Source organism: Eumetopias jubatus, unplaced genomic scaffold, assembly GCF_037043125.1.
Source record: "Eumetopias jubatus isolate StellerSeaLion01/CBP00866 unplaced genomic scaffold, mEumJub1_p1.0 scaffold_13, whole genome shotgun sequence".
Classification (NCBI taxonomy): Eukaryota; Metazoa; Chordata; class Mammalia; order Carnivora; family Otariidae; genus Eumetopias; species Eumetopias jubatus.
In genome coordinates this window covers 17,558,766-17,619,713 of record NW_028274819.1, presented here as the reverse complement: position 1 = coordinate 17,619,713, position 60,948 = coordinate 17,558,766, and the positions used below count along the sequence as shown (strand labels likewise).

At 49.7% G+C, this 60,948-nt stretch overlaps 1 protein-coding gene across 2 annotated transcripts; it reads right to left on the bottom strand.

Moving 5' to 3' along the window:
• Window positions 1–977: 977 nt before the first annotated feature.
• On the bottom strand, window positions 978–41,312 carry SYT13 (synaptotagmin 13). Of its 2 annotated transcripts, XM_088017835.1 has the most exons (7): window positions 41,088–41,312; window positions 39,433–39,447; window positions 11,071–11,296; window positions 8,232–8,366; window positions 6,405–6,706; window positions 2,970–3,099; window positions 978–1,282 (listed from the first exon to the last, which is right to left on the bottom strand). In XM_088017835.1, exons 1-7 carry the CDS (start codon window positions 41,310–41,312, stop codon window positions 978–980), a joined length of 1,338 nt encoding a protein of 445 aa, XP_087873961.1. The 2 variants fall into 2 exon arrangements, with proteins under 2 accessions (XP_087873961.1, XP_027966864.1); XM_028111063.1 differs by lacking the exon at window positions 39,433–39,447 and having other exon boundaries at window positions 41,130–41,312.
• Between the last annotated feature and the right edge of the window lie 19,636 nt (window positions 41,313–60,948).

The following is a 60,948-nucleotide window of genomic DNA, read 5'->3' as shown; positions in this document are numbered from 1 at the left end:
CTCGTGACAAACAGGGGAATCCTACGTACACCTTGTTAAGGAAGATCTCCCCGAGGATAACATAAACTGATTTTGAGATAAAACAACAGAGTTCTTCAATAAAAAGCACAAAATTCAGTCCAAGAACAGGATCTGAAGAGCACAAATGAAAACATTAAGAATTAAAATAATAAAATAAATTAAAAAAAAAAAAAAAGACCCAGAGAGGCCTCCCAAATTTCACACTGACAATTGAGATGTCCAGCCTCGGAGCGGGCTGCCCCAGGGTATTGGGAGTCCCGACAAGGACTGGGAAAAGCTGTCTGGAATGCGGTAGAAGAAATTTTTCCCAGTGCGGTGCTCCAACCTCTGCATCAAAACCACACAGTGCTTGGTAGAAATGCAGGTGCCTGGGTCGTGGCCAGGAATGTTGATTTGGAATGTCAACAGGTGGGCCCGGGGAATCTGCTGGTGATTCTTCACACACTAGGGTTCGAGAACCGCTGGGTGACTGCCATGGGTCAGGGGCACGATGTGATGCCGGCTAAGATGTCATCCCACCCATCCCAATCCCTAACTCTATGAGTTGATCCAGGATACTTTATTTCCTCCATCATTTTTGAACTGCTTGTTTTTAAAGAGCCGCATTCTCTGCACACGTTCTTCCCCACATTAAGCGTTCTCTGCACTGGGCCTGACCCCACCTGCCGAACCGGCACATGGGCTGTATTTGACAAGTGTCTCTTCAATAGCACGGAGGAGCACAATGCATTCCTCGGCGTGACCCAAATGTCCTGTTTCCACACACTGCCCTGCCCTGCTCATGTTTTGGAAATAAGAGTGCACTAGGAGAGGGAAGGGGTCCAGGCCTTTGCAAACACATCTATCTCCTGGGTGTCAGAATGAGGATGGGGCACAAAGAGGACGTCGCCGAGGACAGCAGGGCTGGAGGGGCGGGGCGGGGCGGGGCCCAAAAAGGGAGGAGCCCGGGTGGCGGCCTACAGGTGCAGCTGGTGCCACATGGCGATCTGCCGGCGAGGGTTCTTGAGCATCTCTTCCCAGTGGCTGCGCTCGGAGCCTGAGGCGTGCAGGCCCAGGCTGCAGTGGCCAAGCGCACAGCTCTGCCCCTCCTCATCCTGGCCCAGCACCTCCAGCTCCACGCTGGAGGCCTGCAGCAGCTCATCAGGCAGCTCGAACATGATCATCTCGTTCCATACGGGGTTGATCTTGTGCTTGGCCCGTTTTGTCTGCTTCTTCTTCAGCTTCTGCGCCTGGTGCTTTAAGGTCACCTTGACAGAGACATCTGGCGGGAGGAGAGAGAGATGGAAGGGTGAGCCTGTGGGGTGTGGTGGGCCCAGGATGATGCTCCCTCTTAGGGTTGGAGAGACAGGGTCTCCGGCTGAAGATTTGCACAGAGACTCCCTCTTTCCACACCCCCCAACCCTCACTGTGCCTCCCTCTCACTGGGCCATGCGTTCCACTCAACAATTAGTAAATGCCCACCATGAGGCACTAGACATGGGGATACAGTAAAAGTTCCCGCCTCCCTAGAACTTAGGCCATAGTGTGGAAAACCCGCAATAGTACAATACATCAAGGTGGTCATTGGGTAGCCCATGACTGGATCAAGCTGGAACCACTCCCTGCCATGAGCCCTTCCAAGTGTCTTCATGTCCGACATCAACCCAGGTCCCGGATAATGGCTCAGATGTACTACAGCTTGATCTTCAACTCAGACCAGCAAAATGAAGCCATCCCCATGTCTTCGTCCCCTTGGTTCTCCGTCTGAGCATTTTTGTTGATTATTAAGATAGAAGGTCTCCTTCTGGTTGGTTGAGTTCTTTTCCTCTGTTGTTTTATAAATTTTACTGGTGCACCCCAGTTCATGTGGAGGGTGAGGGCAGACTGCACGGACCCCCATGGGTACTGGGCCAATAGAGCTGCCTCCCACCCCCACCCCCTACCCCCACCCAAGGATAGCGGCACGGGTCACAGGACAAGCTTGCATGGAACATCACCAGGCTCAGGAGTCGGATTATGTTTTCATTAGTCAAGGTTCCCAAAGCTAATGTAAGAATAATTGTTCCTCGGTATTTATGGCTATAATTATCACCCCCCGGGCGGCTAGTTTATTTCAGCAGATAGAGTTGGGAGACAAAGTGTTGTGTCGTAATTGTCCTGACAGGAGCTTTTAAAAAGAGCAGGAGGCAAAGAATTGTCTGGAGGGGACGAGGAAAAGCACTGAATGCTGGCCTTCGGCTGGGGGATCTGTCGGCAAGACAAGCCCATCTGATTTCATTTGCCCAAAATTGTTTGCTCAGAGATTCTGAACACGGTGGTAATTCTTTCTTTGTATCCTGCTATAAATACCTGGTTATTTATATCCTGCTCTGAGCACTTGGCATTGGGTCCAGGTATCATACTGCTAGCCAGTGCTGTGCTCCTGCTCTGACAAGAGAGCCTGTTTGGTCCCCAGGACTCAGGGGGTCTGTCTGTGCCGGGGTATCCAGAAGGAAAAACTGAGGCTTCCAGAATGCTGAAGAGATGCTTACTTGGATATATGGGGCACAGACGCCCGAAGCTTCAGGCCGCCTCAGCCCATGCACCCACACACCTTCTGCCAGTGCCCACACTCAGCTGGTGTGGGGGTGGCAGCTTGACAAAGACTGAGAAGACAGAAGAGACTGGCGTTGGGTGTGGGGCACACAGCAATGGCGAGCTAAGACAGGAGGACAGCCCGGCCTTCCTGCTACCCGCCGGTGAGGTGAGTCCAGCCCGGTGTGGGGGGCGGGCTTAGTTTCCTCCAGATACCGCCCTTCGTGGCTACAGTCCAATTCCTGGCTTCCTCTGACCCACGGGTGAGACCGGCTCTCCGCCATGTGGATCTGCAAGGTCAGGAGCTGCAAGTAGCTCATACCCGGGCCCGATGAAGGGATTGGCCCAGGAGCATACGGAAATGAATTTAAAGAAGGGAGTGTGTTCTCACTCACCCTTCCCTAGGAGCGCCTTGGACTGGTTAGAGTGGAGGTTCTTGGCCTTAATGAGCACGACCAGGAGGCGGTTGGCAGCCGGGAGGTAGCTGATAGACAGAAGGACCTCTCCAGTTCCTGCAGAGGGCTCCTGAAACAGAAAAGAGGGTGAAGGAGGGGGGCTTCACTTAGGGGTGGCTTCTGACCCATCGGCTAATGCTGAGGCTGGGGTCACACTGGACTTGTCAGGCATCCTAGAAACCATTTACCCACCAACGCTGCTTTCTTGCTGAAGGGAGGACACAGAGGAATTATAGGTAGCGTGCGCTTCAATAAGAGTTTCTCATCTGCCACAAAATGTGATTTCCCGAATATCATATATTCAAACCCGACATATAAAACAGATTGAAGAGACGCCACTTAGGATGTGGCAGGGGCAGAGGGCCAGGACCCCTTCTCACCCTCCACCAGCATCCCCAACACGTTCTTGGGGTATCTTTATAGAACACTGGGGTCCTAGGGGCCACAGTTTGGGAACCACTGCCTCAATCGGTCAGGCGCCGGGAGCCGCGGGGAGGTGTGATTCATTACTCTGTTTGAGAAGACAATTCCTTCCAGCCCCTGTAGGGCTGAGAGTCAATAATGTGATGTACAGATGCTGAGCGGGGCCTTGCTTGGTCAACAGAATGGCCAACTGTGTCAACAAAAAAGCTGGGCACGCAATGATAGAAAGGGCACCAGAGGCTACTGGCAGCAAGTATGATCTGCAGGAGGTGCGGGTGCCTCTGCCAAGCCTCAGCATGCCTCACCTCCTTCGGTGGCTTTCCAGAGCATCTCCACTGAAATTCCGACCAGCATTTGTTTAGAGTTTCAACATATCCCCCGAGGGACAAAAATGACCCAAAGAGCCGCCCTGACCCCAGGAGGAGGCAGATGTCACAGTCCCAAGGTGGTGCTAAGGGTGTAGACCCTAGCACCGGACCATCCGGGTCTGAGCTCCGATCCTGCCATTCAGGTGCTGTGTGTGCTCCGGCATGTGGCTTCACTTCCCATGCCTCCAGGGACTCATCTGTAAAATGGGAATAATAATACAACCACCCAAAGGGCCTGGTCCACATGAAGCGCTTTGAGGATCACCATCGTCATCAAGGAAGGAGAAGCAGCACTTTTCGAGGTAATGATTAAGTGGGTATATTGTTTCTGGATGAATAAGAGCCAGTCTGGGCTTTGGGAGTGAGGCCAGATGAGGCTGGTCAGCCCTCTGCCCGGGTCACCCCTTTTCTCCGGGGCGGGGAATGTCTTCAACATGACCCCAGTGATTCAACTGGCCCTAAGTAACTAGTCACGTGACAAAATGATTTGGGCGCTACAAGGGACTTTGGCAAGGACATGAATCATAGCAGCGAAGACTAATTAAACACTTATTACGCGCTAGGTGCAATTGCATTATCGATCCCATTAGGCTGGAAGCCCCACAAAGCCATTCCCCAGCACACAGCATACAGCTGACACACAATAAATATTTGTGAGAAAGTAGGGTGAGACCTCCTACTGAATCTTGACAACAACCCTAGCAGTACTAATCTTGTTCTCATTTTAAGCATAATACCTTGACGCTGGAGAGGGCACTTCGCTGCCTCAGGTCACATAGCCAAAGGAAGGGAAGTAGCAAAGCTGACCCTTGAATGGAGGTTTGGTCTGATATGGCAGCCCAAGTCCTTACCCGGAGCTTTCCCGGTGAAGGAACTAGGCCCAGGGACCTGTCCAGGCACCCAGAGGGATGGGCCCCAGCCTCCTGATTCTAGATCACTTCTTGGAGGTCCACGGTTGGCCTGGGCTGTAGCCACAGAATGATTCAGCGTCCTGCTCCCCCAAAGCCAGGCAAGAGGAACCTGGGCCCGTCAGCCTGTGAAGGGCTCGTCACCTTTGTGTAGGGGTGCCAAGAGCCCCGGGGGGACCCCACAGGCTGTACCAGCCTGATAATTTTAGCAGCCTCTGCCTCCTCAGCTCTGCTGCTTCAAGTACCTGTCTGCAAAAATAACTCTTCACCCTCACCCTGCCCCCCAACTTTCTCTTGGGCTCTCAATGAATCATCCAAGATGCCCTTGGAGTGGGGTGCTCTATGATCCACGGTGACGCACACGCCAGTGTTTGGCTGGGCATCTTCCGGTGAGAACTGGGGCACGGATGGCCCCTGTGTTAACCCATTCTGGCCTAGAGGAGAGAAGCTTCGGGGCTGCGGCCACAGAACACTCCACCCAACTTGTTCACCTCAGCCACACCCCCCAGCTGGGGCCAGGGACCACCCCCCCCCGACCTGCCTCAGGGCACCAGCTCCTAGGTTGGCCTGCTCGCTGCCCCTGACATTGCTCACCTGTTGAGGGGGGTATCTTTGAGGCACACGGTACCTGTGATGCTAAGGAGAAGGCACGTGCCCTGAGGACAGGGTTTAGTCTTAATTACCACTGTGTCCCCAAATCCGGGCCCGGGGCCTGGCACACCCTGGAAATCCGGCAAGGTATTCAGGGATGAGAGGATGCATTTTGCTCTTCTAGGGGGAGGGACAGCAGGTCTGAGACTTCCAGCTAGAAGTCTCCGAAGCCCTGGGGGAGTTCCTCCCCCTCCAGAGAAAGCTGGTTTACCAGTTGAACGAACCACAAGCCTTGCTCCTCCCCTGTGATTCCAAATCACACACTCATTAGGGAGCCTGCTGCAGAACAGCCGGGCTCCAGCTGAGAATGGCTGCCAATTTTTATCAAGTTTCAGAGCCTGGGAAAGAAAGAAAAATAAGACGAGGAAGAGATGATAGCCAAACGGGGGGCAGGTGGGGAGTGAAAGCGTCGGGCAGGAAAGGTCCCGGCCGAGGGCGCCTCATAGACACATGGCACGGTGGCGAGGGGACAGCACCGGACTTAGGACCAACCTGGCCGCAAGGCCGAGTTGGCGGTGTCCCAGCTGGGTGACCCTGGGTGGGTTATCCCACCACTCGAAGCCGCCATCCCCACGTTCTGTAGGCAGTCACAGTGTCGTGTCTGCCTGGCTGCTCTGGGAAAGGACCGAAGTAAAGTTCTAAGCACAGCAACTGATAGATCATAAGTACTCAAAAATGAATGCCCTTTGTAGTATTTTTATTACTTGAGCACAGGAGCCGGCAAACATTTTCCGTAAAGGGCCAGGGAGTAAATACTTGGGGTTTTGTAGGCTATGCAGTCTCCCCATAAGGCACTGATCAGCTGGTTGAGACTGGTCCCCCAGAAGGCTCCCTCTAGGCTCCCCTGTGGCAGGCCCTTGGATGAGGCCTTGACCCGAGGGCCTGAATAGCCACACACCGTCCTACGGCCTTGACCTCTCCGACCCCTCGCTGCCCAGCCCGTGAGGAATGCCCAGTCCCACCCAGTCCCGCCACCCCAAGCTCCACCAACGGGTTTCAGCTTCCCTGGAAAGAGCTTACCCTACCTTAACGGAAGTCTTCAGCTCACCCCACTGGGCGGCCCCCAGAGGCACAGACCCCCCGTCCAGGCCCAGGCGGAGCTCCCCAAGCACGCTGTGGCGGGAGAAGCGGTCGCAGGTCCGCAGGGTCAGCAGCAGCGTGGCTGTGGGGAGCTCCTCCTCCGCCAGGGGGAGCGCCAGGCCTTCCTCCCAGGTGGTGTGCCGCCGCCGCTTCTTCAGGGCCGTCTGGGCCTCCACCGTGCCGGTCCTGTTGGCCACGCTGCCTTGGACGTAGCAGTCACAGCCTCCGTCGTGGTCACTGGTCACAGCTGCAGCCAAGGAGACAGCAACACAGACGTGGGACTTGGCAAGGACAAGGGGAGGCGAGCGGCAAGGGCCCGCTCGCAGTGGCCGCGTCCAGCTTCATGGTCATGACCCCAGGTGTCCAAGAGCCCCAGGGCTGACCACCGTGGCTTTGTGGAATCGCCTTAGAAACTGGAGCTCCCCTGAGGCGGCCCATGGCAGCGCCCGCTTGTCCCCTGAGAACAGGGACGGGACGGGGTGCGTCCCGGAGCCCTCCCCGCCTTATGACCCTGATGTGTCCCCAAGATGCCAGGGCCCACGAACGAACGGCTGATGCCTTTTGTGCTCTGATCCTGTACTCGTTTGTTCTGTACTTTAAATACTTACCACACACACACACACACAAAATAAATACTTACCCCACAACCATTTGTGACGTGCATCGCTTGGCCCCTACCTCTGTTGTTTTCTTATTCCAAACTTTGGTGTTTTTAATGCTTCCCAAGGTGGACTTATTCCAGAAACTTGTACCCCTGGTGCTTTTATGGCTGGCTGCTCAATGATCATCTGAGAAAGGGGAGCTGATCTTTCCCAGGAAGAGAAGGTGAAGGCCTGAGGCCATGTATCCTGCTAGAACTCTCCACTGTGCTCCAGGGGAACTGGGTTTAGTCCTGGCTCTAGCACCAATAGCTGGAGTGATCTCAGACAAGTCACCTGAGGTTGCTAGACCTCAGTTACCTAATCTGTTAAATGGGACTATTGTGAAGACCAAATGTAATAAACTATATGAAAAGGCTAAAAAATCTTGAAAGAGAATAAAAAGGAAAAACACCCCCTACAAATATGAAATTTAATACAAAAGTCTAATTTCTCCTGCTCACAGCTCCCAACTCCCAGGAGCCATAGAATGCCCATTGTTAGCCCCCAAGTCCTTTGCAAAGTCTCAGCTTTGTTTGCTGATGTTAAAGTGAATTGTTGGGGTAGAGACCAGGGACATCCTGACCCCCTTGGAAAGACTGCCCGGTTCTCGGATTACAGAAACTTTGCTGTCCATTCAGAACACCCTCCATATCTAGCACAAAGCTCCATTCAATGTCAAAGGCACCTGCAGCAGAGATAGCTAGCTATTCACCAAAACCCCCTTTCCCCTTTCTGCTGAGCACCCGCTGAGCCACACTTCCCAGGCTCCTTGGCAGTCAGTGGCCATGTGACTGAGTTCCAGGAATGAGCAGGACCGATACATGTCCTGTGCAGGTCATGGCTTTTAAGGGACAGTTGCGCTCTCTCCCTCTCTTCCCACCTGCTAGATAAAGATGACAAGGAAGCCTGAGAGGATTGGGGGGCCCCTGATGGAAGGAGGCTGGCCCCTGAATCACCACTTGGAGCCAAGATGTTTGCCAACCAGGATCCTCCACTTCGGATGTTATAGGAGAGGAGGGGGGAACCCCACACATTTCAGGGTCTGTTGGTTACAGAGTGCTCCCTCCAGCCACAGCCCCTCCAGGGGAGACGGGCACATGGAAGCCCGTGGAAGTCAAATAAAAGTAATACCTTCCAGACGAGTCACAAACAGTTCTGCCTTCTGCTGGTCATAGTCCACGCGGTAGTGAAGTTTGGGGGCTTGATTCCAACTGGCGGCCTTCTCCGGGTTCCAGGCCTCCATGACACACACATCCTCCACCACACCTGTTAAGAGAGGAAAGGCTGTCACTGCCACCCACACTAGGGTCCCGTTTTCCAGATCACATCTTTCCCACCTGTCACCTATGCTGTGAATGCAAACCGAAAGTTCCCTAGCTGGGGGCCAAGGCGTGGTGGCCATGCCAGGTGACACCTGTGGTCCTGGGATGACACTGTAAGGGACTGTCACCACCCAGTGGGCAAGGCATGGGCTTTGGTGTCACACCTGAGGTGCCCTGTAATAGTTATTTGACCCCGGACAAATGACTTCGCAGTTTCCACATCTTTACCGTGACAGTGATCATAGTTCCTCTTTCCTAGAGTTACTTGCATGAAATGAAATAAAGCGGGGAAAGTACTTGGCCCAGGGCCCAGCCCCTGGTGAGCTTTCAGGAAGGGAAACTGTCACAGCCTGTGTGGTCCAGGCGTCCTGTTTCCGAGCTCAGCCCACCTCCAGCTCCACCTCTCCCAGAGTCTCATCCCTGCTCCCCAGGTGTTCACGGCTGGAGATCAATGTGAGAGAAATGAGTCAGGAGATGTTGGAGGGGGGTGAGGTCAGGGGTCGTGGACGTGACCTCAGTGCAGGTCCAGTAAATGTTTGTGGAATGAATGAATGAGCGTAGCCTTAGTTCAGAAGTTCCTAAACCCACAGAGATTGCTCATTCTGCCCCCTTGCACAGGAGCTAAACATCTGGAAGACCGTCATCAGTCAAACATACTACAAGAATTAGAGGGTCCAACAGCTGTAGCAGACTCCACTTGAGGCAAATTGGAACTGTAAAAATTTTGATTTTCAGATCAAATTGAGAGAGTAGATACTTGAAGGACTATTGAACTTTCAAAATGGCTTGTTACGGGGTTCGCGCAAATGGTGAACAATTCCCCTGGCACGTCTAAGTCAGGAACAGATCGACCAGGCCGTGAGCAATGCGTGAAGCAAGACCAACACGCACACAGGACCCACGCGGCTTCCGAGGGCGCCACACGGAGGACCGCAGCAGGGTCGGTGCCAGAAGGGGCCTGCCTGGCACCAAGAGCTCTCCGCTTTCAGAGGACCTCAGCCTTCAACTTCAAAACCAGATCGAAACCAGACCAAAGCCGGCACCACTTGGGAAGGCAGGGAGAGATTCAGCTTCTAGAAATGGGACGCTGAGCTCCACAGGGCCCGAGGACCATCACATCACGGGTGGGAGTGGACATGTTCAGCATCATGGGGACGACGTCCAATCAATCTGGCATCCCCCTCTCCTGCACGCCCTCGCCTCTGGTCAATACTGGCTGACGAAACAATTCCTGATAGCTTTCTGTGGGGCCAGTGCTTGGCTTCTGGGATGGGGAAAGGAATGAGGAATGACAACTGAGAGAAGACGGGCCAGTGCTCTGAAATCTTCAAAGTTCCCGACTCCGACACCCTCTCCTGCTCTTCCTGGTGGAGAGCATCCAATCCTGGCTTCATCTGGGCTCTGGAGGAATTAGGATTCTGATCACCCACCCTCAAGGCTCCTCAGGCAAGCTCTTCCCCACCCTTCAAGCGTAAGCTCTCAAGTCCTCAATGGGTCTGTTTTCATCTATTTAAAATGTAGGCTGCTTGGGGCGCCTGGGTGGCTCAGTCGGTTAAGCATCTGCCTTCGGCTCAGGTCATGATCCCAGGGTCCTGGGATCGAGCCCCGAATTGGGCTTCCCGCTCAGCGAGGAGTCTGCTTCTCCCTCTCCCTCCCCCTCTGCCCCTCCCCCTGCTCATGCTCTCCCTCTCTCAAATTTTAAAAATCTTTAAAATAAAATGTAGACTGGAGGCTAAAAGTGAAGCAGCTTCGTTCATGCCACAGGCACTTTTGTTAATTTGTTCCTGAAGAAATTCCTGGCTAATCACTGTGGTCCTGGGTGGGTTTTGGCGGGGGGGCTGTTCACCGGCCAGCATGGATGGGGTACAGTTGGACCCAGGCCAGGAGATGCATAAAAATCGGGGTCCAAGTCAGAACCACTTCTGCTGCTTCCTTTTCTGCCATCTCCCTGTCCAACCCCATAAACAAAACTCCCAAACCACACAACACCCCGTTCTTCCAGCTGTATTTCTTGCCTCCTTATGAGAGCATGCTCCTCTGGGTTAGGGACAGTGTCTGCTTGGCGCATCTGCCCCAGTGCCCAGCATAGCACTGTACCCCTAAAGGTGTTACATCTTGAAGTCCATACTGATGAGAAGGAAAAGAGAAAACACCATAGTAACAGCATGTTGTGATCGCGTCCTTTGTGCCACTCCCTGGGCTGAGCGCTTTATATGCATCATTTTATTCACACTTCACAACAGCCCTCCGGGGCACATAATAGTGCAGTCCCATTTTATGTATGAGGAAACGGAGGCCCAGAAAGGTTAGCAACATGACTGAGGCCACCCAACGAGTACATGAAAGGGCAGAGAATTGAACCCATGGCTCCAAAAGCCCGTGATCTAATCTCGACTCCTCTACCCGACTTGAAAAGGACTCCTCGTTGCCCAGTGGGAAGCCGGGGGCCCTGGAGGGAAACAACGTAGCAATATGTCTGCAGGAATAAAGCACTGTGGTTCCGAGGCCCTGGGCCCACCTGCTTGCCCAGCGTCAAATGCTCTGGACGCTGGGGCTGGCCATGCCCAGCATCTACAGAGACACCTTTAGTCTACCCCCCGCCCTCCCCAGTGCTGGCTAGAGGGGAACCACAGGCAGGAGACCCCTACCGTTCTGAGGAAGGATGAACAGCTCCTCTGTGACCTGCCTTTTGAGGCGGCAGTCGTTCGGGGCCTGGGGGCTGGCAGGTGCAGCAGGCTCCTCCGTGGTCCTCAGTGTGTAGTCTGCATAGTTGATGACCTCCGGGGCTGTCACAACTGGCCTGGGTCCGTAGATGTCTGGGAACTTGAGGAGGGCTCGGGGCTGTACGGGCTCCGTGGACTTTTTAACATTGAACTGCAAACACACATCACTCTGATTAGTCCACGAGAGGACCTCCTGCCTGGGTGCTACACATTGAGGGGAGATCCCATGACGTAACCTGTCATGAGAGGCAGAGTGAGGCCTGTAGCCCCTTTCCGCTCTCAGGGGTGCCACCCCGGAAGCCGAAATGTCACCTCCAAACCCACCGGAATCCACGACATCATGAGTGGCGGCAGGGCACGGTGAGATTTCAGCCCTGTTCAGCTGTCCCTCCTCCCCCTGTCCCTTGATCCTCTGCTGTGCTCCCAGGGGTTATCACCCGGGCCACTTGCCTCTGGTCACTTCCCCCTTCCTCTTCCACCCGGTGGCTCAGAGGCGCCAGGGGTCCCACCACACTTGGAACAAAATCCAAACTGCTAGCAGCGATCTAGAAGCACTTGCCCGACCCAGCCGTACTCACCTTTCTGACGTTGCCCCAGAATCCTCCCTTCAAACCACCGACCGCCCTGCTTCTCAAACAGGCTGAACTCTTTCTGGGTCTGATTTCTGGCCCCCAACCCCTCCACCAAAACCACCCCCTCCACACCTGCTATAAATTAAGTCCCTTCCCCACGCCTGTCCCTTCCCTTTCCCCATATCCTGCTCTTTGCCTGATAGCCTTGAGCTCACCCTATATCGTTGTGGTCATAGGTTGGCCTGTTTGTAGCCAGTCCTGTGTGAGCTCCGTAAGCCCAGGGATTATGCCTTGTCTTGCTCCTTCTGTGCCCCTGGTGCCTGCAGCGTCTGCTCACGGGGAGTATGCAATACGAAACTGGCTAGGGCTGCCGTGCTTAGTTGCATGGTTTGTGCACTGCACAAAGGAGCCTAGATGAGAGGCCAGTGGGGGGTCAAAATGCAGTCTGTTCACCACTTGCCCAGCTGTGCACCCTGAAGTAGGGGCTCAGTCCTCGGGGAAGGAAAGGTATCTTTTTCTTTACACAAAGGGCAGCTTGCTTGTGAAGCTTTAAGTCTGCAGGGCTGCCTCACACAGACGAGTGGAATCTTCCATCTTTGCCTCCCTCAGGGACTTGAGATATCTTCTACCTGACGGACTCAAACTTATATACCAGGCAGCAATATCAGAGGTGTGCCCAGTCCCCAGGAAATCAGGGACTGAGGGCTGGACCTGGAGCTCAAAATGCTGGCTGGGTAGCCCCCAAAATAGCCCTCAAGTTAGGGCAGGTACAGAGCCATGGCAGAGTCCCCTGAGAAGCCTCCTGCCTCCCTCGCCGGTCCTTCTGTCTCTCCCGTCTCTGTGGCTGCTGGACGGGCCAGCCAGGGGACAAGGCTGCTTCCTCCAGTGACAGGGGTAACCCAGGAGCTGGGGCATGGGGGCGGGGGGGGGTAATGCAGTCCTAGAGGGGGACAGCACTTACAAGTTCACACTGTTTCAAAGAGTGTGTTTACAGTGTTTGCACACTCTACATTCCACTATCCCGGGATAAATCCTGGACATTCTGCCCTCACTGCCACTCTGTCCCCGACCATTCTCGAGGGAGGCTGGACCTTGGTGACAAGGCATTCCTAACTCATCCACTGGATAGCACCAGGGCTCCAACGGCCAGAGGCAGGAGCTGATGTCTCTTGGCCACTGTGCGGGTCACTACCCTTTTTCTCCCGAACTCCCTAAGGGACTCGGAGGGGGTAAAACACTTCATTCCTCTCTTGGAAGTGCTGCCCAGTGGACAACAGTACAACCAAGCCAGGGCACCTCTATCCTGATCTCTGCTGAGTGTGCCTGCCACGGGCGGGCTCAAAAAGCATTTCGGACTTCAACGGAACGAAGCTGCCCACAAGCAGACAGTGGGGATGGCAGCAGGATTATCCTAGATCAGCCTGGCCCCAAAGCCCACTGCCACTGTGGCTCCCGACCCCCTTCCCACCCTCCAGCCTTTGCCAGGCCCAACACTCACCCATCAGAAACATTTGTCACTGTTAGACACAGTGGGACCCGTATGATTTGCAAAATCGGGTCCCCTTTGCACCCCCACCCCATTGACCATGTCACTGGGCATCAAGGGGCCTGGCTCCTGGTGCTGACTCCACCGCCAGAGCTGAGCAACTCTTGGTGGGTCATTTCACCTCTCTGAGGTGTCCCCTCGAGGGACAGGTGATTTCAAGGCTGGTTCCACTCCCACATTCTGAGCTCCGAAGAGGTGGGCGACACAGCTCTTGATTTGCAGGTGCAGGTGAGTTGGGGAGTCGATCACCCACTGGACAGTAAATAACAGGTGTATTTGGCAGTTGGGGTGGCAGTTACCAAAGTGGGCAGCAGGCAGACTGTGCATGTGGCCACAGGGAGGCGGGGAGCAGATGGTGCATGCAGGGGGCAAGCAGGGGTCTGGGAGGCCAGGGAGGGTGTCAGGGAGGAGCCAGGGCATGAACTAGACCTTGAAGGAGGGGTGATTGGAAAGTGGGGTGGCGAGTCAGGGGGTTGGGGGAGAGGCTGTGCTCCTGACTTGAGCAATGACTGATGTCCCCATGTCTTTTTGTCCTCCACCAAGTGGCGCCCACCTCCAGTATTTCATCTAAGTCTGGGTTATCTTTATTATACTATCGCACAACGAAGAAACAGAGGCTCAAGGAAGTTCAAGGTCATATAACTTACAAGTGGCGTATAATTGGGCCTCCAGATACTTTGACTCCAAATTTGCATCACTTCCACAGCCCTGCGGCTGCTTCTCAAAAAAAAAAGTCCCCACGTGTCTTGGACGCTGAACGCTAAGTGGTGACAGCAGCTTCCGGGTTCGGGCCCCTGCTGTTCCCTCCTGTTCATCAGCCCGAAGGCGCTCAGCTTCCCACTGGCTTCTGGACACCCAGCCCCTTCTTGGAGGCACCCTACCTGTCACTTGTTGGGTCCAGGACTAAGGTTGTTTGGCTGGTTTGGGGGATATTTTTATGGTTTTATATTTGATTTCATCCCAGTTCAATCACTTCAGAAGAGGCCTATGTTGATTGATTTCCAGTTTGATCAAACTTGGCTGGTTCTGCGTTTTTCATGGGAAAATAGTCATCGGGCTCATTTCTGAGTGAGGTTCGCTCCGTGTTGCCTCAAGTCTCTGCAGGGCCTGGGTCGGCCTTCCTCCCTACTCAGTGGCTCTGAATTTGTGTGCCTCTAATGAGCTCAGGAGCCTGTGACAAGAGCTTGAGATGCAGCCCTAGGGCCCAAAGTTGGGGTTTTCTTGTGTGTCCACCAACATCCACCCCCCCCATGCTGCCTTTTCTCCAGATCGCCAGGTCTTCCCAGTCCCACCGTAGCCTCAGCTGTGGGGTGGCGGAGGGTGGGGGTACCTGTTTAGCCTGATCTTATCAGGTCTAGGGTGCTGTTTCCACCACAGGGGTTGACACCTGTCCTGGAAAGCCAACCCAGACAGAATGGAAGGACTTGCATTTCACGGTAATAGATGAGATCCTCTCCCCGCCAGGACAGGAAGCCTGTGGCCCTATCTGGCGATGACAAGATGAGCCAGCCTTAGGACAAAGTTGACATGGTGGACAGCAGGATGGAGAGAAAAAAGGAAGCTGTGTTTCCAGTGACAGTGTCCTCAAGCCACTGAGTCAACCAAGCCTGGTATCCCCACCTCTGCACCGCAAGTCACACCACAAGAGCTATATGGTCCTTATTGTTTACGCCTGCTGGGGTCGGGGTCTTTGGGATTTGTAGCCGGGAGCCTCCTGAACTGAGGCACTGCATTGTTCAAGAGCACCCCAGGACACTACGACTGGTGCAGAGAAATGCCTCGGGTAAGACACCATTCCCGCTTCCTGAATGTCGTGGCATCCGGCTGAAGGCATGTCCCTGCCCCCCCTGGCTGAGAGCCCATGTGGACGAGAGCTCCCTGAAGTGCAGAGTGATTTATAGGCCTTCACTGGGCCCAGAGCAGAGTCTGATGGCCGCTACAGGACTCTCCCCAAGTGGGAAAAGCAGCGGCTGATTACCTATTCCGTTCTCTCGTCCAACCTTATTTATTGCATTTGAAAAGCCTTGTTCCACCCCATCTTTCCAGTGCGTCTATGTTTCCACTTTTAACAGCTGGGACTTCAGTGCCCAAGAAGCAGAAAAGAGGTTTGGGAGTGAGGGAAGGGTCTGAGAAAGCATCCTGAGTGGGGCGCAAGCAAGAATGGCCGGGAAGAGGGAGGCGCCGGGTGGAGCAGACCTCCAGAGAAGGGCCTGCGCTCCAGCCTAACCCTGCACGGCAGGAGGAGCAGCATTTGGAAGTGGGGATCCTCCCTCCACTGTCCCTTGAATCCAGGGTGGAAATATCGGTGCTGAATGAATCAGGGAGAGTTTCGGGGGCGGGGGCAGACGTTCAACAATGAGGGAAGGCCCAATGTGCTAGCATGACAGGTATGGGGACAGGAGGCCCCTCTGATGGGTCTCTGCATATCCTCCTGGCCTTGTCTGTCTCTGGGGCCTCAGGTTACGTGCTCCTGCCCAGCATGGACTCTAAGCAACTTCACCAGGTCTTGTGTCACGCCCATCCCACTCACCTCTTGCCACCTGCCCTGGGGCTTCTTGGTGGCGGCTGAGGCATGTGAGACACCCAGGGACACTCTGGGCCCGCCCAAGGGCAACCCCGATGTGCCAAGAATTAACACTCCACGGGGTCAGGGGCCCAGGGGGGCTTGATCATGGGGAGCTGGAAGCCAGACCTGAATTCTTCTCTCTTCCTCCTTCCTACACCTCCCAAAAGTATCTTCAGTCACCTCTCGGAAGATGACATCTCCAGCAATTGCCCTTGAGGCCAGGTGGTGGCCAGCTCAGTAACGCCCCTGCATGTGGCCTCTTCCCCCACCCCACCCCCCCGGGCTTCCTGCTGAAGAGCAGCACGGAGGCCTCAGAGCAGGCTCAGCTTTCCCTAATCCAGGCTAAGACAGATGGCAGGGGGAGGGGGGCGAGCCTTCATTTAATGAACAAATATTTATTGAGCCCTACTACAGGCCAGGTCCTATGCTAAGTGTTAGGAACACAGAAGTGAACAAGACAGATGCTGTCCTTCCCTTATGGGGCCTGTGTGGGAAAAAGAGAAATTAATTATGCAGTTAATGATCTGTAAACAAACGCTTAACCTTACCAGAGGCGTTAGGCGACCTCTTTCGTGACATGATTAATTTTTTCACCTAAGACTGTTTATTAAATTGGGCTTTTGTGCTAGGGCATCCATCCTAAAGCACTGCAGCACCCAGGAAGTTACAGGTGGGCAAAGCAGACTCCGGCAGAGAAAGGGGATGGATGGCTTCATCCCTTACACTTGAACTTAAAAAAGGGAGAGGACAGAGGGGAGAAAGTCAGACATAGAGCATTTGGATTATGTCAAACATAGACCACTGCATCTGGGGTCTGCAGCTAAGCAGAGCAAAGCCCCCCTCCACGGGGCTGGAGAAAGGAGTCTGTCAGCTTCTGTCCCTCTGGACCCTGACGCTGCTAATTATGCACACTGACATGCATCCCAGAGTTTGAAATGGGGCCTGGTGGTCAGGTGTTCAAGCTTCAGAACAAGACAGTGTGGCTGGAGCCCACGTTCTGCCAATTACATGCTATATGATCTTGGGTCTGATTCATGAACCTCTCTGTGCCCCCAGTTTCTTCATTTGTAAAATGGGGATGCTGACAATAATACACCTATTTCCTGGAGTTGGACAGAGGATTAGCTAAGTGAACCGGGGTAAAGCTCTTAGCACAGAGGCGAGCATAACAACCCCTCAACAAATGTTGGAAATACTCATTTGACTCTGGGGTCTAGACCAGTGCTATGCAAGGTTGGGTTCGTGCATTGGGGTCTGCCCATGAACTCTTTTGTGATGAGATGAGTTGATGTTAAAACGAAACAAAACAGGTTCTTCTCCCCCAGATGGTGTGAGAAGCTCTGGTGTAGACCAAGCTTCTCACACTAGAGCCACTGGGACAGGGGGCTCGAGAGGCCTCCTGGGCCCCTCACCTCCTGGATTGCACCCCTTTGTGGAATTCTCTTCCCCTAAATGTGGGCTGGACCTCGTGACTTGGTTCTGATGAAGAGAGTATATGATGAGATAAAACATGGGAGATTATGTTGCAACAGAATTAGATTTCATCTTGTGTGCACCCTCTGACAAACAGACTGATGTTGAGAGCTGCCTGGGGAGCCTGGGGAAACCTGGCTGGCTAGGGAGGGAGAGCGGCCCGTGAAGAACTGAATCCTACCAACAACTTGGAAGTAGGTCCTGCCCCAGTCGGACCTTGAGATGATCGGAGCCTTGGACGATGTGACCCTGAGCCGGACGACCCGGCTCCGTCAGGACCAGATTCTTGACCTTCGGACACTACAACCTGGTGTTATTTTAAAGCCACTAATTTGGGGGATGATTTGTTAGGTGGCACTATATAACTAATACATCTGTTTGGGAGAATTTTCCAAGGAGGCATAAAAAATGAGCAACTACTATGCATCCACTGGAATGGCTAAAATGAAAAACGGCAACATCGAGTATGAGCAAAGATGGGAGACAATAGGAATGTTCATACATTGCTTGGAAGGGAAAATAGGACAAGGTAAACTTCGATCTACCCTATGGCCCAGCAATTGCTTTGTATTCGGTATTCATCCGAGGACAATGAAAATATATATTTACACAAAGCCTTATCCATGAATACTGGTAGTAACTTTACTCATACTGGCCCCACACTGGCATCAGCCCACATGTCCTTCAACAGGAAAATGGCTAAGTAAATTGCGGCCTATTTTCATGATGGACTACCCCTCAAAAATAAAAAGAAATGAATTATGTGTACACTCGACAACAGAGAAAAATCACAAAAAAAATGTGCTGAAGGAAAGAAGGCACCATACGTAAGAATATATACTGCATAATTCAATTTATATCACTAGTACTTAACTCGGAGGACACTGGCAATGATTGGAGACATTTTTGCTTGTTACAACTGGCAGGTGGAGGCTGTTCCTGGGTGGAGGCCAGGAATGCTGCCAACCATCCTCCAACGCACAGGACAGGTCCCTACAGCAAGGACTTATCCAACCCAAAATGTCAGTAGTGCCGATTGAGAAACATTGATTTACACGTAGTTTGAGAACAGGTAAAACTAATCAATGGTGATAGAAATCAGAAGAGTGGGTGCTTCTGGGAGAAACGAGAGGTAAGAGGCATGTCAGAAGTATGGTTACAGCCTACGGGATAAATATTTGTCAAAACAGATGAAGCTATACGCTTATGATAGGTGCATTTCACTGCATGTGAACTCTACCTCGCTAACAATTTAGACAGAGAGAGGTGGATGTAGATACACACACACCTCAATCCAAACTGCTGCATTAGGCTTTCTGAGATGGGGATAAGAATCTGAATGTTCAAGGAGCGCCTGGGTGGCTCAGTCGGTTAAGCATTTGCCTTCGGCTCAGGTCATGATCCCGGGGGCCTGGGATTGAGTCCTGCATCGGGCCCCCTGCTCAGCGGGGAGCCTGCTTCTCTCTCTCTCTCTCTGCCGCTCCCCCTGCTTGTGCTCTCTCTCTGTCAAATAAATAAATAAAATCTAGAAAGAATCTGAATGTTCAGCAAGTTTCCCAAGTGATACCTACATACGGCCAGCTCAGAACTATCTGTGGACTTATACATAGGATCCACGGGTCTCTGGATCAGCGTTTCTCAAACTTCCCTTCCAAAGCAGGTTCAGAGGCAGAGAAAGTAACACATACTCTAGAGACAGGGACGTCTTCTGGAGCAACTGGGAATCTTTCTTGAAATCTCCAGTTCTATCATTAAAATTCATATGAGCTTTTGTATTTGGCTCCATGTGATTGTTTAAGGACAAAAATGTTTTAAATTATCACCAGGAAGGAAAAGTTGCCCTTGTTGATTTTGTGACGAGATATTTCCCAGGACACTGGCTCTGCCTCCAACACACTCACACGCGTGCACACGCTCTTACACATGCTCACACTCTCACACACTCTTACACACGCTCACACACGTGTGCACGCTCTTGCACACGCTCTTACACATGCTCACACAGACACATGCACGCTCACACATGCTCACACTCACACGCACGCTTTCACACATGCTCATGCGCACACTCTTACGCTCACACTCACACACACGCACACTCTTCTCTAGCGAGAAGTAGGATTCTCTGGACAACGGGCAGTAAGTCCATTAGGTCAAGCTAACAGAAATAGTCATTTTTGCCTCTAGGGAAGGACCAACTCCTGGAGGCTGAGTCTGTGAGTGGGAAGTCCTTCCAGCCATCCAGATAACTCTTCCAGAGAGAATTTGGGGTGCAGCCATAGAGGCTCTTAACCAGCCCAAAGGGATCCCCACTGCCCATTCCCTCTAGAGAGCATCCTCCCACACACTTACAACTGGGTGAAGCTTCATGGTTACCAGGCTGCTTGTTAACAGCCCTGTATTAGTCAGGCAAGGCCACTGCTATGTAACAAACAACCCCCACACTTAAATGGCTGAGCACAATAAAAACTGATTTCTTACAGTCTTAAAGGCTCTACTGACCCTTCTCCAAACTCAGAATCCCAGCCTCTTCCACCTTGCGAGTCTGCCCCCCTGTGCCCTGCACTGTTCAGATATGAGCTCACTGAATCCCCACAATAACCCTATCAGGAAGTATTCTTAGGATCAATCCCATTTTCCAGATAGGACGCACCACCAGCTGGTGAGTGGTAGGGGCTCAATTCAAACCCAGGCGGCCTCACTCCAGAGCCCTACACTGAACTGCTCTGCCCTCCTCCCGGCCCCTTTCTCCCTTCCTCTCATCTCCAGTCATACTTTGCCAAAGCTCACCAGGGTTTTCCTGCCACAGAGCCTGATGCCCAGGCCACTGGGTTGCCCCACCAACTCTGTACCCAACTCTGACCCCTACACACCCTTTAGGCAGAGGAACAGGGTTGTAAATGCTGCTTCCCACATGTGGATGTGCATCATTCCCACTTGCGGAAGTGAAAAATTCCGATTTTTCTGAAACCCCAAGGCCCGGGGGTTTGATTCAGAGGTGGCAGGTAGAGCCTGGGGAACCTGCATGTCTATGAAGCTCCCCAGCATGACTGTAATGTGGGTGGTCCCTGCGGCCCACGTGGGAACACCCTGGTTTCAGAAAGGCCCCAGAAATCTGGGTGGGATAGGTGTAGAAATGCCCTCTTGTGTGGTGAGCCACTCCTGGGCACAAGCTCCCTCTCAGCAGGTCCCCTCGGCTCCCTGGTTCCTTGTCAGATAGATCTCCCACTCCAGGGGAACTGCTGCTACCAGATCTCTACTTCTTAGAGGCTTATGGGCAAATCCACAGGGTCAGGTCCCCGGGGGAGGTTGTACTCTGGGCGGGGTGGGGGGTCGGGGGCGGGGGAGGCATACTTCCAGCTGTGAGGTTGAAATTCACTTTGAAGGAGCAGCTCATCTTCTGGTCCAGGCGCCACACAGTGTTTCCATGGCAACCCAGCCTCGGCTCCATCTTTCAATATCCCTTCCAACACCTCCTCTTTTGTTTGTTGCAAGTCTGTGTCCCTGATCCCGTTTCAACTCCCCCTCCCTTGGGACTCACTTGCTACTTTCTTTCCCCTGCTTTGTTATTTTAAAATCTAAAAAGGCTAGTTTGTGGTCCACCCAGAACATGCCCTGACCCCTCGCTGGTACGGAATGTGACAGACCAGGAGGTGCAACAGACAAAGTTTGTCTGTGAATTAGCCTCCCTGTCGGTTGGGTAAATATGCCTCTTGACCGGACAAGAATGAGACCCAACTGAAAATAGCAGCCAGCCCAGTGCCAACCCTTTCTCTGCCGGTCCTCATTTATCCAATCATTTGTTCAACATCTATGAAATCTCTAGATGCTGGTCAGCTGCAAGAACAACACTGTCCGATCACTTCCCTTGTGGAGTGAGCATCACCAGGGAAGTAAAAAGCAAGAAGTCACTAGATGCAAAAAAGGCAATCTCAGGGACAGATGGTTATGGGGGGTGGGAGGAGGGGAAGTCGTGTCCACTTAGAATGTGAGGGTCAGGAAAGGCCTTCTGAGCTAAAACTGGGGGGCAAAAACCCTCTCTAGCATTAATCATGTGTCCGATACAGGTATAAGTGGTTTACCTGGAGGGTTCCATTTAAACCTCACAACCTCCTGAAGAAGGTATTCTTTATTATCCCCACTTTACAGAAGAGGACACTGAGGCACAGAGGACGAAAGTCTGAAGTCCCACAGTTCCCTGGATGCAGAGCTGGTATTCAAACCCCAGCACGTGGCCATGGAGCCTGCAGGCTTTACAGCTTGACCATGAACTTCCCTGCCTGGGTGAGACCAAGGAACCAAAGATAAGATGGTCTGTTATCTTTCTAACGTGTTGGGTAGATCTAAGGAGAAGCCACCGGGGCTGGGGGACAATGTCCCACCTCTGCCCTCTGACCCCAGCTATCCGTTCGTTCATTCATTCCATCAATCACTGTTTGAGACTGAGAACCTGATGTGACGGAGCCCACAGCAGACACAGGTCCCAGCCCTTGCACACTGTGTGTGGGGAGAGGAGCAGGCAGTGGGGGTTTCGTATAATAATAAACACTGTGATGAGATCAGCAGTGCAAGACAGATTCTTAGAGGAGCACATCACATCACCTGGGGGCGGATCTCAGGGTGGGTGGTATGCGTTGAAAGGAGATTTTCAGGAAGATTCTGAGGCTCTAACTTTGGGTTGGGCACTCCCCCAAGTAGGAGCAGTGGTTTGGCAGTGGAGAGGTGGGAGAAGGGCATTCTGGACTGAGGCTGTGGCTTGAAAGTCTACAGTGTGTGCAGAGAACAGTGGGGACAGCTAAAGCTTAAAGTCCCATGAGCAGAGGAGGGACGGTGAGTGTTGCGGTTCTCCCAACATTTCCAGCGTAAACAGAATTCAAAAAACAAAACCATTCTGTGGGACCCAAAGCCACAAAATGGCAAGACCCTGCCTAGAGATTTCCTTCTCCTAGGGGGTCCCCACGTTGACTTCATTAGTCAATCACAATGGCTGAATGGGCAATATGGCTGCCACCTCCAGACCACTCTGGACTTCGAGATGCTCCTCGAAGTGCTACAGACATTACCTCACACAACCCTATAGATAAGTGCCTAATAGTTTCCCTACTCTACACCTTCATATTAATAAATAAAAACAGCCTAATTCTTTACAAAGGACGAAACTGGGGCTCAGGGAGTTTGAAATTTGTCCGAGATCTTACAGCTAATGTATGACTGCTCTGGACTTGGAAGACAAGTCCCCCCAAAGCCACGACTGCTGACCACAACAGGACACAACATGGTTCCCTGGGGGCCGTCTCTGGATACCATCCATAAACAGGTGGAAATGGAGATGTCCCGTGAGTTTGCTTTTGATTTGCTGGCAGGCGCCATATCGTTAGACTGATAACCCCACTCCCCTCCCCACCCAGTTGTCTGGTTTTTTTAATAAAGTGTCTGGATGTTTGGGCAGCAGCTTTGTTACCGCTCTCAGTCTTGAATATGGGCTTGACATTCTTTGTGCTGAAAATGTGTCTCGTTTGTGACAGGAGCCAAGCCAACGGCAGGACTATGTTGTAAGCTCATCAGCATCCATCCTAAGCGTTGTTTCGAAGCCAGGATGTTTGAAAAGTCAGAGAAAACCCCTCTGGTCAGTAGCCTGGGGCTCAAACTGAGTCTTGCCACCCCATTCAGCCCATCCTTATTCTCCATCTCTAGCCGCCATCACAGGGCTGTGGCCATGGTGCCAATGGGATTGACTCCAAGCCCAATCTCAGCCAACCTTTAACCGTCAGAACTTTTGCCCCCCCCATGCCCACTGTCTTGGTTTCCTGGGGCCTTCAAAGTCTTTCTGTGAAACCATGTCCATGTCTAGAAGGAAGATCTGTCTTGCATCATCAACAATTTCTGTAGGATGAGAACACAGATGTTTAATTTTGGTTTCTGTGGCCTTAAGCAACTGTCCGTTTGAATACTTAAAGACATTTTTTCTCAGTGTCTTATCTGTGGGTGCCATGTCTCTAATGTTGGAACATCATTTTGGCATGAAAGACTGAGAAATCTGGTTATAGGCCAGTTTCCTTGACATTGAATTCAGGATCATCTTTCAGAACAAGCTATAGGATTTTTTTATTCTAAGATGCATGACAATTGATGAAACTATTGACAAAGGCAACAGTGTTTAACCTTGTTGTTAAGCTGATACATTACAAACATGAGCTAAGGTACTGAAATTTGATACTTCTTTTTCCCACTTAAAAAATCAGAGCACATTCAAGGTTATTCTCATAATAATGCCTCCTTCACACATTTGCATTCTGATAAGCTTTTCTGAGTGGGAGAGAAAGGAGGTAAATTCTGTAAAACCCTTGAGCGTGTGAATGTCATCCATCACAGGTGATGCCTCGCTGCACACACATGCAGAGAACTACTAAGTGAAGACATCCATCCACTTCTGGGCAGACACTTGGAAAGCACCTCATTTTCCAACCCGGTGGTTTAGAAAACAGCCCACTTGTACAGTGGCTTCAAAACAGGACAGTGACTGTTTTACCAGATCCTCCTTATATTTTGGTTTTAAGCCCAAACCCTCCAATTTCTTGCCAATAACACAGATATCTGCACACACTTGTTGCCCACTATGTACTCACCCACCCTTAAAACCAACGCAGGATACATGAATAAGTCCCTGCCCTCAGGAAGTTTACTATGCCATAGTGGAGACGAGATATTTCATATATGAGAAAGATGAACCGCTTATGCTAGAACTCTCCTGTGTCCATGGCAGACATGGCTAATTGGTTAAAACATTCTTTAACTGCCCTGCTCAGACAGGGCCTGTTCTGCTCAGGGCTCTGGGAAGCCACCAGAAACGAATAAGAATTGGTATACAAGATGAAAGCTAGATGCTATATGCTTTCCCTGACGCATGCGTATAAAAAGATAAGTAACTATGGTAGGTAATTTCAAAGGGCCATATGTCTTGACTACGTGCTGCAAAAGTCTATGGAGGAGGTCCTCATCATTTGTGAGGTCAGAGGAGGCTTCTGGCAAGAGAGGCTTCAGCCCAACATTCAAGGATAACTATGGACAGGAAAGGCAGGGGTAGCTCAAATGGAGAGAGTGGAGCAATGTGGACGAAGGGGTGCACATCTGGGGCCCAGGGAGTCTGGCAAACCAGCTGAAGAGAAACATTGGGATTAGAGAAATTGATTTGCAAAGGAATGGTGAGGTCAGGCCATGAAGGGTCTCAAATACCCAGCAAAAAGCTTTTGAATTCTAGTTTATAAACAGCGGAGAGACACAGCCAGATAGTGAACAGGGGAATGATATGAGCACTCCTTTCAGTAAATCAGAGTAGCAAGTGTATGCAGGAGGGACTGGAGGCCAGAAGGCCAGCCCAGAGCCGGAGGAGAGGAAGCGGGGGGCTGGACCACAGTATACCTGTCTCGATGAGAGAGGAAGGCAGCATGCACAACAAATCCCCAAGGAAGATTCGACAGTGCTTCTCGGGTGGAGCAGCGTGTAGGCAGAGGGAGGAATCTGAGAGAGCTTCATTAAGGGAAAGGCACCCCCATCACTACCCATCAGGGCTCCTTTCCTGAAAAAGCATTATCTCTGAGGGTCACTGAACGTCTATAGCCACAGAAACGATTGGGCAACAGATCATTTCTTCTGTGTGACTTTCATGAGAGATTGCAAGGCCCAACCACCAAAGAGCTGCTTCTGACATCCCCTTCGGGCGGCCTCCTGGGCCAACCCAAAGCTATGGAGGATCGGCCATAGGCACAGCTGCTAACTTTTACATGGGCAGCAGACCCACTGGATTTTCCTTCTGTGTCACACGGGCCAACATTCCAACAGGTCACCAACTGTCACAAAAATAAGATTTGGTTATGGAAGGTCAGTAATACCAGAGTGTTTGGCTCCAAGTTACTATCAATGTCAAATAGTTTTCCTCGGCTCATGTCAAGCCTTTTGAACTGAGAAAAACAGCTGAACTTTCCTACCCACACAAGCTCCAGGATGGGCAGGGCACCTTGCTAGAGGCTAGACCCAATGGAAACTATGCCAGAGGCTGGACCAAACAGAAACCAGGCGAGAGGCTAATGAAAGCAGTTTCTAAACAATGAAGCCTTGTGCAAACAGGGCTTGATCATTGTTGACTCTGACCTTTGCCAATTTGTATCCCCCGCAGACTCTCCCTTTGTTATTATTAATTATCAGGGTTGGTAATAATAGCTAACATGGATTGAAAACCCTATCAGTAAGGGTCTGGGCAGGAACAGAAGGCACATTCAAAGTGGGCCACTGAGGAGAGTTTCATAAAGCAGGTGTTTACAAAGGTGGGGGAGACCAAGGAAAACAATATGGAAAGGAGACTCTTCTGGAGCAGGAGTAGCTGGGCACTGTTCACAGCCCTAGACCAGGCCTTCTAGGACTGGGGCACGGGGACGGGGAGGTTAGGAAAAGGGGGTAAGTTTGGGCGGCGGGGGTGGCAGGGAGGGAGGAGGACGCAGAGGGTGGTCTGGATGCCAAGGGGCAATATCCAGCCTGCCCCCGAAGTTCTGGGCACAGCGCTACCTGGATTATCTGATTGAATCCCCACGATTCGGTAACAATGACACGGTTCATAGATGGCCACACTGAGGCACAGACAGATCAAGTCACTAGCCGGCCATCCCACAGCAAGCAAGGGGCAGACTGAAACTGGAACCCAAAGTCCGAGGGCTTCATGTCCTCCACTCATCTCGTGCGTCACATCCAAGCAGTTTACTAGAGCCATTTTAATGACAACTTAATTATTAATACTATTTATTAATCCAATAACCATCTCATGGACTGTTGCAATTGGTGAGGCCTCCCAAAGGCTGCCTGGAGGAGTCACAAGAGCTGGGTTTCCCACGGCGGTGGCAGCCAGAGTCACCCTTCTGCTCCTGAGGAGGCCAAGGGCCCTCGCGTGACTCTGCCAGGGACACCCTGTGCACTTGGGGCGGTTGCCGGGATCTCAGGCAGTAGCCCAGGGAACTGCAAACACACCGGTGGCCTCGACCCCGCCTTCCACACGCTAAGCCACAGGTACAGCTCACCGCAACGCGCAGCCGGCCTGATCCACCCTGTGGCCTTCAGGAGTTACGGATTCAAGGCGCTCCTTCCTTAGAGTCTGGCGTTGCCCTAAAATGAAGAATTCCAGAAACACCCGAGGGCAGGCAACTGCTGACTTAACTAGCTGCTGACTCGTCTGGTCTTCCTTTTTTTTTTTTTTTTTAAAAGATTTTATTTATTTATTTGAGAGAGAGAATGAGATAGAGAGAGAGAGCATGACAGGGGGGAGGGTCAGAGGGAGAAGCAGACTCCCTGCTGTCGTCTGGTCTTCCTAAGAATTCAAGTCTGTCAATTGTTCACCGTACCGCGGCGCCCTCACCCCGCCCCTCCCCGCCTTGTGAGGGGACTGAAGGATGCTCCTGGCACCTGTGACCCTGGGGGACACAGCCCTCAGGGTGCCCGTGGCCATGGCCCCCTCTTCCAGCCATGGCCAGAGCCCCCCCACAGCTGTTCTCCCATCCCTAAGGAGCCTTCAGACCAGGCAGCCCTCTGCTTTCTCTCCCCTTCCTTCCCTTGGCAACCCTTCCCTTGGCAACCTTCCCCATTTGATTCCACGGGCCCTCATTTCAACACCTTTTCAGAGTCTAAAGATCCCTTGCCTTCCAGCCCTTCCCTGACGCCATGTGGCAAAAGCCCAACATTGGATGAACCCGCTACACCACGATGCCTGCGCCCAACGGTCCTGCCCTGCAGAAGGGTCGCTCCGGTGGGGGGGGGGGGCGGTGGTCCCGTGACAAATTCATGGTCAGCAACCTCAAACTGGCTCCCAGTCCTGCCCCGCAATCCTATCGTTTCCCTAACTCCTTCCCCGAGCCCACATTTTGGAATCTATCGCCTCAGGTTTCCTCCACAGACAGAAAGGAAGCCAAGAGGGGCGCCTGGGTGGCTCAGTTGGTTAAGCGACTGCCTTCGGCTCAGGTCATGATCCTGGAGTCCCGGGATCGAGTCCCACGTCGGACTCCCTGCTCGGCAGGGTGTCTGCTTCTCCCTCTGACCCTCTTCCCTCTCGTGCTCTCTATCTCTCATTCTCTCTCTCTCAAATAAATAAATAAAATCTTAAAAAAATAAAGAAAGGAAGGAAGCCAAGAGAACAGAGGTCCCTTCGTGTCCTGCTAACAGACATACACCTGCTCTCCTTCGGCTGGAGGGGTGCTGTGGCCGCCCCCGTCCTGTGACACCGCGGGAGGTGCAGCCCTCGCTCTCCGCCTCGGGGACCAGCCCTTCCATCTGAGCCCGGCACCCGTCCCCACTGCATTTGTGGGAGCCCCACCCCAGTTACTTGCCAGCTGTCTCTTCCTCTCTCTTGAATGTTTACCTTTCTCTTTCAACTGGTTCCTCCGCCACCAGCTTTTAAATGTGCTCAACATTCCACTGGCTTCTTGTCCCCTGCTCAGCCGCTGCCCTCACCCTTTCCGCCCCTTGGCAGCCACACATCTCAAAAGAATCGCCAGGACTTGGTGGTCTCCTCACTTCCTTACTCTCCATCCGTGTGACAAACCATCCCCAAAGGGCCCCTGTCAGCCCACCGGAAGGTCACTGTTGGTGTCCAAGGTCACCAATGACCTTCACCCTTTAATTCCCATGGACTTTTTCAGTTTTCTCTTCCTTGACTTTTCAGTGGCAGATTTGTGCTTGAGGATTCCCTTCCTCTTAAAAAAGCTTTTTCTCCTGTTATTATTATTCCTCTGACATTACATTCTCTAGGTTCTTCTCCTTCCTCTCTGGCCACTCTTCCTTCTCATGAAATGCTGGTGTCAATCAGGACTTCCCAGGCTCTTTCCCCTCTCATTCTGCCCTCTTGCTAGGTGGTCTCAGCCGGGCTCATGGCTATGGTTGCTGCCTCCTACAGATGACTCCCCAGCATACATCTTCGGCTCCCCAATATACATCACAGCCATACTGTGAGCTCCGGACCTGCCAAACCACCCGCATGATCAACATCTTCGTGCAGATAGCGCAAAGACTCCTCGTGCTCTCCCTGCACAAAAGGGAACTCATGGCTTCAAATCCATGACCTCATTTTTACCGAGTATTCCCCGTTTTGGTAACTCTACCACCATCCAGTTGAGTAAGTGAAAACCTCAGGTGTCATCCCTAATTCCTCCCTCTTCCTGAAGCCCACAGCCAACCCATAAGCAAAACCAGTCGATCTATTTCCGAAACATCCTGCCAATCCACTGTTGCCATCTTATCGACCCAAACCATCACAGTCTTCCTCCGGGCCTTCCCTTGGTCTCTCTTTCCACTCTTCCCCCATCTAGAAGGATGGCTTCACAACCCAAATATAGCCATGTCACATCTCACTGAAGACCTTTCAGTAGCTTCCATTGCTCTTGGGATAAATATCCAAACAATTCTGGTGGTCCAGAAGGTCCTGGGTGGCCCTGCCCTGGCCTGACTGGCTCCTTCACCTCACTCCCTCCTGTGCTGTTTGTACTCTACCCACTTCGACCTTCATCCAGTCCCTCCTGAGTGATATTTCTTCTTTCCACAGGGCCTTTGCACATGCCCTATGCCTAGAAGACTGCAAATGTCATCCCCAACACCTTTACCTAGTAAATATCACTAACCGTATGTCATAAGGGTATGCAAGAGAGTTCATTTGGGGTATGGGAAGAAAATAAGAGAATGTCATTTTATAATTTATTTTTATCTCATTGTTTTAAAAGATCCATTTTGTGCATGTTTTATTATGTATATATTAGTAAAGTAGCATATATATAATATGTAGGTATATATATGCTTTATAAAGAATTAAATATACATGTACAATATACATGCTCAATTTTTTTCTTTAAATGAAAGGAGTCTCCAAAAATGTTGAAGAGCAGAGCAATAATCAGCCATCACTTCTTGGGAGGACTCCTACCTCCCTTACCACACCTAACACAGCTGTCGATTTATATTCATTTGTACAACTGTGTGATGAACATCTCTACCCTTAGAATCTGAGCTACAGCAGGTCAAAGACATTGTCTATCTGGTTCCTGTAGTGTCCCCAGTGCTCAGTGCCTTATATATAGTAGGTGATCAATAAATATTTTTAAAATGAATGACTATCCTAGAAGCGGAATGTTCATGCTCTCCCTCCCATCCTCATGGAAGCTTTTTCATTTTTCACACCTGGAATGTTTTCACGGACTCTCTCTTTCCTGCATAGTGAACACACACATGCAAGTCACTGCTTTCATAAGAGATCAATAAGAACATGATTTCGAGATACTTAAAATATACTCTGAGCAGTGCCAGGTGCTGAGCTGTTGGGTGCTTTCAAAAGTTACCTTACTTAGTCTTTAATATTACCTTAGAGAATGTGATCATCATCCCTGCTTGTTGATAAGAAAAGTGCAATTCACAATGGTCAAGCTCATTTAGCTGGAAAATGGTGGAGGCTACCTTCAAATTCAGGTTTGGGGTCTATGTCTAATCTGCTTGCTACTCTATCGCAGCAGCTTGATTATAAAATGAACATTTTCATTCTAAGAGACAATTTCCTCTTTCAAGTGATCGCAAAAAAACTAGATTATTATTAAGTCCTCTAATCCTGGTGGATATCCAAAATCAAATGCAAGTCTACCATGTTGCGGTTCCAAATGGGTTACCAAATCTCATGTCCATTCCTTTCTGTTCTTTGTTTCTTCGTGGTTTGCAATGAGGCTGTTGAGCAAAGGGCAACTTAAAGGATCTGTTCACTTGCAAGATAAGAGACGTGCTCCTCAGAGGCCGTGCTGGCAGGACAGTGTCCCAAAGCCCTCCAGATCACGTTGCTGGTTTGCTATGGAGTTTTGTGCCTTGCTGTGCCACGCTGCCTTCGCCGTGTCTCTCTGATGGACTTCCCCTTTCTTCTAAGTGAAGGGACGGAGCTGAACACGGAAATGCATCTCAGGATGCTTGTGGGTGGACTGTGGGAAAGGAGGAGGGGATCTGACACACAGAAAGAGCTGAGAGCGAGCAGAAACCACTCTACACTTACAGCTGTTTCCATGACGTCTCCTACCTGCCCCGCCACCCGGCTGTCCCGCAACCTTACCTTCATCTTCCAACTCTGTCCTCTCCAAAGCAGGATTCTTTACTCTGAAAAGCCAAGTCTCCATGATCCTGCCTCAATAAGCTACACCCCTCGCATCACGCCTTTCTCAGCAGCAAATCCAAAACTGTGTGGTGGATGATGCTTTCCCAAGTAAAATGTGGTCTCCATGGGTATTAGCCTGTTGGCTTCACAGCTAAAAGTTTTTAAATTGTCTCCAGTGTTAGCCAAGTGAACGGAGACTCAGAAGGGAGGGACATGAATAGAAGGTGAGGCCACCATGCCCTTCAGGCTTGTCCCGACTCCTTGCTGTGTCACTAAAGGTGAGCACGGAGAAGCCTCAGCACAAATATAGCCATGTCACATCTCACTGAAGACAGCACAGTTTGTTGCTGTGCTTGGGATTTTTATTTTGGCTGCAAGAAGAGGTGGTAGCCCCATGAATCCCTTCTACCCCATCCATCCAACCATCCATCCATCTATCCAAGCATCCATCCATCCATCCGTCCATCCATCCATCCATCCATCCTCTGACTCAGGAAGCCATTCAACATTTCTCCTCACTTCTCTGGCCATCTGTCAGCCCTGCTCAGTTTCTCTATGAACAATCCATCTTGGACTTATTGAATGGAAGGCAGGGGGAGCCCAGGAGATATGTCAAAGTACCCTGAGGTCTATGCCAGATGGACAAAGACTCACTTTGACAAAATTCTCATAGGATGCTCCTCCCCTTTTTACTTATTCATATTCATGCATGCAACTACTAACTATTTGACTCTGATCTGTTCATGAAAAGATGCTAGCTAGAGAATTTCAGAGTGCAGTTACTCATATTCCATCATTTTAAATGAGAAATATCATGATGCATTCGATGTCCACCCAAAAACCTCAATCAACTTCCCAAAATATCACACCCTTAAACACCATGTAAAAATCTCCCAGGAATTTTCTATAATATAAATCAATTAAAACACCTTTCACTTAATTAGCACATCGGGAACTCCTCGGTGGGAAGGTTTGCGGGTGCGCACGGCGCACTGACACCACGGGGGACCAAGGCTCCTCCTTCTGGCATCACACTGGTCTGATAATGTCAATACATAAGGAAAAAATAGTGAAAGATACTAAATACTCTCAATGGGACCTGGGTTTGTAGGACCCGCAGGTATGTGGGTGAAGGAGATTGGGGCCCACGAGGGCTAAAGTTCAGGGGGAAGGGTGGGGAATGTGGCAGTGATAACACGCAATGTATTTAAAGGGTGGTGAAGCAGCAGGTGCAAACATGCTAGTACATGCTAGTACAACAGGGAAGCCAGGCCTGCCACACACGGCCTTCTCCTGTAAGACTCCAGAGCGATGAAATGTTTGCACAGGTGTGCCCTTATGGATTCATTGTCACGAGCATTCCACACAGAGAGGATATGTTTTAAAAAACTTGCCAGATACTGATGAATATTTTAAAAAATGAGAGTTTTTTGGGGGGGCGGTGCCTGGGTGGCCCAATGGGTTGGGCGTCTGACTCTTGATTTCAGTTCAGGTCATGGTCTCGGGGTCATGAGATCAAGCCCCGTGCTAAGTCTGGAGCCTGCTTGGGATTCTCTCTCTCCCTTATTCTCTGCTCCACCGTTCATGTGCTCTCTCTCTCTCAAAAAAAAAAAAAAAAAAAAAAATTTGAGGGTTTGGATTTTTTAAAAATTAAAAGCCTAAAGAATACCACAATGAAATGCCACTTCACACCCACTAGGATGGCTGTAACAAAAAAACAAAAAGAAAGGAAACTCACAACTGCTGGCAAGGATGTGAAGAAACTGGAAGCCTCAGACATTTCTGGTGGAAATGTAAACAATGCAGCTGCTGTAGAAAACAGTTTGGCATTCCCTCAAAAAGTTAAGCATAGAATTACCAAATGATACAGTATTTCCATTCCTAGGTATCTACTTGGAAGAAGTGAAAACAGATTGTCAAACAAATATGAGTGCAGCAATGTCCTCAGCGGCACTATTCACAATAACCGAAGGGTTGCTAAACAAACATTGCGAAACCTTGCTTTGAGGACGGAGGAGACTAGCTTCACGGGGATACATGTTAAGAACTAAGGGATTCTATTTGCATGTCAGAATCCACATACACATGCGTACAAAGGGCCTCTCTGGCCGATGTCCTCCCAGATGTCCATCAACCGATGAATGGATAAACAAAAATGGGGCAAATACACATAATGGGATATTATTCAGACATAAGAATAAAGTTCTGATATAAGCCACAACATGGATGAACCTTGAGAACATGATGCTAAGTGAAAAAAGCCAGAAACAAAAAGTCACGTATTTTATAATTCCAAATATGTCAGATGTCCAGAATAGGCGGATCCATGAAGACAAAAAGCAGACTGGCAGTTGCCAGGGACTGGAAGAAAGAGAGGAACAGAAAGTGTGTCTGCTTCGAACCATAAGAGACTACGGACTCTGAAAAACCAACTGAGGGTTCTAGAGGGGAGGGGAGTGGGAGGTTGGGTTAGCCTGGTGATGGGTATTAAGGAGGGCGCGTTCTGCGTGGAGCACTGGCTGTTATGCACAAACAATGAATCATGGAGCACTACATCAAAAACAATGATGTAATGTATGGTGATTAACATAACAATAAAAAATTTAAAGAAAAAAAAGAGGGCACGTTCTGCATGGAGCACTGGGTGTTATACACAAACAATGAATCATGGAACACTACATCAAAAATAATGATGTAATGTATGGTGATTAACATAACAATAAAAAATTTAAAAAAAGAAAGTGTGTCTGCTTAATAGGTACGGAGTTCTCTTCGGGGGTGAATGAAGATGTTTTAAAGCTGCATGAAGGTGAGAACAAAGTGACAGTGTGATTCGTACTCTGTAGAATAGTTCATTTTATGTGAATTTCACCTCAATTAAAAGAAAGTTTTGAAAATAACTATAGCCTTCGTATTATCAGTGCCCCTCACATAGGCACTGATCAAGTTTGATACATGAATGAATAAATGAATGAGTGAAACTGTCCATGGTCTACAATGCCCTTCTTACCCCAGTCCCCTCCCCAGCCTCCTCATACACCAGGCCCTGCCTGGCTCTCTGCTCTTGGGCACACTGACCTTTCGCTAGGTCCTTCTAGGTGCTAAGTTTCTGTCACAGGACTTTTGCACGGCCTCATTCCTGTCTGGAGCCCCTCACACTCCTCTCCATTGGCCTAGTTACTTCCCTTCCAATCCAGCTCTCAGCGTGGCCATCACTCTGTCCAGGAAAGCCGTCTCTGACCTTCCTGACTGGATCAGTTCCACCTTACACTCTCATAGCACTAGAACTTTCTCTGTAGGTAACTTACCACTATTGCATTTTCATCTTTCTGTGCTCTTCTCTATTAACTCTGGTCTCCCCCATTACAACATAAATGTCATGAGGGCTGAGGATGGGCGAGTATGTTGTTGAGGAGGGGGCAGTTACAACTGTATCCCCCTGCCCCCAAGCACAGTACCTGGCACATAGTATGTGCTCAATACATATAATCAAGGGAGGAAGGGAGGGAGGGAGGAATCTATCCACCCTTTTCATCTGTTTGCCTTCAGAAATTTACTAACACATTATTTCTTAACAAACTGGCTAGAGAGGTCCTTTGTATGCATGTGTATGTTGATTCTGACATGTACACATAGAACCCCTCAGTTCTTAACATCCCATGAAGCTATTCTCCTCCATCCTCAAAGCAAGGTTTCCTAATGTTTGGTAGCAAGAAATCAGCTCTGGAGTGAGTGAAGGCAACGACACTGAGTTATGCATGGCTGCTGACTGCTGGGAGATTGAAGGTCAAATAGCGTGGATCGTCTCGGGGTGTCCTGATTTCTCCTGCCCGTCTCCCACCCTGGGACAGACAGTCGCTCTTTTTTTTTTTTTTTAAGATTTTATTTATTTATTTGAGAGAGAGAGACCCAGGCGCCCCGGGCAGTCACTCTTTACCCTGCTTCCTCTTTGTCTTCTGGGTCTGCTGCTTCCACCATCTGACTGGTCTCTCCCCTTCTTTCTGACTTTGCCTTACCCCTCTCTGATTTCTCCTCTGGTCGTTTCCTCCATCACGCTCGAATGGCCTATTTCTCTTTCTGCACCCCAGGTACTTGATAGTAACCGGGGCCAGGGTCTGAAATTCAGAAAATGTCTAAAGATGCAGCAATCTTTTCTCCTGCAGTCAACACAAGGTGCTAGTGAACTGTCAGTCCCGTAAAAAAAAAAGAGCCGGGCCCCTGAATTATCTACATGCTCCATCAGAGGAGAAATGAAGAAGGGAGGGAGATGTGATGGGTCTGGGGCCTACCGCTGGGAAGGGATTGTGGACACAGACTTAGGATCCACATTGTATCTGGAAGGGCCTGGTGTTTCTGGCGGGTGTGTGCTCATCGCTCTGAAATAATCTATGCTAATTTCTTGATGAAAAATTCATACTGTCTTCCGTGTTGCTAAGCAACCAGCCCAAACATGTTTACTGTGTAAATCTCTCCGGAGGGCCCTGGGCTGCACCCAGGGTCTGAAGCTTGATGGACATAAGAGGCAACAAAGCTATCCCAAGCTTTGGGAAAGGTTTCTGAAGCTGACCTGCAAAAATGCGTATTTTTGAGACTTTTATGCCACATTTGGGGAAACACAGTGGTTCAAGTGTAATTTTGACTAGCTTTTCTCTGCTAACCTCCAGCCTACTGGTCAAAGTGTGGGCTCAGGAGCCAGACTTCCTAAATTTGATTTCCAAATCTGCCACTAAAACGTTGCTTAAGTGTGCTGTGTTTTACTTTTCCCATCTGTAAAAGGGAAATAATAATTCCACATGTTTCATAGGGCTATTGTGAAGATAAAATTAGTATGATTAAAGAGGGCCTGGCAGACACAAAGAACCCAAAAAATGTTAGTTATGCTATCACTATTATTTGTTACTCTATGGAAATGCCTCAATTTCTTGTCTGTTTGTTAATGCAAATAGGAGAGTTTGCCAGCCAGGAGATGAGCTGAGAAATGAATCCTTTAAAAGCGTAAGAATCCATGAAGGGCAGACCTGAGAGAAGCCCAGGGGCACATCGGCTCCAGGAGCGGGGTTAGCAGTTATTGGGGCCTCCTGTGACCACCGAGGTGCCGAGGAGACCTTGGCAGAGCAGTGAGCCAAAAAAGAAGAAAGTTCTTTGAGCTAAAGGTGGGCGTGCCCCTCCTAAGGGGTCTCCCATGCCCCCTGCACCTGCCCCATCATGATAGCAGTGTAACACGCTCCATGGCTTCATTGTCCGTCCCCCCACTCATCAGAAAGAGCGCACGTCCATCTCTTCATTGCTCCATCCCAGTGCCTAGCAGGTGCTTGTTAACCTTTAACAAACGGACTTATTAGTTAATGAAACCCAGCATATGGGTCCTGATGCATCCACACTCTGATAAGTATGAATTCAGGCACGTGATCAGAGAGGATGTGGCTCGAGTGGTCTAAGGAAGAGGAGACCAAGGCGGGCGGATTGATAGGGCCATACTGATGGTCTCGAGGCCCCAGTGCCAAGAAGGAGGCGGCCACAGGAGTGGTGGCAGAAAGCAGACAGAGCCAGGGACCAGGGAGTATGGGATGGATCACAACAAAGGAGGGCCATGTCTCTTGATGATAGCCCAGAAGTCCTCCTGGAACCAAAAACAGTGACTTTTGATACTAAGTTAGTGTTTACAAACGTTGTATCACAACATGAAAAATTTCGATGACAACCTCACTGAAGTCTAACTCTATAGAGAAAAGTGCACAAATCATAAATGTAGAGATGGGTAAATTTTCTTTCACAAAATGACCAACACGCTTGGGTGACCAGCATCCCCATCAAGAGGCGGAACATGAACAACATTGCAGAGGCTGCCCAACCACGCCCCGGCCATTGCCTGCCCCGCAACGGCAAGACCAAACGTATATTGGACTTGACTTCAAATCTGGTGGAAATAAAACCTTACCACTTTGCCCTCCTTTGCACCTTTCCTCTTAGTGAGTGTGAGTAGCAATACGACCACTTCATTCACAATATACATTCAAGGGTTATCACAGGCCCAGCGTCACACCAGATATCGTCGGGGACAAAAGAAAAATGAAAAACACACTCCCTGATCTTGCTGGAAAAGATTCCTCTGTACCTATAGTGTTGTATACAAACTCAGCATTTGTTTACACTGTTTCATAAGAACCTAGAATTAATTTATTCGTGTTTGCTAAAATCTGAACATCCGTGTCCCAACTCCCCTCAAAATTCATCTGTTGCGACTTAGCCCACGAGGAGATGCTACCAGGAGGCAGGACTTTGGGAGGTAATCAGGTCACGAGGCTGGACCCTCATAAAGGGAATCTATGCCCTTACAGAAGTGGTCCTAAAGAGTTCCCTTGCCCCTTCCCCTGGGTGAGGATAGAGCAAAGTCTACGAATGCGCTCTCACCAGACACCGAATCTGCTGGAGCCTTGGTTTTTGGACTTCCCAGAGTCTAGGACTATGAGAAGCCCATTTTTGTTGCTTATAAGCTGCCCCATCTGTATTTTGTTACACAGCCCAAACAGACTAAGATGGCATTCCATGGAAGTCCACTCTAATGGAAGGAGGGTAGAATTGTCTAGTTTGGTGGGAAGTGGCGGTGAGGACCTGGGGGATGTGGAGAGAAGAGGCATGGGGACCTCTGCCGAGGGTCCAAGCAACTTGGCTAAAGCCTTGGACTACATGTTAGCTGCAAGGGGACAGCACCCGGGTCACCCCGGGGACCTCCGAGACACATTCAAGAAGATTCACTTCAAGAATACAACAAAGTAAGCACCGTGCGGGGAGAAAAATCAGACACGAAAACCAAAGCTTTCTGAAAACAGGAACTCCAACTCCTGCTAAGTGACAGGTGTCAGGGGGTCTGAGCAGTGGGAAAGAGCGGTTCTCCCTGCTCACTCTTTGTTACTGAGGTTAGTCAAAAACAGCGCTTCTTCTGAAGGGACCCAGGATTAGGTGAGTGGAGGCCTATGCAGATCAGTGTGAAACTGGGGGGGAAGGAACCAAGGGGCCTGGCTGCCATTCACTAGTAGATTCTGAAGCAATGAGAAAGGGAAGATGCCCATACACACACATGCACGCACGCGCACATCATTCTGCTGCTCTCTGCCCTTTCTCCTCTCTCGAGCTGCCACGAAGCTTCGAAAGCTGTGCTGACAGCAGTGAGGGAGGTCCCCGTTGAGCCTGCCAGACCATGAGTGGGCAGTGTAGTGAGACTGAGTCCCTTGCATCCCCCAAAGGACCACACCCGGGTGAGGGTGAGGGACTGTCTACGAAGGCAGGATGAAGGGTCCAGAGTGTGTGTTTTGGAAAAGCAGAGACAAACTATGAATTGAAGCCAGCTGGAGGCATGCGAGGTGAGGGATGACGGAGTGCTTCTGCCCTCTGCCTCCTCCCACTTAGCAGAGATCCTGGGCCCTTTTTTTGTTCCACGGATTCCTTTAGCTCTCCAGAGGAGCCCTCTGGACACTTCCTCAGAATGTTTGTAAATCAAAGACATCGGACTACAGAGGAATATCTAATAAAATCAGCTTGTGAAATGGCTCTATGTGTGCCTCTTCATCCATCCGTTGGCTAACAGGATCTGGCAGGAGATTTAATAAGCACCATGATTTAGAAATGGCAATGAACATAAATGATCCTGTGGAGTATCTACAATAGCTGTAGTTGCCTCGAAACTACCTGTGATTTCCCTGGGGGACCAAGGCACAGATATTGTTAACACTCCTGTGCTGTGTGGTTGATATTCCTCCTATCCAAGATCATGAACCTCTTAAATTCCATCTACAGACCCCATAGGGAGGTCTTTGGACCTCAGGTTATGAACCCCCAGGGGAACTTCCAAGTTCTTCTCAAAATCACTACAAACTTCAACTTCATCCAAGCATATGAGGCCTGAATATCCAAGGAATTTTTCCAAGAACCACAACCAGTTATTTTCAGAGACATGGGCAGTCCCTCCGCCTCCTACAGACATGCGGTTCTCAGTGTAAGGGCGTCTGGAACCCCTTTCTGCAGCCCCGTGCCCTCCCTTCCAGGAACATCTTCAGAAAGCCTTCCCTGACTCCTCCCCTCGTTGTCAACACACGTCACTTCCATCACCCTGCTGTCACCTGCCACCCCTAACACCACCTCCTTTACTTGTTTGGAAATGACAATTGTGTTCTTTCCTCCGTTCACTCAATTTGGGTCAGCGGCTGAATCAGTCTGAGAACAATGGCAGCCCAACCAACCTTGTGAGATCTCCCCTGCGCCACATCCGTGCCCACTGATTTAGCCCGGGTTGCCCAAATCTTTGTCACTCGGGGAACTAGATGAGGGAATGTGAAGGAAGGGATCTCATGTATCAACAAAGGCTTACTGTGGCCCTACTGGGCTAGCACGGGGTTACAAAGGCCTGGTGTGTGCACTCCCATTGGGAGAAATGACTCCAGCAACAATCTCAAGTGGACACAGGGATACCTTTACTAGTCAACAGTTTCTTATTAGACACCTGCTAGGTTCCAGACACTGAGGAGGTACTGGGAATAAATAACATACAAATAAGTGGACACCAAAGATCACATCCAGTTATAACAAGTACTATGAAAGAATTCTAAGAACAATAGGGAAGAAAATAATAGAGGAGGAGGTACTTTGTTACATGTGGCAGGAGACAAAATTCTCTGGAGAAGGGGAAATTTAAATAGAAAGAGGCCTCAAGGATGAGAAGGAGCCATCAGTATGAAAAGCTGGAGGAAAATGGCCATGGGGGCTGGGGGTTCTTTAGGAAAGACCGTAAATACAGGGAGGGTGAGATTTCAGATGATTGGGAGAAGGGGCATGAGCTTGGCTGGAGAGGTAGACACCTGCCAGATCAAGCACATGAGGGGGAATGGAGTGGCTATTAGCATGGATTCCAGAAGCAGACCAGCTTGGCTAGAATCCATCCAGCTCTAAAACTTCTCTAACTGTGTGGCCTTGGGCAAGTCACTTGCCCTCTCTGAGCCTTAGCTTCCTCATCTTTAAGTAGGGATCAGCATATATGTCCTTCACTCACTTGCTAAGTGCATTAAGAATAAAGCACTTAGAAAGGTGGCTGACACAGGGTGCATGCCACGTAGCGGTTTGCTATGACTTGTTCCAAGCTCAGTGAGAAGTTGGGGGGTAGGGGGGCATTGAGCCCAAGAGAGACACTGCCTGGGTTGTCTTTAACAGATTCTTGGCCCTTGTGTGAGCTACTGGAAGGGATCCCAGAGGTCATTTACACCAACACCTTCCCCAGCGCTTCTCTCTGGGAGGGGAGGGGACAGCCCCTGAAGAGCCACCTCTGAGAAAGGCACAATGGCCTTCCCCTAAAGCCTGAGGAGCAATCTCTGTGAAGGGCACAATGGCCTTCCCCTCACGCTGGGTGGGAGAGAAGGTTGAGAGGCAGCGGGCCACAACTTCTGAAGGACTTCCCCCCCCCTCAACCTCCTGCCGGGGGAGAGCCCACTACTCCCACCTCAGATGGTTCTAGAAGGGTCCCGCGTCCCGATGCCTGGCTGGCTCCTATTCCTGCCAGTGTCAATGTCACTTTCCTGGGATTGTAAGTGCCTCAAGGACAGTAGCCATTTCCTTCCCCTCTCACTACCCGGTGACTGACAGAGGCCCCAAGCACTGAGTCTCAGAGCTTTTGAATAATTGATTGGAAAAAGGAAGGTGGAATCACAGCATTTTTGTGCCTCTCCCAGACCTATAAGCTCTATAAGGAATCTAGAGGGCCTTGGGAAGTCATTAAGTCATGCCCCTGCCCCAGGGCCAGGCTTCCTCCAGCACCCTAGCAAGACTCTTTCTCCTGGTCTCCAGAGCGCATTTTACACTCCCCACCTGGGTAATGTGTCCTGAAGGGCACAGCCTATGTAGGGGGCTCCTTCCAAACCTCTTCCCTAGACCCCTTCTGCCGCACTGTACAATGGGGACACCACCCATTTCCTGCCCCAAGGGGCTCTGGGCACAAGCCCATGCAGGGGATAAAAGCCCTCCAGTCTCCAGGGACATCAGAGAGACCACAGCAAGCCCCTCCGGCTGGCTGGATCTGAGGGCTGCTGGGAGGGGGCGAAGGTCCTTCAGGCCCCTCCACATTCAACAGCCTCTCCCCAGACCCCAGGGACTCCCCGCCCAGCTGCCCCTCTCCCGCTCCCAGGGATGCAGCAACCACCTCCCCTCTCGTTTTTCCGTTGCTTGCCCCCTCCTCAGCTAAGCCAGTGCTTTCCCTACAGCAGACCCCCCCAACTTCTCTTCCCTCTCCCGTCCCCATTTCTCTTCCCCCAATTCTGCAAGCTTTTAACCCCCCAACCCCCCTCCCCCGGTTTCCTCCCAGCCGCTCAACTCTCCTCCCAGCCCCTATTTGTCTCCAAGTCCCCTTTCCCATTCCGTCCCTTCCCCTCCCCTTTAGCGCTCGCCGACCCCATTCCTCTCGCGCCCCCGCCAAGCCTCCCTCCCCTAACTCTTCTCCCCGACACTCCCCCCACCCTCAGGCCTTCCGGACCCCCTCTGCGGGTCCTCGAGCACGTCCTCCGCCCTCCTCCCCGCCACGCTCGGTGGCGCAAAGCACGGCGACCGCTCCCCCCCATCCGGTTCCCCCGCCGCTGCAGCCGCCGCCGAGACCCCACCGCGCCCCGGGGAGGCCGAGGCGCCGCCCCCGCTCACCTGTTGGGCGGACCGGAGCACGCCGGGTCTCGCCTTCTCTGGATCGGGGTCCCGGTCCCGCTGCAGCACCCCCTTCTTGGGATGCATGTGCCTGCACAGGCAGGTGACCCCGCACAGCGCGAGGATGCTGGTGGCCGTGCCCAGCGTGGCGCCCAGCGCGATCACTGGCACCGACAGCACCATGGTGCCCGCTCCCCGCGCGGGGCTCGGGCCCGCCGCCGCGCACCTACCCCGGTCGAGCCCGCCGCCCGCCGCCCGGCAGCTCCTGGGATCCGGGCGCGCCGGCTGCTCTCCCGCCGCCTGGGGTTGGGGGGTTGGGGGGGAGGCGGGGAGGGAGGGCGGCTTCGAGGACGTCAGAGGAGGAGGCTGGCCGGGAGCAGGCGGGTGCGCCCGCACTCAGCTCCACGTCAGCCCGCACCCCCTCCCGCCGACACGTCACCAGACCCCCACCCCAACAGCAGCCCAGCCTTCAGATGCCCGCAAGCTTAGGGGTGTCTCGGGCCGTTTTTCACGCTTTCTGTACGCGGACACTTGGCCCCAAGAAGGGCAGGAGCTCGCCCAGGTCGCACTGTGTGAGCGGGCAAACCCGGACTCCAGCCCAGGCCTGCGGCTCAGTCTGGGTAGGGGTCACTTTACCAGACTATTAACCCTTCCTTTCTCACCTTCTCTGGCCCGGGAGGCTGTACACTTGGGTCCTCCGGGAGATTTTCAAACACACAAGGGCTGGAGAGTTCCCATCTCCCGAACTCGCCGGGTGTTTGCTATGCTGTGGGGCAGAGCGGGCAGGGGGAAGGCGGGCAGAAGGGAATTGCCTGGGGTTGAGACTGTGCCCATGTCCTGGTGAAGATCACCGCACCCATTCTGTTTCTGTCGCATGTCCTTCAGCATGCTTTCCCTCCTCATTTGATCTGTGGGGTCTCCATTTGCAAATGAGGAAGGTGCGGCCGGTAGGGGATGTGGGGAAGCTGGAAAACTCCCGGCATCCTCAACCCAGACTCAGGTTGGCAGATTCTGAGTCCCTGCACCACACTCAGAGAAAGAACTTGTCTTAGAAGAACAAAGAGCCTCACGTGCAGCAGCCAGGAGTCCACACTTGATTCAGAGAGGGGGAAATAAAAGAAGTATGCTTAGAGTAAGGCGAAATTAGAATTCCAGCCATGAGGAGAAGGCCTTAGATCAGAACACAGTGGTTTGCAGTGTGCTGTGTTACGGGGAGTGTTTCACTGAATTCAGCAAGCATTCACGGTGTCTGCTGTGCTCTAGGCGTGCTGGGCACGCCTGAGGAGTGCAGAGAATTTCTACACAACAGGGCTTCAGAATTCCCATGAAGCCAACAGCTCCTAAATCTAGCATGGCTCCCGCCAGACCTTCAGCGCTGAGCTGCAGAAGTGACGGCCACCTGGAACCTTATCTACCCGAATGACAAACCACCCATGACTTAGAGGCTGAGAACAATCATTTTGTTACCTTTCATGATTTTGTGGGTTGACCAGGCTCCACTGGGCGTTTTTCCTGCTGCAAGTGATGTCTCTCCAGGGACTGCGCTCAGCTGGGCTGGGTTGTGCAAGATGGCGCACCACACGGTGGGCAGCGGGGACTCGCTGACCCTGGGGGCACAGCTGTCCGTCAGGCAGTGCACTGGGGTTCTCCCCCACGTGGCTGGAGCTGCATGGCAGCCAGATTCCAAGAGGATGGAAGCAGTTCTCTTAAGTCCTGGCTTCAGAAGTTCTAGAACATCATTTCGTTGGTCAAACAATTGTCTCTCTCTAATCCTTTCCCTACAGAGCATTAAAAAGGATGTTTCTGAAATGCAAAGCTAATCTTATCATTCACATGCATAAAAGCCTTCAAAGTGTCACCAATAATAAACGCAAGAGCCTCCAGTTAAATCAAAAGCCCTTTGTGATGTGGTCCCTGCCGGTCCCTTCAGATTCCCCTCTACACACTTCCCAGCATGCCCTTGAGCCCCCAAGGAACTTGGGATTCATTCAGCAAGCTACTGTCTTTAGAGCCTTCATACCATCACCTATGGGTGCATATGGGAGGTACTCGGGAATCACTTGAAAGGGTGAATGACTCACATGATCATCTCATGCAGGACTTCCAGTGGTTTGGAAGGAATCCCATTTGCTAAATGAGCTCCATTTGATTAAACCGACTCTTCCACAAATATTTATTTTGTGCCTGCTGTATGCTAGGCACATTTTCCTACTGAGCTCCATTTGCTGAATGCAACGCCTCTGTCCCTGGTGGTAAACTTAGCATTCTCTCTCATAAGAGCTTCCCTTGGAGGTTTTCTTGGCTCCTGGGCCTGGTAAATGCAAAATGTTCCGGGGAAACGAGAGGTTTAATTAATGCTGTCAGTCCGGATCTCCCATGCCTGAGCTGCTCCCCTGGGAAACCCTTAATACCACCTAGCAGGATCTGGGGTGGGGGTGAAGGGAAGGATGAGCGCTTAATTCTAGACATTGTCTGATGGAGATCATACACCTGTCATGTGGTTCATTGTTACTATGGTTACTGGGATGACAGCAGCTGCAGTGACCTTCATTTTTAATGGGAAGAGGGACCCCAGCCCGAGATGAACTGCTTGTCCTATGCCTTTTTCACACACAGCGAACCGATGGCAGGGCTAGGATACATCTCAGGAGATTTGAAACCCAATTATCAGAACTCTGCATCCCCTTTGCTACATCTCATCAAAAATGCGACTCTGGCTTCTTGGTTACTGATATCCAGGCGGTAGTAGCCTTTAATGACAACTTTCTGAGAAAAGGCATTAGTGGATTCCTTTGAAAAATGGGACCATCTCTACTGAGAAAGGCAGATGACAGAGTCAGCCAAGTGGAACAGTTGGGACAGTCTAAGGAGGAGGCCTGCAAATCATTAGGAATGCTGGAGCCCCCAGACTGCCAAAAACAAAGCAAGATGCTTGGGGGAGCTTCTGGAAGGCTGAGGGGTAGATCTCAGAAGGTTCCCTAGCCTCTGGATAAAATGTCACCATTGTTATTTTGATCGATATTTTACTCGTTGGATGATTAAATATTCTGAGCAACCACCCTGAATTTCTAAGGTATTAAAATGTTTTTATCCGGGGGATAGGACTTCAAGTATAGGAGGTCTCTTATCTGCACACATTTATCGTGCCTGCATATAGTGCTAGGCAGGAGGGAGGAAAATAAACAAGCAGAACAACCAAATTTTAACATTGGAAGGATATCAGATGTCATCTTGTGGGATCCTTTCATTTGACCAATAGGGAAACTGAGGCCCAGAGAGCTTGTGGCTTGCCAAAGGGCAGAAGGAGTTAATGAGAGCACTGAGGTCTTTTAGGTCAGGGTAGATGCAGTCCTACTGTAGTAAGAAGTAACCCCCAAACCTCAGGGATTAATACAATAAAAGTACACCTTGCTCCTATCATAGTTCAAGGAGGGTCAGGTGACTCAAGTGGGCAGCTCATCTCCAATCAGTCACTCAGGAATCTGGGCTTTTGCTTCCTGCTGCCATGCAGATGGAGAAAAGAGAGAGCACTAAAGACCACTTGGGCCATTTAGGAGGCCATGGCTGGAAATAGTCTATGGTTCTCACCCCATTGCATTGGCCAGGATTTGGTGACATGACAGAGCTAACAACAGAAGAGACTGGGTAGAAAGGAAACATGAGTAATAGCAGTGTCTGCCATAGATGGCAGAGCTTTAGATTTCAGTCTAGTGCTTATTTCTCTAACCTTCTCATTAATCAAACAAATGTTTTGAGTTTCTACCATGTACCAGGCACTGTGCTGGCTGATGAGGCAACGATAGTGAGGAATATCATTTATCACAGAAGGACAGGCTCGAGATTGGGATGTGACTTGTTCTCAGACACCAAGGAAGCCTTCCCAGAGGAAGTATCAACTGGCTTGCGGTCTAAAAGAGTAAAGTTAACTCAGCAAAGAAGGAGTGTTCCAGGCAGAGAAGCAGGGTGTACAAGGACCCCGTGTGGAACCACACAGTGGGCATGGGGCCGCAGAGTGCTGGTCAATTAGCTCTCTGGGGGCAGATTTGATGTTCAGCATTCGTTGATTTCTCTGGTGCAAATAATCCCACTACAGTGAGTTTCCAGGTACCACCACATTCCTGAATATTTCCCAGTTGGCTCTGGGAGTGGTAGGAGCCAGCTCCAGGGCACACCTGGGAGAAACTCTGAGAGACGAGCGTGAAGGCAGAGGTAGGGGCGAGACATCAGGGCTGGTAGACCATACTGGAAGGCCATTGGGTGTTTTTAGGCAGAGGAGCATGCTATGATCAGATCTGTCTTTTGAAAAGATCCTTCCGGCTGCAGTATTGAGAACCGATTGGAGAGGGACAAGGGGTTGCAGGTTGGCCAGAGAAGTTGCCAGAGCAGGCATCCAGGAGAGGGATGCTAAGCTTCTCTAGGACGTGTGTCATCATAGGATGGGCTAAAGTTGTTGACAGCATGAGGAGAGGGCAGAATGGTGGGCAAGTCCCTTTTGCTGTTGGTCCCACTTTTTAGCTCTGTGTGGTTACACTCTCAATTTGATGGACTGTAGTTCTCCATGCTAGATCGCTGCTAACTGGAGGCTCCCCAGCAATAGGCCCTGTCGAAGGCGGGATGTGCAGGAGGAAGCTGGCTGGGAGAAAGGGGTGGAGACCCTGGGACCCGCCACGGGGTGATGCAGACCCCGCAGAGCTGGCTGGCAGCTGGGTGAGAAGGTGAGGAGCTCAGTCAAGGCTCAGGAGTGGGGCCCACTCTCAGGACCTGCTCTGGCTCTGAGAAATTCTGGGGCCACATCTTAAGGCAGAGGGAGAAAGGAATTGGGTCTGGGATCCCCTGATACAGAAATCCAAGTCTGTAAAAGGTAGAAAAATATTCTAGAGTTGGAGCAAATTGCAGTACGCTTACTGACCACTGCTAGTGACCACCTGCCCAACAGGTCATTTCCTACACCCCAACCTTGACACCATCTCAACACGAGATGAAGTGACACATTCCAATCCTCAGAGCTTCTCAATCCCACCCGATCTTTCTTGGACTTAGCCTAAAGTCTCCCTTTCTCTCCATGTTTCTAGAATATACAAAGTTTATGGGACTAAAGAGTTTTGCCTGTCTGCTTGGGAGGAAATAGAGCATGTATGCAGAGCTTAACTTCGTGGGGGGACATAGATCCCTCTGAGAATCTAATGAGAGCTATTTCCTTATTTTTTTTCTTTTCTTTTTTTTTTCAGAAAAATGCTTGAGGGGCACCTGGGCAGTTCAGTCGGTTAAGTGTCCAATTCTTGGCTTTGGCTCAGGTCATGATCTCAAGGTTGTGAGATTGAGCCCTGGGTCGTGCTGCCCGCTGGGTGTGGAGCCTGTTTGAGATGGTCTCTCTCCCTCTCCCTCTGCTCCCTTTCCCCTTCTGCTCTTCCCCCTGCACCACTACTTCCACTCTCTCTTCCTAAAAAATAATAAGAAGAAAGAAAGAAAAAATGCTTGAATGCAATATTTTTGAAATTTTGTATGTAAGCCTAAATTGTTCAAGGACCATGTTACACCTTCGAGAAGTTCATGGGCCCCAGATGAGTAGTATTTTGTGTGACTGAAAGAATAGTGGATCTGAAATCAGAAGAAATAGTTTCAAATCCCGTGTCTTTATGTGCACTAGGCTTCACGATCCATAGAAAACTCACCTTAATTTTTTTGAGCCTTAATTTCCTTACCTGTAAAATGAGGATGATCGTCTCTATTTGGTGAGGATGACCTGAAGCCTAGTGCTGTATGAATAATAGAGGATGCTCAACTAATGTTAACTTAAGAAGTAAAACGATCATTTGCACCTTTAATTTCTTAATTAAGCTGCCTAGCCTTGTGAAAAGAGCTCATATTGAAGTCCCACAGGTATGTGTTGTTCTGGTTCTGTCGCTTATTAGCTGAGAGACCCTGGGTAGATGAGTAGCTTAACCTGCTTGAGCTCTTGCTTTTTCATATATAAAGACTGAGGTATATTGTTTGCAAAGATGGCTGCAATTATTCCCCCACCTGGGTCCATACCCCTTTGCAGTATGACTTTGCAAAAAGGTGGCGGTCTATTGCTTCGCTCTTTAATCTGGGCGAGCCTTGTGACTTGATCTGGCTGAGAGACTGTAGTGGAAATGACATGGTGCCATTTCTAAGTCTCACCTTGAAGAGACCTCGGAGGCTTCCTCTCCCTGTCATGGGACCCTGGTCAGCTCCTGTGTGGAGAAGTTCAGGCTAGTCTGCTGGAGGGTGAGAGACCCAGAGAGTGGCCCAGGTGTCTCTGTCGGCCCAGCCTGCAGCTAGCCAATTCCCAGAAGCAGAGCTCATCAAAGACGCATGACCGAGGCCAGCTAAATCTAGAACTACCCAGTCAAGCCCCCATGAAGTGACAACCATAGAATTATAAAGTAAATTGAAATTGGGGTTTTTTTAAGTGCTCGTTACACATCATGATTAACAGATTCAAATGCTAAATGATATCTAGCCCTCGCCAGGTTACTGTCAGGGTACGTGAGGCACCTCGCACAGAGCCTGGTACACAGTAAATGGCTGTGGTTATTATTCCCGGTTCCCCAAGGCAGCCTGCTTGACCAAGTACTTCCAGTAATGCTTGATGGGTGCACCCGCTCATTAGTAATTGTGTAAGAATTGATCTTGGGGGGCGCCTGGGTGGCTCAGTCCCTTAAGCGTCTGCCTTCAGCTCAGGTCATGATCCCGGGGTCCTGCACCCTGCATCAGGCTCCCTGCTCAGCGGGGAGTCTGCTTCTCCCTCTCCCTGCTCTTGTGCTCTTGCTCGCCCTTTGTCTCTCTCTCTCTCTATCCCTCTCAAATAAATAAATAAAATCTTAAAGAAAATAAAAAAAGAATCGATCTTGGGGACTGCAACCCCTAAGAAGGGTACAGTAGTGGCTCTCTGACTCAACCTCCACTGAACCAACTTTCCCGCCTGACCCAGGCTCTCCACTCCTAAAACTCTTGCTGCCGGTTGAAGCCTCTCTACTCGACCTCAGCCTTCCCTCCCCTTCCAACTGAGTTGTATACTCATTTAGGGTTAGTTGGGCTTGTCTCCAAATCTTTTTTTTTTTTTAGAGATTTATTTATTTATTTATTTGAGAGAGAGTGAGAGAGAGAGAGAGAGAGAGATGGTGGGGAGGAGGAGGGGGGAGAGAATCTCAAGCAGACTCTGCGCTGAGCATGGAGCCCAAGGTGGGGCTCTATTTCATGACCCTGAGCCGAAACCAAGAGTCTCTCGCTTAATGGACTGTGCCACCCAGGCGCCCCCGTCTCCAAATCTTTTTATGCCAGTTGATATCCTTATTGAATTAAATAGTTTAATTAACATGTCAACTAATGAAATAGAAGTATGAGGGAGAGTGAGTTCTGTGAAAACTAAGGTGAGTACTTTGGAAAGACCCATAAAGGTAAGTTCCTTTTGGAACTTCTATTGAAATAGGTATAGGCAAGTTCTCTGGGAAAGGTTGGGGAAAATCATAGAAGTCTAGGATTTCGCCATTAGGCTGCTAGGCAGTTTCTCTAAGTTCTTTCTCCACTGTAAAGAAAGAAAGACTGGATATCACAGACAACGCATCACGACGTATACAACAGGAAATGATGTTAACGTTTATGAAATGCTTCCTACATGTCAGGCATGGCTCTGAGCATTTTATTTGTTCCATTGTATTTAATAAACTTTAAGAAAGATGGCACAGAGCGCTAATCAGCAAGAGGTGCACAAAAATAATGAAAACTACGACCTGGATGAAAAGAAAATGTTTAAGGTGTATGTGTCACGTTTAACTTTGTATTGAAGTGTAACCCGAAGACAGTAAGTGCACAGATCATAACTTTGTTTTTAAAGATTTTATTTATTTATTTGAGAGAGCGCACGCGCATGCACAAGTGGGGGGAAGGGCAGAGGGAGAGGGACAAGCAGACTCCCTGCTGAGCAGGGAGCCCAATGCCTGGCTGGATCCCAGGATCCGGGATCGTGACCTGATCGGAAGGCAGACGCTTAAGAGACTGAGCCACCTAGGTGCCCCCACAGATCATAACTTAGTGGATTTTTACAAAGTGAGCACACCTGTCTATCTAGCACCCAGGTCAAGAAACAACATAGTCACATCCCAGGGCATTGTTTGCTAGGATTCCCCATTTTAATCAGAATTTGTAGATGGGCGATAGGGAACAGCCCTGGTTCCCACGGTGTGGGACTTAAGTAAGCTTTCCTGGGGATCCTTGGCCGGGCTGGGCAGGCAGAGGACCCCTATGCTGCCCCACGGACGGGAGGATGCTGCCACCTAGAGGAGCTCCAATTTTTTACTGCCGGCATCACCTTCACTAAGAGGCCTTCTCTGCTCACCTTATGTAAAATGACCAGCTCTGGGCCCTTCACCTCATTCCGCCCTGTTCCCCCTTTCTGCCTTACTTTTAACATTATTTAATAGTCCATATAAGCTTCCTTGCCTGTCATGTTTGTCTTGTTGATGACCAGAGTCTCCCAGGGGTATGGGTCTATGTCATCCTTTGATGTATCCCCAGCCCTAGAATAGTGCTTGGCACATATTAGTACCTCAGGAAGTGTGCTGAGTACACAGACAGGAGCCCTGTCCCTGTCCCACAGTCCTGCCTGGGGGGCCTTGACCCAAGCCCTGAGGCTTATGCTGCACTCTCATGCACAGCCTCTTTGCAAGTTCCTGCCACCCCCCACTCTTAATCCCACCCAAGGGAGGGCCTGGAAACCCCTGGCACTGTGTAAACTGCTCCAGGGCTGGGGAGAGTGGGAGGAGCCATGGCCAGGACCACTGGACGCCCAGATCTGTGTCATAGCCGGGGTCAATGGCCAGATGAGCTGGGCATAGTGCTGTGTGGTGGTCAAGGCAGAGGGCTGCGGCACCAGTCTACCCTGAGTGAATCCGGGTTCTACCCCAGGGAACAAGCTGGGTGGCCTCGGGTAAAACCCTTTATCTTCATGAAGCTCACTGACATGACATCTATAAATGGAGAGAATGAAGTAATAATAAGCGCACGTGCCTGGCATGTGCTTAAAGCTGGACTGTTGGAAATTCTTGGCATTATATAGAAATGTGAGGACAGACTGCAGAACTAGAGGTCACATGGTCCAGAAGAAACATTGGTCACTGCCATAGTTTTATGTGGAGATTCGACTTGTTCACAAAAGACAAGCAGTTCAGGTGGACGGGCAGGAGAAATCACCTGGGGCCCCTCATCGCCAGGCCCCCCTCCTCCCTCCTTACACACCAGGCACCCATAGGAGTTTCAAAGCCACTCCAAAGCACCTGTAAAGCCACTGGGGGTAGTCGACACCCTCATTTTACAGTTGGGGACATCAAGGTCCGGAGAGGAGGAGGGCCTTGCCCGGGCCACACCTATTCTAGCTAAGCTGGGCCGAGTTCCCAGGCTTTCGGACTCCACGACCAGGGTTCGCTCCAGGCTCTCTGCTACCCCCCAAACTTCTCACCAGTTTTTCTTGGATGGCCAGTGAAGGGCCCAAGGGGGTGGGATGGGGTCTCATGAGGGATGATCTCCTTTCCCCTCACTTAAATCATGGTGAGCTTCAAGGGGGAGCGGGAGGAATTAGGGAGATTTTTGAAGAAGATTTAATGGCATATTGGAGAGGAAATCTCAGAAGGAAAATGAGGTTGGTGAACTTGAGAAGCTCTGTAGGCAAAGCCAGGGTCAATCTGGTGTCATGGAGCAAAGAGGAGGTTTGGGAATTATATGAAACAGAATCAAATAATCAGTGAAAAGTACTTCGTAGATTGCAAAGTGCTAAGTAAATGACAAGGTGTTTATTGTGATCAATATCATCATTACACTTTATGTTCATCAGTGGGCCTGGAAGTGATTCTAACTAGCAGGAGAAGAACTAATGCCTGGATAAAAATTACAAAGTGCCAGTTTCTGCCCCCCCCCCCCCCGGAGAGAGGCTGATTCGGGGTCACCAGGGGTCCTGGTCGTGATGAGCAATGAGATCTGTGCCTTCCATCACTGCTCATAAGTAAAATCCTTTCCTTCCTTTGCTCCAGTTCTGTGTTGGAGTCGAGAGTTACTCACTGATTGCTTATAACACTGTTTACATCCCAGGTCTCACCCTCAAAATTTGAAGGGTTCATAATGAACAGAAGAATCTCAGAAACCAATGAAGACAATGTTCCTTCTTCTCTGTAGCGACAGCCGGGGCAAGGTCTTTCTTTTGCAAACAATCTGATTAGATATGATGTAAAATTGAGATCATTCGTGAGACTATCCATCTTGGTTTCTGTGCAGTGCAGAGACTGGTGGGATGTGGTTGATGATCTCCAAAGATGACCATTGATCCCTTTCTTCCCCATAAATGTGTAAATGTGTGCCATCCCCACACTGAAAGGTGGAGTCCGTTTCCCTCACCTTTGCAGCGGGCTGGCCTTGGTAATTCACTGCACAACAGAACGCACAGAACGGACCTCTGAGACCCAAGACTAAACCTTCCCGCTTTGGCCTGAGCCTCTTGGAACACTCACTGGTGATGAGCTTCCAAATACTGGGAAGGCCAAGTACATGGAGAGGCCACGAGACTTCAGAGATTGCCACCATATCCTTTAGAAAGAACCTTTCGAATAGAAACCAGGAATTTGGACCAGCCATTTCCCTGGTGGTAATGCTGTACTGGGCGTCCCTGTAGTCGCCAAGAGCATAAAGCCTTGTAAGATGCTCTGTCAAATCAGGACAGGACTATTGGGCTTTCTTCTTGTTAGATTTCTTATTTTAATAGATAAGTGAAGAGTCCTTTGTCATTTAAATTCACGTGGGAAATATATATTTGTCAACAGACTCAGGTGGCACTGGTGTGGGTGGTCCAGGGACCATAATTTGAGAAACATCATTACCTTGGCTGTGCCCCAGGTCCAGAGCAGGGCCTTGGGTTCATTTCATTGTCTCCCTACATGCCGCCAACTCTCTAGTTAGATCTTTGCACACTGCTATTGGTGCCGCCTGCCTCTCTATCCAGCCTTTTTCGACCCACCCCTAAAGAAAGTCACCTGGGTACAGGAGAGAATCAAGGACCAGATTCACCTTGCCCCCACTGCCTGCTGCTACCACTGCCCTTGGCTCAATTCTGGGCAGCTCACCACACTCTCCATCCGTAGCCACCTGCTGAACTCAGATCCTGAACTGGCCCTGTCTCTGTGGGTCAGTCTCACTGTGGGACCTCAGGCAAAGTCACTTCCCCTCTCTGAGCCCCCAGTTGCCTTAGTCAACCCCATGGGGCTTTTTTTTTTTCATAAGAAAGATAGTATTTTATTTTATAGTTAGAGAACTACAATTACTCCGTCACGAGACATGTGCACCTGTTGGGCACTGCACAATTGCTTAATCCTCGTTTTTACAGTGTAATGAGATATCATTGATATACAAAAACCCTGCTCATATTTAATGGGCTCTTGCAAGGATCAAATGAGTTAACACAAGTAAAGGCAGTCATTGCATGCAAAGGGGCTCATGAATAGTAGCTGTTACGATTGTTGTCATTATTATTATGAATCAGCATTTCTCCAACTGTCCCTCCATACCTAGTATGGGCCTGAAGGACCTGAAGGAATGGCAGCAAACATGCATTTTCTTGGAAGCCTTTATAGTTTTACCATAAAAAAGTAATGCGATTTTGAATTCTCAGCCACCATAGATTTTTATTAGCTCTGAAATACAGTGTTATGAATTGCCCCAGGAGAAGAAAGAAACAAAAGCTGGCCCTGGGTTTCTTCCGGGGCTTCAGTCAGGGCCGGCCCAGGCCCCTAATTTGCAAGGCTCACCTTTGAATTGCAAGCCTCTCTCTACCAACCTTGCTGTGCTTTCCTACTCACGAGGACCTGCTGCTCCTTGGCGTCCCGGGGCTACCGCTCAGGCAAACCCGCCGCGCTGTGCACAGAGGGCATGGAGGTTACGAGGCCAGCATGGAGTCAGACTGCCGGGGTCCAATCTCAGCTGCTCCACTTCAGGGCTGTGGCTAGTTGCTTCAAATTTCTTTCCGTCTCAGTCTCCTCATGTATAAAATGAGGGGATGATGGCTAATATTGGGGTTGTCATGTCATGAGGAATACATTAGGTTTTTCTCTGTGTGTTGAGCCTCATGCTAAATGTATTGTTAGGGATGTGTGTGTGTGTGTGTGTGTGTGTGTGTGTGTGTGTTTCTTCCCAATTCAGTGGTTCTTCACTGGGAACAATTTTGCCCTCCAGGGGACATTTGGCAGCAGCTGGAGACAATTTTTTTAGTGGTCACAATTGGGAGAACGGGAGTTGCTACTGGCATCTAATTGGTACATTGTGGAGATGGGGCTGAACATCCTACCATGCGCAGGACTGCCCCCACTCTCCAACCAAGTTTATGGGCCCCAAATGTCAGAAGCACCAAAGGTGAGGAACCCTGTCCTGGTTAGAATCTAAGCCCCATGCGGGCAGGGGCAGCTGCTTGTGTGTGTGTGTGTGTGTGTGTGTGTGTGTGTGTGTGTGTGTGTGTTTGTGTGAGATTCCCCACAACCTAGCAGAGTACTTGGTCCTCAAGGAGCAACATGAATGAATGACAGTCAAAGTTCTCAGGGGGTGGAGATGTCTGCAGAGCTGGGTAGGCACGTGTTTGGTTGCAGACCTGTTTCCCTGCCTGAGGAATCTCCAAACTCAGGAGAAAGGATCCCCCAGGCTGGGTGGGGGTGGATGGATAGGTGAGGGTGAGCACTAGGATGCTGGGTCTCTGGGGGCTGGAAGTTGGGTGGAAGGTTCGTGCAGTCCGCCCCAGGGTCGGAAAGCTCTCACACTGTGAGACATGGCACAGATATCCCGGAAGCAGCGTCCCTGGGAGCCCTCAGCACTTTTGAGTTATCCTGGTGGGGGCCAGAGGGGTGCTAGGCTAGCTTTGCAAAGCATTTAGGGCAAAGCCTTCCGGAGTCTGCTGATTCTAGCACGTCCCTCTTTCTTTCTTTCTTCCTTCCTTCCTCCCTCCCTCCCTCTTTTTCTTTCTTTTCTTTTCTTTTTCTTTCTTTCTTTCTTTCTTTCTTTCTTTCTTTCTTTCTTTCTTTCTTTCTTTCTTTCTTTCTTTCTTTCTTTCGTTCTTTCTTTCTTTCTTTCTTTTCTTTCTTTCTTTCTTTCTTCCTTCCTTCCTTCCTTCCTTTCTTCCTTTTCTTTCTTTCTTTCTTTCTTTCTTTCTTTCTTTCTTTCTTTCTTTCTTTCTTTCTTTCTTTCTTTCTTTCTTTCTTTTTCTTTCTTTCTTTCTTTCTTGTATAGTGTTTACTTCCTGCCCTGGAAAGTGTTACCTCCCAGCATTTCTGCAATTCTAAGATGAAAAGAATCCACATCAGCAAATTCCAGCAACCCCCTAACTCTGGCCCCACATCCTTTCTTGGATCCAAGCTGGCAGAGAGCCTGAGTCCTCCCAGCCTCAACTTCTCCCTGTTGGGGGAGAACATTCACTGTTCCTTCCCACAGAGCAGTAAAACCCAGCACATGGGGAGGGTGCAAGGTGGAGACAAGGGCTGTTGTCCTTGGAAACTGCACCTTCATGACCCTCCTGAGGAGTCCACAGTGCAGCTGCTGATGGATAGACCTTAGAAGTGGGGAGCATCGGCCAGCCAAGTGATGGCTGAAGGATTTCCATGCTGCTAATGGGATCTCATTCCGGGATGCAGGTCTGAGCTGGGACTTCTGGGCTTTGGGAAGTGCCAACTAAGCTTTGACATTGAGGTATGCATTCATTTAAAGAATCATGAAGAGGGGTGCCTGGGTGGCTCAGTTGGTTAAGCGACTGCCTTCGGCTCAGGTCATGATCCCGGAGTCCCGGGATCGAGTCCCACATCGGGCTCCCTGCTCGGCAGGGAGTCTGCTCCTCCCTCTGACCCTCTTCCCTCTCGTGCTATCTCTCATTCTCTCTCTCTCAAATAAATAAATAAAATCTTTAAAAAAAAAAAAGAATCATGAAGAACTAAATTTCATCTTACTTGAACAGAAGGAAAGGAAACTGAGGTTAGGTTACGTGCTGTCTGAATTTCAGATAAATGCTTTTCTCTATAAGGTATTAATTTAAAAGATTCTTCGAAGGTGAAAAAACAGAGTGTGGAAAAATCAGGAGTTTGTGGAGTCATTAGAGTTGTTTTTTTTTTTTTTAACAACACGTTTTTATTTGAAGCTTCATAGATGGATGCCCTGCTCAGAGGAGGAAATTAAGCCCCCTTGATGTTCCCACCTTCCTTCCTACCTCTGAATACTATTCTTATTTACTCCGTCCAAGTGTATAGCATTGACATCCTGTTCTGACACCACAAAGCCTTTTGTGACAAGCTGTTCACCGAATTATTCACCCTTTGTTCCTGCCGGACTACAGTCCCCAGCCTCCTCTGTGATCGCAGGCGCCTGCGCTCTAGACCATGGCCCACGGGCTGCCCTGCTGTGTGCTGCTCGCTGGCGTGGCAGGTGAAGACTTCAGTGTGTGATGCTCTGTACTTCTTCCCATCCCGCTGCTTGGATGCGTGAGAACCCAGCACCCCTGAATACTGCGGGGGCCACAGGATGACAGACACCTGGAGCCCTGACTCACCACTCAGAGGAGAGCCGCCTGCCAATCAGGAAACGACTATTTTGGAATTTATATAAACCAGAAATAAACGTCCATCATGTTTGAGCCCTTAACTATTTTGGCTGTGCTTGTTAAGGTAGTTAACATGACCTTAACCAGTATCTTTGTTCTACGAAATAGACACCATGATCACTACAGTTTTTCTGATTCTGTGTGGGTTTTTTTGTTTTGTTTTGTTTTGTTTTGATTGGTTGGTTTTATCCACAAGTAGATTCTTTCAGAAAAGCCCATAATAATAATGACTAAGATTTACTGAGCTCTTAAGATGGGACAGACACTGCACTAATCACTTTACACGTATGAATCCATGTAATTTTTGCAACAATCTATGATGCATTAATGTCATTCCCGTCATACAGATGAGAAGGTTGAGGCACAAAGAGGTTATGTAAGATCACATAGCTGATAAGTTCCAGAACTGGATTTTACAAGTTTAGGCAATCTGGCTCTGAACTCATTTTCCTGCATCTATAGTAAACATGTCAGGGGTTTATATTCCTAAAGTTCTTGTGTGATTCATTGCCTTACTTCTTAACTGTGTACTGATTGCTTGTAATACCCTTTTAGGTGATACCAAAGTCTCAGGATATATAGAACCTCTCCAACCCCTGTTTTTCCAGGTATCTTCCTCTTGGGATCCTCCATCTCCTTCTTCCCAACTGAATTAATTGTTCTCCAGGCCTCCTGTGTCGCTGGAATCTTGGAACTTCCTCTCATCCCTCTCATGGGTCAGGCACCACATTTCCCCTTTATCAAGTCCAAGAAAGAGGACTTGATTTGCTGGAGCACATCCTCAAGTAACTTCCTCAGAAAAAAATGTGTGTGGGAGACAAATGGTCAGAGTCCTGGTAAATCTGAAAATGACTTTTTTCCTTCCTTCAGATTATTAAACTCTGTTGACCACTTGGACATGGAATTCCCGACTGAAACTCATGTCCTCTCACCATTTGAAAGGCTTGCTCCATTTTTCCCTGGTGTTCTAATTACATCTTTTGATGCCAGTCTGAGTTCCATTGCATTGATAGCAACTTTTTTGTGTGTTTGCTTCTCTCTAGAAGTTTCCAGGATCTACTCTTTATGCTTGGTGTTTGGAAGTTTCACCACGATATGGTGTTTGGAAATTTCCATTCACTCATTGGGCATTCTGTGGGTGCTTTCAATCTAATTAGTTGTTATCTTAGCCCTAGGGATTGCTTTTGTGTTCCTCACTTTCCCGACACTCTTTCTGGAACTTGTATCAGTCAGATGTTGTATCTCCTCGGTCAGTCTTTCACGTCTGTTAATTTTCTCATATTTTCTGTCTCTGCTGTTTTATTGTTGTTGTTGTCATTCTATCTTCTGGAAGATTTTCCTGACTTTCTATTTCAAACCTGTCATTGAATTTTTAATTTGGGCAGTTCTCCTTTTACCTTTCAAATGCTCTTTGTTATTCCATCTTCATAGCAACTCTTGGTTCTCCTGGTTGTGACATATTCTCAAAGCTTTCTGCAGAAGTTTCGAAAACCATCCATCCCCTGAACTAGCTCTACTTCCTTTAGAGTCAGTTTTACCACTGATTTTATACTTGTTTTTCCTTGTTATAAATTTTTCTCTTTTTCCTTCCTGAAGGCTACTCATTATTTTTTTAGGATGAAGCAATAAAAAGCTGATGGGGAGCTATATACCTAATTTATTGACAGGTGAACCTGGTCTCACTGTCATGGGTCAAGGAGTTAGTCTTTCCACTGGGAGGCTCCAGAATGCTAGGTTGCAGAACCCACCAATCTCATGAGTGGCCACAGCACAGACCTGGGCCATCAGCATTTTCCACCCCCTGGCCACAGTGATGGGTTCAATGAGACTCGGTTCTGGAGGTTCCATTGGAACCAAAGGGAAAAAGAAGCTCCTTATACTAGGATAGATGGCTGTAATAGTAAAGCAGATCTTTATTTGCCAGACACCACCATGTAGAGGGAGTCTGCCTGGGACACATACCCGCAGGAGAAGGAAGAATCCAGAGATGAAGAGACACACCAGTTCCTGCATTTGGTTATGTCTGAAGTGAGCCCAGTCTCTGATGGCATGAGCCACTACATTTTCTTTTCCTTGTCTTGTCCAGTTTGAAAAAAATTTCTGTTACTTGCAACCAAAGGCATATAACAAAATAACAAATAACAAAACTAACCAACTACCTACTGACCTTCAGCAAATCCCTCCACCTTTTTAAAAAACTCAGTCTCCTCATCTGGATAATGAGGGTGATGACTCCTGTCTCCCTCAAGGACGCAGATGAGGACCAAGTGAGAGGCTGAGTGGGATGACCCTATTAAAAACTGTAAAATCTGTAACATGTAAGCAATTCACATTGTAATGATTTTTCCTTTTATTTGAACCCTTTGGTGGGGTCAAATTTTTCTTTTTATTTTTTTCTAAGCAAAAGAATTGCTAAATCTTTGTTTCTTCGGAAAACAAAAACGAACTGAACTGAACTACACTGACTTGGGCCTTGCGGCTCCCGCTGGAAGGAGGAAGGCTTAGGTTTAGAGTACTTGGCAGAGGTGCTTCTCTAGGTGGGTGGTGGAGCACATGACTTTCTTACTTAGTGTTTGTATAGTGCTTTGGACCCATGAAAGGCTGTGAAGTTTCTGAGATTAACCGCTATTGATGCTTAGTGAACCATAAACCCCCAATTTCCTGCCTGCACCCCAGCCATTAAATAACAGTTTTACTGCAGCCTGTAAACACCCCTTGGCCACCAGGCCCACCCTCTGATGCCTGTGGAGCTGGTTAATGAGCATAAGGCAAGGCCTCCTGGATAGCACTTCCCTCCCCTCTGTTCAAATCACCAGCTCCTCTGACTTGCTCCCTGATTATGGAGTGGGGGGGGGAGCTCCCATTGGATTCAGGCCACCAGACTGACCAGAAGTCTCTAATCACTTCCCCATGGGCAGGCCAGAGTGGTTCTTTCTTTCTTTCTTTCCTTTTTTCTTTCTTTCTTTCTTTCTTTCTTCCCTCCTTCCTCCCTCCCTCCCTCCTTACTTTCTTATTGAGGCATAATTACATACAGTAAAACTCTCCCCTTTTGGTGTCCACTTCTATCTATATGTTTTGATAAAGGCATAAAATTGTGTAGCCACGATCACAATCTAAAGAACATCCCCAACAGGGTGCCTGGGTGGCTCAGTCGGTTAAGGGTCTGACTCTTGATCTCAACTCAGGTCTTGATCTCAGGGTCATGGAGCCTACTTGAAGAAAAAAAGAACATCCCCATCACCCCAGAATGTCCTCCCTTGCCCCTTTGTAATCAACCCCTCCTCCAATCCCTGGTCTATTTTCAGTCCCTACAGTTTTGCCTTCCCCAGGATGTTATATGAATGGAATCACACAGAATGAAACCCTCTGCATCTGGCTTCTTTCACTCGGCAAAGTACATTTGAGATGTATCCATGTCATCACATATAGCAGTCCTTTGTGCCTTTAATTCTGTTTACTGTATTGTATGTGTGTACCACAGACTGTCCATTCATCCGTTGAAGGACATTTGAGTTGTTGCCAGTTCTTAGCTATTACGACTAAAACGTTCATGTTTTTGTGCAGACACAAGCTCTCATTTCTCTAGGGTCATATGGCAAGTGTCTGCTAAACTTGACAGGAAGACGCAAGGCTGTTTTCCAGAGTGGCTGTACCATTTTGCATTCCCACCATCAGTGGAGGAGGCTTCTAGGTGCTCTGCATCCTGCCCAGCACTTGATATTGTCAACAGGGGGAACTTCCAAAGATACAAATCTGATTATTTCAGAATGATTTAATGTTTTGGGTTTTTTTTTTTTTTTTTAATTGCTTTTAGGCTAAAGATCTTTACATACCCCAGGAGACCTTGCATGGTCTTCTTCTGAGCCTTCTCCTCTTCCTCAGGCCCCTGCCCTTTTCCAGGCTAAATCTCTGCCTCTCCTTCCCCCCACAATTTCCAGGGTGCTACCTCCTTCCCTGCCTAGGATCCTGCCTAGGATCCTTGAGCCTGCTCCTTGCTGGGCTGACTCCTTCTCAAGCTTCACGTCTCAGCTCTACTGTCCCTCCCTCAGCAAATTTTCCTGACCCCCAAACTGATTTGCATTCCTTTGTAGGCTTTCCCATAGCACCCTATGATTTTTCCTTCCTAGCCCTTGTCACGATCTGGAAACACATACTTATTTCTTTGCTCCTTTGCTTAAGGTTCATCTCCTCCCCTCCCGCCTGTCCTCCTGACGGCAAGAACTATGTTCGATTCACCTGCTACTATTTCTCCACCTTCCTGGTCACAAAGTGAATCGTCAGTGAAGTTCTTTCCGATTTTTGCTATGAGAAATAATGTTGAGTTGAGCATTCTTGTGTGTCTTCCTCCTGCACAAGGGTTCTTTTAGAATGTACCCCAGAGTGATGGCGGTGTCATAAGATATGCACCCCTTCAGCTATTGTGAAATGCTATCTGGCAGGGTTGTAGCCACCAGCCCGGAAGGAGCTTCCATTGCCTTTTCAATTTCGCCCTCACTTGGTGTTACCCGAGTCTTAATTTTTGCTAATAATGGGAGTCAACTGGAAACTCATAGGGAGATTTAATTTGTCTTTCCTTGATTGCCAACAAGACGGACCATCTTTTCGTAGGTGCCCCTTATGCTTCCTTTGAGAAATGTCTTTTTATGAATTTTGCTCATTTTTCTGTTGAATTTGTGTTTTTTTCTTCCTGATTCATGGTTGTTTATATGTCCCTGATCCTAATTCCGTGTCTGTCATCTATCTATATGGCAGGTTTCCTCTCCCAATTAGTGATCATCTTTTCAAACCTTTATTTATGGTGGCTTTTGGTGCACAGACATTTTTAATGTTAAGATGGTCGAATTTGTCAATTATTTCCTTCATGGCTTATACTTTTTGTGTTTTGTTGAAGAAAACCTTTCCTACTTCGAAATAATAATGACATTTTCCTATATTTTATTCTAGAAGTTTTAAACTCCCCCCCCCAACTTTGAAGCGATGAATCCACCTGGGATTTATTTATATGTTTGGTGGGAGGTGAGGATCTAATTTGATTTTTTCCATTTAGGTTATTGATTCATTGACTAGCCTGTCCTTTTCATATTGATTTGCAATGCCACCTCTGGCAAGTATAAAGTGTCCGTGTTCGTGCAGGAATATAAATTTTCTGTATATGTTTCTGGGTTGGCCATTCTGTCCCATTGATCT

Excerpts from the sequence above, each read along its gene's own strand:
- SYT13 (XM_088017835.1), bottom strand. The coding sequence starts at position 41,312 with ATGGTGCTGTCGGTGCCAGTGATCGCGCTGGGCGCCACGCTGGGCACG. Across the intron at positions 3,100-6,404 it reads AGCTGAAGACTTCCGTTAAG|GAGCCCTCTGCAGGAACTGG; the intron begins GTAGGGTAAGCT and ends TTTCTGTTTCAG. Across the intron at positions 1,283-2,969 it reads CAAGGCGCTCCTAGGGAAGG|ATGTCTCTGTCAAGGTGACC; the intron begins GTGAGTGAGAAC and ends TCCTCCCGCCAG.